At 42.8% G+C, this 60,948-nt stretch overlaps 1 protein-coding gene and 1 long non-coding RNA gene across 3 annotated transcripts; both read left to right on the top strand.

Annotated features, from left to right (window-relative positions):
* Positions 1-14,842: 14,842 nt before the first annotated feature.
* On the top strand, positions 14,843-21,602 carry LOC133097381 (cyclin-dependent kinase 20-like; the record flags this gene model as incomplete). The annotated part of the gene is given in 10 exon segments (XM_061199239.1): positions 14,843-14,968; positions 15,320-15,358; positions 15,360-15,434; positions 17,561-17,749; positions 17,995-18,116; positions 18,307-18,369; positions 19,105-19,144; positions 19,146-19,229; positions 19,675-19,830; positions 21,313-21,602. Coding segments are annotated over 10 exon segments (1,092 nt in total), but the record flags the coding sequence as incomplete, so codon positions are not given.
* A 3,622-nt stretch (positions 21,603-25,224) lies between these two features.
* Positions 25,225-39,983, top strand: LOC133097475 (uncharacterized). Of its 2 annotated transcripts, none has more exons than XR_009702014.1 (5): positions 25,225-25,317; positions 27,841-27,931; positions 35,782-35,945; positions 36,395-36,513; positions 39,024-39,983. It is a non-coding gene; the product is annotated as an uncharacterized LOC133097475 (long non-coding RNA). The 2 variants fall into 2 exon arrangements; XR_009702015.1 differs by having other exon boundaries at positions 25,235-25,308.
* Positions 39,984-60,948: the final 20,965 nt, after the last annotated feature.

The following is a 60,948-nucleotide window of genomic DNA, read 5'->3' on the forward strand; positions in this document are numbered from 1 at the left end:
TGTGTTTGTGTTTTTTACATTTTTCCCATGTATTTGATTTCCAATCTTATAGCATTTGGGTCAGAAAAGATGCTTGATATGATTTCAATTTTCTTAAATTTACTGAGGCTTGATTTGTGACCCAAGATGTGATCTATCCTGGAGAATGTTCTGTGCGCACTTCAGAAGAAAGTGTTATCTGCTGTTTTTGTATGGAATGTCCTGTAAATATCAATTGCACCTATCTGGTCTATTGTGTTTCCTTATTAATTTTCTGTTTGGATGATCTGTCCATTGGTGTAAGTGAGGTGTTAAAGTCCCCCACTATTATTGTGTTACTGTTGATTTCCTCTTTTATAGCTGTTAGCAGTTGCCTTATGTATTGAGGTCCTCCTATGTTGGGTGCATATATATTTATAATTGTTATATCTTGTTCTTGGACTGATCCCTTGATCATTATGTAGTGTCCTTCCTTGTCTCTTGTAACGTTCTTTATTTTAAAGTATATTTCCTCTCATATGAGTATTGCTACTCCAGCTTTCTTTTGATTTCTATTTGTATCGAATATCTTTTTCCATCCCCTCACTTTCAGTCTGTATGCGTCCCTAGGTCTGAAGTGGGTCTCTTGTAGACAGCATATATATGGGTCTTGTTTTTGTATCCATTCAGCAAGCCTGTGTCTTTTGGGCGGAGCATTTAATCCATTCACATTTAAGGTAATCATCAATATGTATGTTCCTATTACCATTTTCTTAGTTGTTTTGGGTTTGTTTTTGCAGGTCCTATAATTCTCTTGTGTTTCCCACTTAGAGAGTTCTTTTAACATTTCTTGTAGAGCTGGTTTGGTGGTGCTGAATTCTCTTAGCTTTTGCTTGTCTGTAAAGCTTTTGATTTCTCCATTGAATCTGAATGAGATCCTTGCTGGGTAGAGTAATCCTGGTTGTAGGTTCTTCCCTTTCATCACTTTAAATATGTCATGCCACTCCCTTCTGACTTGTAGAGTTTCTGCTGAGAAATCAACTGTTAACCTTATGGGAGTACTCGTGTATGTTGTCATTTTTCCCTTGCTGCTTTCAATAATTTTTCTTTGTCTTTAATTTTTGCCAATTTGATTACTATGTGTCTCGGCATGTTTCTCCTTGGGTTTATCCTGTATGGGACTCTCTGTGCTTCCTGAACTTGGGTGACTATTTCCTTTCCCATGTTAGGGAAGTTTTCAACTATAATCTCTTCAAATATTTTCTCTGGTGCTTTCTCTCTCTCTTCTTTTTCAGGGACCCCTATAATGCGAATGTTGTTGCATTTTATGTTGTCCCAGAGGTCTCTTAGGCTGTCTTCATTTATTTTCATTCTTTATTCTTTATTCTGTTCCACAGCAGTGAATTCCACCATTCTGTCTTCCAAGTCACTCACCGTTTTTCTGCCTCAGTTTTTCTGCTATTGATTCCTTCTAGTGTATTTTTCATTTTAGTTATTGCATTGTTCATCTCTGTTTGTTTGTCCTTTAATTCTTCTAGGTCTTTGTTAAACATTTCTTGCATCTTCTCGATCTTTGCCTCCATTCTTTTTCCGAGGTCCTTGATTATCTTCACTGTCATTATTCTGAATTCTTTTTCTGGAAGGTTGCCTATTTCCACTTCATTTAATTGTTTTTCTGGGGTTTTATCTTATTCCTTCATCTGATATAGAGCCCTCTGACTTTTCACATTGTCTATCTTTCTGTGAATGTGGTTTTTGTTCCACGGGCTGCAGGACTGTAGTTCTTCTTCCTTCTGCTATCTGCCCTCTGGTGGATGAGGTTATCTATGATGTTTTTGCAAGTTTCCTGATGGGAGGGACTGGTACAGCTCCGTTTTTGTGTCTCAAGATTGCTTTGGCTATTCGGGATCTTTTGTGTTTCCATACAAATTATGAATTTTTTTGTTCTAGTTCTGTGAAAAATGCCATTCGTAGTTTGATATGGATTGCATTGACTCTGTAGATTGTTTTGGGTAGTATAGTCATTTTCACTATGTTAATTCTTCCAATCCAAGGACATGGTATATCTCTCCCTCTTTTTGTATCATCTTTAATTTCTTTCATCAGTGTCTTATAGTTTTCTGCATACAGGTCTTTTGTCTCCTTAGGTAGGTTCATTCCTAGGTATTTTATTCTTTTTGTTGCAATGGTAAATGGGAGTGTTTCCTTAATTTCACTTTAAGAGTTTTCATCATTAGTGTATAGGAATGCAAGAGAGTTCTGTGCATTAATTTTGTATCCTGATTTTTTTAGCAGTTTCTTGCTTTCTGTTTTAAATATTGTTTGTGTTAAATGTTATCTGAATACACTGAGAACTACTTCAAACAACGCTATATTTTTTTTTGTTTTTCAATAGTAAACAATTTTTAAAACCTCAGTGGAGAATAACCTAGTATCCTCACCAATATTAACCCTTTCTATTCTTCTTTTTCACTCTTGACATTCCCTGCTTCCTTCTGTTATCATTCCCCTTCTGTCTCAAGAACTTTCTTTAGCAATTTTCAAATTAAGTCTGCTGGCAACAAATTCAGTCAGTTTTCCTTCATCTGAAAGTGTCTTCATTTCACTTTCATTTCTGAAGGATATTCTCACTGGATATAGAATTCTGTTCACAGTTCCTTTCTCTTAGCACATGAAAAATGTTGTGCTATTTCCTTCTGGCCTCCATGGCTTCTAATGAGAAATCACAGGAATTAGAGACAATCTGCCCCAGGAGGCAATGTGTCATCTCTCTATGGATGCATTCAGGAAGGTTTTTTTGTTTTTTGTTTTTTTGCTTTTTTTTCCTTTAGTTTTCAGTAATTTGATTATGTTGTTTCTGGGCATTATGATGCTTTGGGGCTTATTCTTACTCAGCTTCTTGAATCTGTAGGTTATGCCTTTCCCCAAATTTGTGAAGCTTTCAGTCATTATTTATTCAAATATTATTTTTCAGCCTTGCCCTCTTCCTCCTCTCCTAGATGTTAGGTCTACTGCTATTTTCCTACCAGCCCTTCATATTCTGTTTATTTAAAATTTTTTTTATTTAAATAGTTTTAATTGTGGAAAAGAACACATATAAAATTTACCATTTGAACTATTTCTAAGTGTACACTTCAATAGTGTTAAGTATATTTACAGTATTGTGCAACCAATATCCAGAAGTTCTCTTCTTGTAAAACTGAAACTCTATACTCATTAAAAAACAGCACCTCATTTCGTCCTCCCTCCAGGCCCCAGCAACCATCAATCTAATTTCTGTTGATATGAATTTGACGTCTCTACATATTTCATATCAGTGGAATCATACAGTATTTTTCCTTTTGTGACCTGCTTATTTCACTTAGCATAATGTCCTCAAGATTCATTCACATTGTAGAACGTGTCAGAATTTTCTTCCTTTTTCAGAATGAATAGTATTCCATTGCATGTATATACTGCATTTTGTTTATTCATTTCTCTGTCTATGGACACTTGGGTTGCTTCCTCCTCTTGCCTATTGTGAACAGTGCTACTATGAAAATGGGTGTGCAAATATCTCTTCAAGATCCTGCTGTTAATTCTTCTGATATATACCCAGAAGTGGAATTACTGGATCACAGAGTAATTCTATTTTTAATTTGTGAGTAACTGCTATATTGTTTTCCATAGCAGATGCACCATTTTACATTATTTTGTGTCACGTTTCTTTGCTGAACATTGTGTTTGGGATTCATCCATGTTGTTGCCAGTAGTTATGCTTTGTTTATTCTCATTGCTGTATAGCACTCCATTAGGTAAAAATTCCACAATTTATTTATTTATTTTACTATAGACTTTGGGGTTGTTTCCAGGTTTGGGCTATTAAAAAGAGTGTTGCTATGAATATTCTTGTGTGTTTCTGGTGAATATATATGTGTGTGTATATATATATATATATATATTTACACATTTCTGCCAAGTTAAATTCCTAGGAGTGGAATGATTCTGGTGATTATAGTAATATTGTATTACAGTTTTGATTTGAAATTTCCTGATGACTAGTGGAGTTAGCACAGACCTTTTCAAATGCTTATGGGCCATTGGGGTATCACCTTTTGTGAAGTGTCTATCACAGGTTTTGCCAATTTTTCTGAAGGTTTGCTTCTTCTTTATGATTTTGTAAGAGTTCTTTATAAGTTCTGGATATGAGTGCTTTGTCAGATATATGTGTTACGATACCATGTCCCTTTTTGTGGCTTTGCTTTTCACTCTCTAAATGGTTTCTTTTCATGAACAGATGTTCTTACTAATGACGAAGTCCGACTTCTAATTTTTATTTCCCTTTTAGTATTTTCTGTAACCTTATTTAGAAAAGGCTTACCTAACCCAAAGTCATTAAGATATCATGTTTTCTTCTAAGAGCTTCATTGTTTACCTTTTATATTTAGGTATGCAGTCCATCTGGAATCAATTTTCGTTTATGATTTCAGATTTGGGTCAATAGACATTTCTTCCTCATATGACTTTTCAAATGACCTGTACTATTTTTTGAAGACCATCTTTTCCAATTCCTCCACTGTGTCTACCCTCACCATTTATAATAGCTGTAAAGCATGTCATTCTAAGTTACTCTCATAACTTATTCAGCCACTCTTCCATGGGATATTTGGGTTATTGTCTGGTCTCTGCCATCATCAAACAGGGTGAACATCTTTGTATGGACATCAAGGCCTTCTTCTGAAGTTGTTAGAACAGAGTAGAATTTCTGACCCTGAAAATTCTTACTTTTTTTAAGAATTAATAAATTATACAGTTCATATCTCAAAGAATACGAAGAGCCCCAGTGAAACATCTGCCTCCTGCCCTGTCCACAACCCTCCCAGTCCCTTCACCAGATAAGCACAGTCATGAAATCTTGAGTATTTTCCAGATATCCTGTAATGCACAAAAATTCATTCTTTATATTCTTTTCTTTTTACACGGCTTGTGGTACTCTATATGCTCTGTTCTTCATCTTGCCTTTCTCACTTAACAGTACATCTTAGAAATCTTCCTATTATTGTAATAAAAAAGCATCCTTGTTCATTTTTAAGGTAGTGAGCATAATTTTTCATTTGATGGGTGTATCAGAATTTAGACAGTCTCCTATTGATTGGCATCTATGGTGTTTCTAATCTTTTGCTATTCAAACTATGCTTCAATGAATAACTTTGAACATGTCATTTCGCTGTGTGCAATATATCTGTTGGAGGTACTTCTAGAAGAGACCTTGCTGGGTCCAAGGGGTTATGCAGTTGTAATTTGATTAGCATTGCCAATGCTTCAGCAATATATGAAAGCTCCTGTTTTCCCACAGCATGACCAATGTGAGGCAGGAGATAGATGGGCTGCAGACTAGACATTTACAGCTGGCCTCCTGTTTGCCCTTCCTGGGGTGAGAAGAAGTTGTGCTCCAGGCCGGACATTCATAACCAGCCCCCTGTTTACATTCCCTGAAGCAAGAGATAAATGGGCTCCAGGACTACATATTTATGACTGGACTCCTGTCTATATTTTGAGATCTGCACCTCAGTATAAAAACCAGCAACAGAAATAGGGTAAATAACTGGACACTGGACATTTGTATGGCAGGGACAGAGTGGGACTAAACCCTGTTAAAAGATCAAGGGGGGGTCTGGGCAAGATAGCGGAAGAGTAAGACGCGGAGATCACCTTCCTTCCCACAGATACATTAGAAATACATCTACACGTGGAACTGCTCCTACAGAACACCCACTGAACACTGGCAGAAGACCTCAGACCTCCCAAAAGGCAAGAAACTCCCCATGTACTTGGGTAGGGCAAAAGAAAAAAGAAATAACAGAGACAAAAGAATAGGGATGGGACCTGCACCAGTGGGAGGGAGCTGTGAAGGAGGAAATGTTTCCACACACTAGGAAGCCCCTTCGCGGGCGGAGACTGCGGGTGGCAGAGGGGGGAAGCCTCGGAGCCACGGAGGAGAGCGCAGCCACAGGGGTGCGGAGGGCAAAGCGGAGAGATTCCCGCACGGAGGATGGGTGCCGAGTAGCACTCACCAGTCCGAGAGGCTTGTCTGCTCACCAGCCGGGGCAGGCAGGGGCTGGGAGCTGAGGCTCGGGCTTCGGTCGGATCCCAGGGAGAGGACTGGGATTGGCGGCGTGAACACAGCCTGAAGGGGTTAGTGCACCACAGCTAGCCGGGAGGGAGTCCGGGAAAAAGTCTGGAGCTGCCGAAGGGGCAAGAGACTTTTTCTTGCCCCTTTGTTTCACGGCGCGCAAGGAGAGGGGATTCAGAGCGCCGCCTAAACGAACTCCAGAGACGGGCGCGAGCCGCGGCTATCAGCGCGGACCCCAGAGACGGGCATGAGACGCTAAGGCTGCTGCTGCCGCCACCAAAAAGCCTGTGTGCAAGCACAGGTCACTATCCACACCGCCCCTCCCGGGAGCCTGTGCAGCCCGTCACTGCCAGGTTCCCGTGATCCAGGGACAACTTCCCCGGGAGAACGCACAGCGCGCCTCAGGCTGCTGCAACTTCCCGCCGGCCTCTGCCTCTGCAGGCTCGCCCCGCATCCGTTCCCCTCCCTCCCCCCAGCCTGAGTGAGCCAGAGCCCCCGAAGCAGCTGCTTCTTTAACCCCGTTCTGTCTGGGCGGGGAACAGACGCCCTCAGGCGACCTACACGCAGAGGTGGGTCCAAATCCAAAGCTGAACCCCGGGAGCTGTACGAACAAAGAAGAGAAAGGGAAATCTCTCCCAGCAGCCTCAGAAGCAGCGGATTAAAGCTCCACAAACAACTTGATGTGCCTGCATCTGTTGAATACCTGAATAGAGAACGAATCATCCCAAATTCAGGAGGTGGACTTTGGGAGCAGGATATATTAATTTTTCCCCTTTTCCGTTTTTTGTGACTGTATATGTGTATGCTTCTGGGTGAGATTTTGTCTGTATAGCTTTGCTTCCACCATTAGTCCTACGGTTTGGTCCGTCCGTTTTTTTTTGTTTGTTTTTGTTTTTACTTAAACAATTTTTTTTCTTAATAATTGTTTTCTTAATAATTTTTTCCTTATTTTCTATTTTGAAAAATTAAAAAAAAATTTTTTAATAAGTTTTTTCATATTTTTATTTTAAAAAATTAATAAATCTATTTTTAAAAATTAAAAAAAATTTTTCTTAATAAATTTATTCTTAATAATTTTTTTCTTATTTTTTATTATAATAGCTTTATTTTATTTTATTTTATTTTATCCTCTTTCTTTCTTTCTTTCTATTTTTTCTCCCTTTTATTCAGAGCCATGTGGATGAAAGGCTCTTGGTGCTCCAGCCAGGCATCAGGGCTGTGCCTCTGAGGTGGGAGAGGCAACTTCAGGACACTGGTCCACAAGAGACCTCCCAGCTCCACGTAATACCAAATGGCAAAAATCTCTCAGAGATCTCCATCTCAACATCAAGACCCAGCTTCACTCAACGACCAGCAAGCTACAGTGCTGGACACCCTATGCCAAACAACTAGCAAGACAGGAACACAGCCCCATCCATTAGCAGAGAGGCTGCCTAAAATCATAATAAGGCCACAGACACCCCAAAACACACCACCAGACGTGGACGTGCCCACCAGAAAGACAAGATCCAGCCTCATCCACCAGAACACAGGCACTAGTCCCCTTCACCAGGAAGCCTACACAACCCACTGAACCAACCTTAGCCACTGGGGACAGATACCAAAAACAACGGGAACTACGAACCTGCAGCCTGTGAAAAGGAGACCCCAAACACAGTAAGATAAGCAAAATGAGAAGACAAAAAAACACACAGCAGATGAAGGAGCAGGGTCAAAACACACCAGACCTAACAAATGAAGAGGAAATAGGTAGTCTACCTGAAAAAGAATTCAGAATAATGATAGTAAAGATGATCCAAAATCTTGGAAATAAAATAGACAAAATGCAAGAAACATTTAACAAGGACTTGGAAGAAATAAAGAGGAACCAAGCAATGATGAAAAACACAATAAATGAAATTAAAAATACTCTAGATGGGATCAATAGCAGAATAACTGAGGCAGAAGAACGGATAAGTGACCTGGAAGATAAAATAGTGGAAATAACTACTGCAGAGCAGAATAAAGAAAAAAGAATGTAAAGAACTGAGGACAGTCTCAGAGACCTCTGGGACAACATTAAACACACCAACATTCGAAATATAGGGGTCCCAGAAGAAGAAGAGAAAAAGAAAGTGACTGAGAAAATATTTGAAGAGATTATAGTTGAAAACTTCCCTAATATGGGAAAGGAAATAGTTAATCAAGGCCTGCAAGTACACAGAGTCCCATACAGGATAAATCCAAGGAGAACCACGCCAAGACACATATTAATCAAACTATCAAAAATTAAATATAAAGAAAACATATTAAAAGCAGCAAGGGAAAACAACAAATAACACACAAGGGAATCCCCATAAGGTTAACAGCTGATCTTTCAGCAGAAACTCTGCAAGCCAGAAGGGAGTGGCAGGATATACTTAAAGTGATGAAGGAGAAAAACCTACAACCAAGGTTACTCTACCCAGCAAGGATCTCATTCAGATTTGATGGAGAAATTAAAACCTTTACAGACAAGCAAAAGCTGAGAGAGTTCAGCACCACCAAACCAGCTTTACAACAAATGCTAAAGGAACTTCTCTAGGCAAGAAACACAAGAGAAGGAAAACACCTACAATAACAAACCCAAAACATTTAAGAAAATGCGAATAGGAACATACATATCGATAATTACCTTAAATGTAAATGGATTAAATGCTCCCACCAAAAGACACAGACTGGCTGAATGGATACAAAAACAAGACCCATATGTATGCTGTCTACAAGAGACCCACTTCAGACCTAGGGACACATACAGACTGAAAGTGAGGGGATGGAAAAAGATATTCCATGCAAATGGAAATCAAAAGAAAGCTGGAGTAGCAATTCTCATATCAGACAAAATAGACTTTAAAATAAAGACTATTACAAGAGACAAAGAAGGACACTATATAATGATCAAGGGATCGATCCAAGAGGAATGTATAACAATTGTAAATATTTATGCACCCAACATAGGAGCACCTCAATACATAAGGCAAATACTAACAGCCATAAAAGAGGAAATCGACAGTAACACAATCATAGTAGGGGACTTTAACACCTCACTTTCACCAATGGACAGATCATCCAAAATGAAAATAAATAAGGAAACACAAGCTTTAAATGATACATTAAACAAGATGGACTTAATTGATATTTATAGGACATTCCACCCCAAAACAACAGAATACACATTTTTCTCAAGTGCTCATGGAACATTCTCCAGGATAGATCATATCTTGGGTCAGAAATCAAGCCTTGGTAAATTTAAGAAGATTGAAGTTGTATCAAGTATCTTTTCTGACCACAATGCTATGAGATTAGAAATGAATTACAGGGAAAAAAACGTAAAAAACACAAACACATGGAGGCTACACAATACGTTACTAAATAGATCACTGAAGAAAGCAAAGAGGAAATCAAGAAATACCTAGAGACAAATGACAATGAAAACACGACGATCCAAAACCTATGCATGCAGCAAAAGCAGTTCTAAGAGGGCAGTTTATAGCTATACAAGCCTACCTCAAGAAACAAGAAAAATCTCAAGTAAACAATCTAACCTTACACCAAAAGGAACTAGAGAAAGAAGAGCAAACAAAACCCAAAGTTAGTAGAAGGAAAGAAATCATGAAGATCAGATCAGAAATAAATGAAAAAGAAATGAAACGATAGCAAAGATCAATAAAACTAAAAGCTGGTTCTTGGAGAAGATAAACAAAATTGATAAACCATTAGCCAGACTCATCAAGAAAAAAAGGGAGAAGACTCAAATCAATAGAGTTAGAAATGAAAAATGAGAAGTAACAACTGACACTGCAGAAATATAAAGGATCATGAGAGATTACTGCAAGCAACTTTATGCCAATAAATTGGACAACCTGGAAGAAATGGACAGATTCTTAGAAATGTACAACCTTCTGAGACTGAACCAGGAAGAAATAGAAAATATGAACAGACCAATCACAAGCACTGAAATTGAAACTGTGATTAAAAATCTTCCAAGAGACAAAAGCCCAGGACCAGATGGCTTCACAGGCGAATTCTATCAAACATTTACAGAAGATCTAACACCTATCCTTCTCAAACTCTTCCAAAATATTGCAGAGGGAGGAACACTCCCCAATTCATTCTACGAGGGCACCATCACCCTGATACCAAAACCAGACAAAGATGTCACAAAGAAAGAAAACTACAGGCCAATATCACTGATGAACATAGATGCAAAAATCCTCAACAAAATACTAGCAAACAGAATCCAACAGCACATTAAAAGGATCATACACCATGATCAAGTGAGGTTTATTCCAGGAATGCAAGGATTCTTCAATATACGCAAATCAATCAACGTGATACATCATATTAACAAATTGAAGGAGAAAAACCATATGATCATCTCAATAGATGCAGAGAGAGCTTTCGACAAAATTCAACACCCATTTATGATAAAAGCCCTGCAGAAAGTAGGCATAGAGGGAACTTTCCTCAACATAATAAAGGCCATATATGACAAACCCACAGCCAACATTGTCCTCAATGGTGAAAAACTGAAACCATTTCCACTAAGATCAGGAACAAGACAAGGTTGCCCACTCTCACCACTATTATTCAACATAGTTTTGGAAGTGTTAGCCACAGCAATCAGAGAAGAAAAAGAAATAAAAGGAATCCAAATCGGAAAAGAAGAAGTAAAGCTGTCACTGTTTGCAGATGACATGACACTATACATAGAGAATCCTAAAGATGCTACCAGAAAACTACTAGAGCTAATCAATGAATTTGGTAAAGTAGCAGGATACAAAATTAATGCACAGAAATCTCTGGCATTCTTATACACTAGTGATAAAAAATCTGAAAGTGAAATTAAGAAAACACTCCCATTTACCATTGCAACAAAAAGAATAAAATATCTAGGAATAAACCTACCTAAGGAGACAAAAGACCTGTATGCAGAAAATTATAGGACACTGATGAAAGAAATTAAAGATGATACAAATAGATGGAGAGATATACCATGTTCTTGGATTGGAAGAATCAACATTGTGAAAATGACTCTGCTACCCAAAGCAATCTACAGATTCAATGCAATCCCTATCAAACTACCACTGGCATTTTTCACAGAACTAGAACAAAAAATTTCACAATTTGTATGGAAACACAAAAGACCCCGAATAGCCAAAGCAATCTTGAGAACGAAAAATGGAGCTGGAGGAATCAGGCTCCCTGACTTCAGACTATATTACAAAGCTACAGTAATCAAGACAGTTTGGTACTGGCACAAAAACAGAAATATAGATCAATGGAACAGGATAGAAAGCCCAGAGATAAACCCACGCACATATGGTCACCTTATCTTTGATAAAGGAGGCAAGCATATGCAGTGGAGAAAAGACAGCCTCTTCAATAAGTGGTGCTGGGAAAATTGGACAGGTACATGTAAAAGTATGAAATTAGAACACTCCCTGACACCATACACAAAAATAAACTCAAAATGGATTAAAGACCTAAGTGTAAGGCCAGACACTATCAAACACTTAGAGGAAAACGTAGGCAGAACACTCTATGACATAAATCACAGCAAGATCCTTTTTGACCCACCTCCTAGAGAAACGGAAATAAAAACCAAAATAAACAAATGGGACCTAATGAAACTTAAAGGTTTTGCACAGCAAAGGAAACCATAAACAAGACCAGAAGACAACCCTCAGAATGGGAGAAAATATTTGCAATGAAGCAACGGACAAAGGATTAATCTCCAAGATTTACAAGCAGCTCATGCAGCTCAATAACATAAAAACAAACAACCCAATCCAAAAATGGGCAGAAGACCTAAATAGACATTTCTCCAAAGAAGATATACAGATTGCCAACAGACACATGAAAGAATGCTCAACATCATTAATCATTAGAGAAATGCAAGTCAAAACTACAATGAGATATCATCTCACTCCAGTCAGAATGGCCCTCATCAAAAAATCTAGAAACAATAAATGCTGGAGAGGGTGTGGAGAAAAGGGAACACTGTTGCAGTGTTGGTGGGAATGTAAATTGATACAGCCACTATGGAGAACAGTATGGAGGTTCCTTAAAAAACTAAAAATAGAACTACCATACGACCCAGCAATCCCACTACTGAGCATATACCCTGAGAAAACCATAATTCAAAAAGAGTCATGTACCAAAATGTTCATTGCAGCTCTATTTACAATAGCCAGGACATGGAAGCAACCTAAGTGTCCATCATCGGATGAATGGATAAAGAAGATGTGGCACATATATACAATGGAATATTACTCAGCCATAAAAAGAAATGAAATGGAGGTATTTGTAGTTGAGGTGGATGGAGTTAGAGTCTGTCATACAGAGTGAAGTAAGTCAGAAAGAGAAAAACAAATACAGTATGCTAACACATATATATGGACTCTAAGGAGGAAAAAAAAAAGGTCATGAAGAACCTAGTGGCAAGACTGGAATAAAGACACAGACCTACTAGAGAATGGACTTGAGCATATGGGGAGGGGGAGGGGTGAGATGTGACAGGGTGAGAGAGTGGCATGGACATATATACACTACCAAATGTAAAATAGATAGCTAGTGGGAAGCAGCCGCATAGCACAGGGAGATCAGCTCGGTGCTATGTGACCACCTAGAGGGGTGGGATAGGGAGGGTGGGACGGAGGGAGATGCAAGAGGGAAGAGATATGGGAACATATGTATATGTATAACTGATTCACTTTGTTATAAAGCTGAAACTAACAAAAAAAATAACATATGATGACTTTCTAAGAATTCGAAAGCATAGAAACAAAAAGGCAGGAACAGAAGTCATTCATAAGTCACTAGCTAGAAGCAATCACTATTAACTCCTTGCCTATTTTCTCACATTATTATTACTGTTATAATTAGTGTTAATTACTATTTTACATGACTGAGACTGTGCTAGACCTGCCAATTCTTTTTTTTTTTTTCTTATTTTGCTTAATACCATATCACGAGCATTTCTCCTTGTGATTAAAAGCTTTAAAAAATATTTTAAAAAGCATTAAATATTACAACATAATCTTTTAGTGATGGCACACTACTCTTTCAAATACATGTGTCACAATTAATTCAACATCCCCATTATGGCGGACAACTTTAGCTATCACGTTTTGCTGCAAGAAGCATCTTTACATATACATTTAAAAATATATATACATTTTTAAATATTTTTTTAAAAATTAATAAATTAATTTTTGGCTGCAAAAAAAAAAAAAAGATCAAGGGGTCATACATTTCCCACCCTTGGAGCACATGTGCAGAAAGGCTCGTTGAGAGTCTAAAGGGAGGGGGCACCACCCCATAATATGTGATGCTAAGGTCATCCCATAGGCCTCTGGGCTGTAATCCATCTTGGAAAAAGGTTGCGCATGCACGTTGGGGAGGGTCCTAGGGCAGGTCAGGTGTGGAAAAGGAAACCAGATAATTGGCCAAAGGTACACAAAGACCCAGAAGAACTGCCCTATATAAATGACTTAACCTCCTCTTTACTGTGCTCCTCCTCATTAGGGAGGACACCCACGCCCTTTGTCTCCAGGTGTGCATCTCTGCCTTGCTTCTGTCTTAACTAAACAAACTGTTTCTCTGTGTGCTCTCCCACTTGTTGTTGTTGTGCTGTGTCTCTAATAATAAACTTTGTACCTGTTTTTACAGTTTTGCCTCCATGAGAAATGCATTTTTCACAGGGGGCAAGAGCCAAGGGGTGGTGGCTAGGATTCCTGGTTTCATCCAGGCTACCCAGGTTCAATTCCTGGGCATGGAATTAAGATCTTGCTTCACGCCACCACTCACTGCTGCCTCTCCAAGATTAAATGGACTGTTAGATCTGAGATCTTTAGCTATCCCAAAGATGGAAAATTGTAGATTATTTCACATTTATCTCATTGTGTATGAGATTGAGCACCTTTTCAGAAGTTTAAAAAGCTAATTGTGTTTTTTGTCAACATCCTTTCATGGCATGAACGTCTTAAAAATCACTCAGGCTGCAAATTCCTCCAAATGTTTCCTCATGAGAAGCCCTTAGACATGGACTTTCCGGGTCAGAGTTTTTACTCTTTAAACGTTGTCTTTACATGTTGCCAACTGACGCTCCCTCCACAATGCAGACCCGAACCCGTCTCGCTTCAATCATCATTGGCTTTGGGGCTCATAGGTGGAAATGGCACCTGTAGGTTCTCACAGGTGGAAGCTTGCACCTCTAGGTATGGGGGCGAGGGTACCCTGACCTGCCGGAGTAGCCGGCCCCACCCCGTCACCTTTCGGCCACGCCCTCGGCGCCGCGGTCCCGCCCCCGGCTGTGCGGCCCTGCCCCGTGCCCCGTCCGCCCCGCTGAGTGCCCCGCCCGCCTCGCTGAGTGCCCCGCCTCCACCCCGGAGAGCGGCTCCACCCTCCCGCCTATGTAGCCCGCTCCCAAGGCTGTTCCGCCTTGCTCCCTGGCTGCATGCCCCCGCCCCTCTGCGTATCCTGGCGTCACTCGTCACGTGACGCCCGGCAGTGCCGCGAGGGGTCGGCCGTGGCTCTCGCTCCCGCTGGCAAGGTCTGCGCACGGGTGATTTCCGCCGAATGAAGCGCACTGAGGCGTGATGGCGAGGGGCTAGAGGAAGGCGCAGACAGGCCTGGACGCCGCCTGTAGCTGCCTTCGGCCTCCCGGCCTCTGCGCTCTTTCCTGCGCCGTTGCTAGGCAGCCGCATCTGGGCGCGGGAGGCAGGGCGGGCTAATGCGGAAAGCTAGGGGTGCCGGGGAGGGGCTGTGATTGCAGAGGGTCCGGGTGTCTGGCAGAGGGCTATAGAGCAGTACTGCATCCTGGGCCGCATTGGGGAGGGCGTGCACGGCATCGTCTTCAAGGCCAAGCACGTGGAGGTGAGCACCCAGCCCTTCCTCCTTCGGTTCCATTGAGATCTACCCGTTGTCCCGACCCACGCTTGGGCTCCTGCCTCCCCGCAGCTTTTCGTGGCGTGCTCCCGCCTCCTTTGCTCTCTTGAGTGGACGGCGTCCAGCAACCAGCGGTGCTTTCTTCGGGCGAGTGACCCCTAGGAGCGTGGCGTGGATGTCTCTGAGCTATTTGCTCAGCGCTGCGCCTGCTGGCCCTGATTTCCCTCCAGCACGGGGTGGGGGGTGCGTCCCACCCCCACGAGGGCCTCAGGCCTCGGCGTTGCATCCCCTTTTCCAGCCGGGGTTGGGCCTGCAGTGTCTGCGTCCTGTCCCAAACAGACTGGAGAGATCGTTGCCCTCAAGAAGGTGGCCCTGCGGGCGGCTGGAGGATGGCATCCCCAACCAGGCCCTGCGGGAGATCAAGGCCTTGCAGGAGATCGAGGACAGTCAGTATGTGAGTGGCGCTGGTGTTCTGAGGTGCTGGTTCCCGCCCTCCTCCACTCACTCCCACTCTGAGGTCCTGCAGTCACTCTGTTCACTCATTTGCTTCCTCACCCCTCACTCACTCCCTTTCTTCTCCACTTGTTCACCCTCATTCACCCAATTACTTCACTCATTCATTCCCTCTCGTTCACTCGCTTATTTCTTCGCGTACTCGTTCGCTCATTCACTAACTTATCCCTTTTTTCTCAAAACACTTGGTGATTTCTGATGATAATGATAATTGCCACCTATTGAGCTCCTGTTATGTTCTGCATGCCAGGTTAACTGCTTTATGTATATTGTCCTTCTGAGTTTTGTCCTCTGCTCCGCAAGGCACGTTCAGGCTCTCCCTATCTCAGGCCAGGGGAGGAGGCGCAGCCACCAGCTTATGGGTGCTCAGCTTGTTCCGCTTGTCTGTGGAGGCTTTGGCCCAGGTCTGATCGCAGAATCAGGACGGTTTAACATTGGGGCCTCCCATAGACTCTACCCTCTACTGGCTACTGGCAACACAGAAACCAGCCCCTACCCTGCTCTTGAGAACTGAAGTGTGGTAGGGGAGATGGACAAAGGCTACAGCGCCCATCTGGCCTGGTTTGTGCTGTGACAGGCCTGGGAGGGGCTGTGGGCACACGAGGAGAGACACCTCACACACCCAGTTTCATTCTCTTTGTGGTATTCTCTCTTGTCCATGTCCTGAGTAGAGGATGTGCTTAACTTCCTGGGGAGTGACAAGGGTAGGTCCACCCACCTAAGGGTGGGTGATACTCTGACTTGTTTCTTATTCTCTGGAGATGTCCTTGATATATTGGGTGACACAAGCATGTTATAAAACTGTGTCTGTCATCTTGGTTTTGTATGAAAATATTTTGTATATGTATACGAAGACATGTCTGTGTGTGCCATGTCTCTTGTAAAGTCTGGTGGAATAGACTCCTAAGGTTGACTGTAGGTGATAGGATTTTTCTTTTGCTGTTTTTTTCATTATAATTTTGGGTATTATCTGAATGTATTTGTTTGTCCCAATCTGTAAAATGAGTGTCTACTACCCTCAACATCAGAAAAACAGCAATATGGCCATTCTTGTTTTTTGAGGAAAGTAAAAGGGCTTTGCTGACAGCTTGTGTGTGGGAGAGGTGGAGGGCCCATAGGAAGCTGGTGATACGGTCCCATGTCCTGTGCATCAGCAGGCCTGAAGAGTCTACCTTCAAAACACTCCAGATCTTACCCTGGCCCAGGCCATCCTCACCTCTCATCAGAACAACTACAGCAGGCTCCCCTGCCCCCCTGCCCCCCCGCCCCCCCGCCACTGCCTCCACTCCACAGTCAAAAAATGTACATGAAATCATCCACTCCCTGGCTTGAAAAGCTCCAGAGGCTTCTCTTCACTCTGAAAGAACTGTCACCATCTGCTTCCACCCCGCTCCAGCCTCTTTTTTCATTCACAACTTCTTAAGTGTCTCTCCCGTGATAAGCACTGTCTAGGCTCCAGGAGTACAGAACAGAGCAGCCTCCTTCCTGTTCTTGCCTCCGGGCCTTGTGTTTGCTGTCCCCTGGCCCAGAGCTCCTTCCCAGATGCCTTCTCTTCTTTCTTCATGAGAATCTTCATCAAAATACCCTATACGTTTGTTGTTTGGTCATTTGTCAGTCATTTGTCCCCTGAGCTCCTTCAAGTCCTTCAGGACCCACCAGCCCTTGCTCCTGTTCACTACTGTGCAGCCTGCCCTTGTGACCTTGTGGGCCCTCAGGAAGTATATGTGACATGTCTCCTGCTCTCCCAGTGCTGGGAGTTGTGATCACCTGTGTGTGTGTGTGTTTCCAGGTGATTTTCCAGTTCGTGGGCTGGGTGGGGGACCAGACACTGCCCTAAGTCGCCTTTCTTAGACCTCCTTTTCCCTGAGTGTTTACTGGAGCATTAGAGTAGGGACTTGCCTTCTCCTGGGAGAGGGAAGCAAGAGATCACCAAGCTCCCTGATTCTGAGCTCAGATCTCATGCCACCATCTCTGCCTGCCTGGTCCTCTGTTGGTGCAAGGGCTGAGGGTCCCAGAGAGAGTCTGAGCCATGTGAGTCTGGAGGCTGACGGGATGCCCCGCTTGCAGGTGGTACAGCTGAAGGCCGTGTTCCCGCATGGCGCAGGCTTCGTGCTGGCCTTCGAGTTCATGCTGTCAGATCTGGCTGAGGTGGTGCGCCACGCCCAGAGGCCGCTGACCCAGGTGCAGGTCAAGAGCTACCTGCAGATGCTGCTCAAGGGGGTCGCTTTCTGCCATGCCAACAACATTGTACATCGGGTCAGTTCCAGCATGGGCTGGGGTGGGACTGGGGGGGTGGCTGGGCTGTGCGTAGGCCAGCCCTTGATGAAGGGCATGGTTAGAAAAGGGACAGAGGGGGCAGGGCCTATGGGTAGGAGGCCAGGGCTGGGGCCCTGGAGGAGGTCGGGTCTTGCGCTGACCTGGGTGCCCAGCCTGCCAAGCCCTCCTGTCCCGAGGTCCTGTGGGGGCTCTGGAGGAACTGATGCCTCTTTGGGTGCTCTCAGAACCTGAAACCAGCCAACCTGCTTATCAGTGCCTCGGGCCAGCTCAAGATAGCGGACTTTGGCCTGGCCCGGGTCTTTTCCCCAGATGGCAGCCGTCTCTACACGCACCAGGTGGCCACCAGGTAGGGAGGACCAGTTCCCAAGCAGGACCTGGCAATAGACAGGCCCCAACCCTCCTGCTGGGAAGAGATGCTTCTGGACCTTCTGTCCAAACAGTGCTCTTGGGGCTGGTGTGGGGGCCAGGATGACCTTCCGAGGCAGCTTCCTGACAGACCGGTGACCTGGCTGTGACCACCTGCCCTCCTCTCACAGGTGGTACCGAGCCCCTGAGCTCCTGTATGGTGCCCGCCAGTATGATCAGGGTGTCGACCTGTGGTGAGACTCCTATGGGCTGGGCCAGGGGGAGTGTGGGTCGTTGGGTCACCTTTTCCTCCTGGGCATTGAGGTCTCTAAGCCATTTGGGGGTTTTCCTGCTGTGAGCTCTAGGTTGCCATGGGGGTGTCTCCCCTGGTTAGAGTATCTCTGAGGAGTTTGGGATCAGTGTTCCTCCCCATGACAGTTTTGAGCTGGGAGGGGTCAAGTGGGATCAGAGTGGTTGTCCCAGTAGGAAGCTTCTGGGCTGAGGTCGGGGAGGTGGTCCGAGGCATGGGGCGTCTAAGCTGCTATGCAGGGGGTGATATCCCAGGACGCAATGTTCCTGAGCTATCTAGAGGCCTGGGTCCCTGGATATGAAGGCCCTGAACCTTTATTTGGGGTAGGATGGTTTGTATATGCCTAAGAGTCTGAGATTTGGGGGCCGTTTTGGAGTCTGCCCCAGAATGGGAGGAGGTGGCAGTGTGTCCCAGAATGTGAGGCTCTGAGAAGTCTCAGAACTGTTGAGGGGTTGATGTGTGTTCCAGAGTTGAGGCCTGAGAGCTGTTTAGAGAGGGGGATATGCTCCGTGTTCTAGGCTTGAAGTCTTTGACTGTTTGGGGATCTGTATCCTTAGCTATGAAGCCTGAAGGCTACTTTGTGGGTATCTTGACCACAGTGTGAGGTGTGGGTGCTGGTGTGGGGAGATCTGTTTCCATGGTGTGAGATCTCTGAGTTGTTTGGGTTCTGTATCTGCAGGGCTGTGGGCTGCATCCTGGGGGAGCGGTTGAACGGGTCCCCCCCTTTTCCCAGGGGAGAATGACATTGAACAGCTTTGCTGTGTGCTTCGAATCTTGGGCACCCCCTGTCCTCAAGTCTGGCCGGTTTGCAGGGGCCTACAGTGGGGAGGGGTGGGGGCGGGTGGCTTCTATTACCCCAATAGCTAGTGACTCCCCTGCCCCGCACCTTCTCTCTCGTGGCCCCATGCCTCCTTGACTTCCCGGACCTCGGTCCTGGCCCAGCGTGGGGTCTCCTCCACCCCTGCCCTGCTGGAGGTACGAGGGCCAGGGCCCAAGCCCTATCCCTTCCCACCCGTCCCCAGCACACACGCATCCAAACTGAGCTGGGCATGGAGCAGGCGCCTGAGATGTGGAGGAAGGACTGAAGGACTGAGTGAGCACGTGATGTCATGAGTGACGTGTGAGCAGGGGTGCATGGATGGGGGAGTGATGAGTGAATGGGAGCAGGTAGGTGACAGGGAGCGAGAACTGACACCTAACAGGGCTGGCGGGGTGGATGCCGGCCCTGATGGACCCCCTTCTCCTCCAGGAGATCAAGGACCTGCCTGACTACAACAAGATCTCCTTCAAGGAGCAGGCTCCCGTGCCCCTGGAGGAGGTGCTGCCCTATGCCTCTCCCCAGGCCTTGGACCTGCTGGGGCATTTCCTCCTCTACCCTCCACGCCAGCGCATTGCAGCCTCCCAGGTAGGGTGACACCCGTTGCCCTGACCCTCCTTGTCCGTGTCCTTTTGACCAGGCAGGTTGAGATTCTCAGAAGCTGTGATGGGCTGGGACCAGAACCCCTGGAGCCAGGGGTAGGAGGGTGCAGGGCAGGTGTGCCTCTCCTGAGTGGACCCTAGAGCGGACCCTAGAGGGCAGGTGGCCAGGGTGGCCCATTAGAAGGGCATGCACACCTCGCAGAAGAGCGAGTCTTGGGTTATTGGTGACTCGCTTCTTCGTCCCTTCATTCCTTCAACAAGAATTTACTAGCATCTGGCACGTGCTGAGCATTGTCCTGGACCCGGATCCAGAGTGAACAGACGTGGCTTGTGCCTGCGGGGTCTCCACCCTGTGGTGAGGCAGGGCCGTCAGTCTGTGGGAGCTGAGGGGAGGGATGTTGGGACTGACTTTGGGGTCATGCAAGGCTTCCTGGAGAAGGGCAGGTTTAAGCATGGGGAGCTGTTTTCCCAAGAGAAATGATGAGCAGAGGCCTGGAGAGGAGGACCCAGGAGGGGTGGGTCGTGGCTGGAAGGCAGGGGAGGAGGGGAGGACCATGGGCTGATGGCCGATGGTGTGAGGGCCTCTGTCGGGTGTATCTGTCCATCTGGCCTCATGGCAGCCTCCCCTCCCTGCCCTCGGCACTAGCAGTGTGTGTTTACACATGCCCCTGGCGAGCTCCCATGTCAGCAGCGCCTTCAGAGTGTACTGAGGCCAACTGACCACCTCTCAGCCCCCTGCTGCTGCCCCCATTCTAAGCGGCTCCCCCCCATTGCCTCCCAGAATCTGCTTCTCCTGCCCATTTAGTCTTTCCTCCACGTGGCACAGAGAGGGACCTTGTCCAGGTAGGCTGTCGCATCCTCGCCTGCAGGGCCCTCCTGGGGCTCCCTCAGAGGAGAAGCCAGGTCCTAGTGGCCCACAGCCATCACACATTTGGGGCCATCACCTCTGTGACTCTGCCAGCTCCCATTCCCCTTGCTCACTCCCCTCGGGCCCCAGGGCTTCTCCATGTCCTGGGGGTCTGTGCATTTCTGTCCCTAGGCCTCACTCATTCACCTTTCAGGTCTCTGCTTGAGCGCCACCTCCCAGGGGCCTCCCTTCACCATTCTTCAGGCCTGCAGCCCCTCCAGTATTCCTCATCCCCCCCTCATCCTTTCTCTTTCCCACAGCACTAATCATTTGATGCACTGTTTGTCTTACTTCTTTATCGTGTTTATTACCCCCACCCCTCACTATGTGGAAAACTTGAAGGCAGAGCTCTTTGTTCTGTGTACCGCTGCATCTCCTGTCTCTGGAGCAGTGCGCAAACAGGGAGCACTCCGAGGTGTTGGAGTCACCTGAACGATGAGCAGATGAAGGAAACATCCTCTCCAGGGCAATGTTCACGTCTCCTCCTCGGAGGGAAGTGGCTGAAGCTGGGACGGGGAGGTGACCAGTTTCCTTTTGCTGCCCCTCACTTGCTACCCTCAGGCCCTCCTGCACCAGTACTTCTTCACAGCTCCCCTGCCTGCCCACCCCTCGGAGCTGCCGATTCCTCAGCGCCCAGGGGGACCTGCCCTCAAGGCCCCCCCAGGACCCCCTCACGTCCATGACCTCCACGTGGACCGGCCTCTCGAGGAGTCGCTGTTGAACCCGGAGCTGATTCGGCCCTTCATCCTGGAGGGCTGAGACGTTGGGCCTGGCCCCACCGGCGTGTCCCCCACTTCCCTCCCCAGGACAAGCCAGGCCTCTTGTTCTTCTGCTCCGGCCTGATTCGACCACAGTGGTCCTGCTCCTGGCCAGGCCATCCAGCCTCAGCAGAGGGGACCCTCGGCCTGTGCTGTCGGCCTCCCATCTGTTGCTGGTAACAGATCCATCCGAAGGAGGCAGTGAGTTCCGCTGCCATGCCTGCCATGGGGCTGGTTCTCTAGTTGCTGCCTTCCTGGTCAGGGACAGTCCTGGTAGAGCCATTTGGGGGAGCGCTGAGTGTAGGATGTCCTCATGTCGGAAATCCAAGTGGGAGGGAAAGTTTGGTTTGATTTTGTTCTCAGAGACATTAAACACTAGTTCACTTTTGAGATTTATTATAAAAACCCCCGGTAGTTCTACGTGATGTATGCTCCTCTTCCTTTCCAGTTGAGGGAAGTGGCTGAGGTAGCATCATCCCCTGGCCCTTGCTTCTCTGTGGTCACTGGGAAAGTGGCCCCATTCATGGCTACTTTAGCCTTGGGGGATTGCTAGGTGCTTCATGTGACAGAGCTCCCTTTTGGAGGTGAGTTGGCGGAAATCAGGACCCAGGAATGGCTCAAGTTGGGGACCCAATAAGTGACCCTCCACACCTTAAGCTGGTTTACCAACATCACCCTCAGGATACGGGTGAGCCTGGACCACACGGGCCTCCTCTTTACTCAGAGATACTGGGCAAATAAGAAGGCAGACATTCCTGGAAGTCATTTGTTAATTCAGTAAATCCCAATACAATCTGAACTGGCTCTTGTTTTTCTTATTAAATAATTTGGTAAGCCAATTCTAAAATATATGCGGAAATGAAAGGGTTAAGAGGAGGCAGAAGCAGAAGAAAAGGCAAAAAATGATGAAAGGACTTACCCTATCAGATACCAAGACTACCATAGGGCTGTAATAAATAAGCAATGTGGTATTGGTTCACAGATAGATAAAAACAGATAAATCAGAGAAACTTATTCTTAGCAATCTTGTATTCTTAAAATATTCATTTTGTGCTCATGTGGATAAAATTCTGTAAGCACTGCAGTCACAGAGGTGACTAACAGTGCCACAGTCACTGCCCTCCAAGCTCTTAGAGGGCAAAGCACAGTAAACTCCAGTTGTTGCTTTCAGGGAAGAGTCTGAGTGTCCCATATGTCTTTAAAGATGTTTTAAGGATCTGGCCGCTGCCTGTTTGTCCAGCCACATCTGTAGACTCTAAGCTTCAGTCTAGCTCAGTTTCTGGTGTCCCTCACCTTCGTATGAATGCAAGTCTGTACCCAAACCCTGACCACTGACCCTCAGCCAGTTCCACTCACAAAGACTCCAAAGGTTACTCCACCCTGACATTGACCCTCACCTTTACCTTAAACCTTACACTTAACCTGACCCTATCACCCTGACCCTGACATATACACTGACTCTCACCCTCACTCAATTCTTTGCCAGCCCCTTCCCCACCCATGCCTGGCTTTGACCTTGGCATTGACTCTGACCCTCACCCAAACTCTGACCCCGTTTGACCTAGAACTAAACCTTGTCCATGAACTTGGCTCTCATCTTAACCTTAACCCTGAGTCTCTAATTGACATTCCTCTTACCTTGATGCTCATTATGATCCTGATCCTGACCGTTAACATGTCCCTTACACTTGCCCTGAGCTTGACTTATCTTTGACGATGACAGCTTCTCTCACACTGATTGTGAATACTGTGATAAATGAGATACTCACCACCTTCAATCTGATTCTGACCCTCAACTTCACTCTGCCCCTAGACTGAATCCTCACCTTGACAAGGACCATCATACTGACACACCGTGCCCTTGAACTTGCGCCTTGATGCTGCACTACACTGTACACTCAAGCTGAAACTAGTCTGCACCCCAAGCCTGACCATGATCCTGATCCTGACCCTCATCTTGACCAAGACCTCAATTTCATCCTGACCTGGGTCCTCATCCTAATGCTGAGCCTCACACAGAACATGGACTCACACTTGGCTGTCACCATTGACACCCTAATCCCATCATGACCTTGAACCTGATCTAGACCCTGACCCTGAAATTGAACTTCACACTGACACTGACTTTCATTATTATGATGACTCGTCCTCAGCCTGATCGTCACCTTCATCTTGACCCATCCTCACTTTGAAACTTAACCTTGAACTTGATTTTGACTCTAAACCAAACTCTGACCCTCTGTGGTAAGCAGAATAATGTCCCCCCCCCCCCAACCAAAGATGCCCGTGTCCTAACCTATGAATACATTGCCTTACACACAAAAGGGACTTGGCAAATGTGATTAAAGGGTACGGACTTTGAGATGGAAAGAGTATCCTGGATTATGCAGATTGGGCCAATGTAATGGGGGTTGGGGGGAGGGTGAGTTGGAGGAGGAGGACTTAATTCCTTCCAGCAGCAGTGGAAAAGGGAGCCACCTTGACTTTTAATTGACCTTGACCTTCACAATGAACATCATGCTCACCCTGACCCTGACATTACCTCACATTGATCTTGACCCTGAACCTGACACTGACTCTAATCCTGAACATCAACCTCACCCTCACCTTGACCCTGAATCCTACACGGAACTGGACATCCACTGTCAACTTGAATCCAACTTTCAATCTTACTTTCACCCTGACAATAACCATCATCCTAATCCTGACATTCATCCTCTCACTGATCCTCTCTAATGGAGCCTCAACCTGATCCTAACCTTGGCTCTCACACTGATCTTGAACTTGATCTTGAACCTAACCCTGGATCTAAAATTCCCCTCATAGTGATCTTGTCCTTGAACCTGATTCTGACACCATGACCCTGACCATTCTCTTATCTTGATCCTTAACCTGACATAGAATTTTACCTTGAACTGGACACTCACCCTCCCTCTGATTCTGATCTTCATCACTCTGTCTCTGATCTTACCCTCATCCTGACTGTGACCCTGGCTGCTCTGACACTGAGCTTGATCATGACCTTCACCCTTACACTAACTCTGATCTGATCTTGGCCAGGGCCACGACCGAAACCAGGGTGAGGTCCAGGGTTGGGGCTAAGGCTAGGTAGGGTGAGAGCCCGGGCAGGGGCCATGATGAGGGAAGTACCAGGTTAGAGCCAGGGCTTGGGCAAGGGCCAGTGCCAGTGTAAGACGGAGGCTGAGGGTCATTCTGAAGGTGATTGTGAAGGCCAGGGTCGGGGCTAGGGCAAAGCTCAGGATGAAGGTGTGTATTAGGGTGAGTCAGGGTCAGGTGAGGGTAGGGACAGGAGTATGGTAGATGTCAGATGCTAATGAAATCAAGGGTGATGATTAGGGCGAGGCTGAGGAAGAGGGTCAAGGTCTGGATAAGGGCCAGCACCAGGGCAAGGGCTCGGGAGGTGCTGGGTTCAGGGGCACCACAAGGTCCCGCGTGAGGGTCAGGGCGAAGGTCAGAACGAGGATGAATGTCAGTATAAGGGGGTGGGCGAGGGTCTCAGCGAATGTCAGGACAAGGGTTAGAAGCCAGTCTAAGGCCAAGTAGAAGCGGGGCTGGTGAGCAGATTAGTAGAAGTGGGTGTTCCGAACGGAAGCGCGGAGGCTGGGCGAGGATTAAGCGAGCGGGCGGGGCTCGGCCTGCGGGGGCGGAAGCGCAGCGAAGGCGTAGCCCGACCCAGGCAACCACGGGGGCTGGCGCCGTGGAGCCGCAGATGGGTTTGCCTGAGCTGCTGCACGTCTTCTCCTTCTTGGAGGCCCGAGACATGCTCTGCGTCGCCCAGGTGGATAAGGTAGCGCGTCCTGTCCCAGGCGGGAGGCAGGGCTGGGCTCCTGGTCACTGGCGTGTCCATGGTCGGCCCGTCCCCTCGGAGCCTCCGTTTCCCAAATCTGGGAGGGGGCGTCGGACGGCCCTGAATCCGCGATCTGCAGAGGACGCTCTTGGCCCCCGGGGTGGCGACCTCGGCGACCTATGAAGGGGTTGCTCTGAAAACCTCTTATCCCTCTGTTCCTCCGTCTGTCGGTGTGTCCAGAGCCCCTGCGCGGTTGGCTTGCACTGGGCACCTGTGAACAGGGTTCACCCCTAAGATTGGCCTAGGGATCCCACCTCTTCTGGACTATTCTGGAATTTCCCTTCTGGGGCCTGCCTGGAAAGCCGTGCCCTCCCTGTGAGTGGCACCTCCTCCTGCGGGCTCCGCCTGTCCCTTCCCAGCCAGTCGAACTCCTGTACTGGCTGTGCTCCCTAAGTGCCTGTTCAGTGCGTTAGTCTGATCTGCGCTTCTGCCCCTGTTGTGTTCCGAGCTCTTCCTCCTCTGTGCTCTTACTCAGCACAACTGTAACTAAATGATCACATACTATGCTTGTTAAATGTTTGCTTCCCCCCCACGCCCGCTAGACTCATTCTTTTGTCTCTTGCATCACTGTGTGTATAACCACTGTATGATCACTGTGTGTATACACTCAGCGTATGGCTTGATATTTAGTGTACTCTAAGTAAATGTTTGTTGAGTAAATGAATTTCTTTACCTTTAAAATACATTATTATATCATTTTACAAAAAGATTAATAAACAGACCCTTACCTGAATTGTGTAATTATAACTTAAATGTATCAAGTAAAATACTGGGTTGTTATCCCCATTTTTACCAATAGGGAAAGTGAGTATCGTGCCGAGAGTGCATTGGCTGAGGTCACCCAGGTAGTCTCCCAGCAGATTTTGAAAGGGAGGTGCCTTTTACCCTTTGATAGCAGCAACTTCTCCAGGTTCTGGTTTCCCTGTTAGGTAAAATGAGGTCAATAAACCCTGCCTCACAGTGTCATCATGAAGATCAGCATCTAACAGAGGCATTCTCCAAGGTGGGTAACACCCATTTTGCAGGTTATATTACATATTATAATTTTATGTTAGGGAAGTAAGAACATCTCAGTTGGGTTTTGAACTGGGAACTATAGAAAAAAAGAATGCGGAAATCTTCTTACCTGGTTTGATTATTGCAAAATATCAACTTTACATTCCTACTAGCCAAAAAGATTTCTTAAGGACTGAGAAACTTTGATCTCAGGTGAGTGAGGGCTGTGGAAGTAGGAACCTGGGCTCAGACAGGGTGGTTATTATTTCTGCCCGGGCCTGGAAAGCCACGTATCTGGCTGGGACCCTCAGTAGGTCTGGGCCACAGAAAGCTCCAGAGTGGTTTCTACTGAAGCTGTATAGGCTCCAGAACCCAGGGTGGCCCAGCTGGAGAGGCCAAGAAGTTCCAGGATGCAGGTGTGGGCCTGAGGGAGGGGGAGGCAGGGTACTGTGATCCCTTCCCAGGGCCACCTGAGCCTCTTCCAGATACTTCTGCAGAGAGCAGTTTGTGGGAATACGGCCTGTGTGCCCTCCCCAGGTAGCAGTTCTGTTCCTCCACCTTGGCATCTCTGGGACATCCCTTTAGCCAGAGCCTTAATTTACTCCATTGCAGCAGCCTTCTTATGGGTCCTGCTGCTCTGCCCTCATTTCCAGTCCTTCCTTCTCTCTCTCTCTCTTTTTTTTTTAATTGGCCCTACCACGTGGCTTACAGGATCTCAGTTCCCCAACCAGGGATCCAACCCGTGCCCCCTACAGTGGAAGCTCAGAGTCTTTTTTTTTTTTTTTAATATTTATTTATTTATTTTGCTGCATCGGGTCTTAGTTGCGGCACATGGGATCTTTGTTGTGGTACGTGGGATCTTTCGTTGCGGTGCACGGGCTCTCTAGGTGTGGCGCATGGGCTCTAGAGCGTGCATGGGCTTAGTTGCCCTCGCATGTGGGATCTTAGTTCCTCGACCAGGTATCCAACCCATGCCCCCTGCATTGGAAGGTGGATTCTTAACCATTGGACCACCAGGGAAGTCTCCAAGTCCTTCCTTCTCATAGCAGCCTAAAACACAGTTTGACTTGCCACTCTTCCATTCACAGTTCTCAAGTGACTTCTCACTGTTTTTGCCCCTCTGACTTCCAAGAGTTGGTCTAAGCCTGTCTCCAGCTCCTTTCTCTATGTTCTGATTAAGGCAACTTACTCATCATCTTTTTCATACTTCTGAATCTTTGCCCAAGCGGATCTTTCTCTCCCTGAAATGCTTCAGCCGTTTTCTTAGAGGATAACTACTCATCCTTCAGGAGTTGATCAGTAGTTACTTCTGAACCCCTTGGCTCCAATTGAGTTGGTCATTCTCTCCTTTGTCATTCATTATTTGGTGTGTTTTATTTGATTGTCTGAATTTGTCTCTAACTCCCCAAGGTGAGTGTTCTTGAGTGCAAGCACTGGGTCTCATTTAGCTCTCTGTCCCCTCCACAGGGCCTGGCAAGCTAGGCACTAATTGCATGTTGACTGACCAGATACTCTTCTAGGTCTGGAATGAGGCTTCAAGGACCAAGGAACTGTGGAGGTGAGTGGAGGAAGAGCCAGGCCTGCTCAGGAGAGTATCCCTCAAAGGAGAGAGGGGTGTACTTTTCAGCACTCACTGCATGTCTGTTAAGTAGACAAGAAGGGACAATCCACAGCCCCTACCAGCAGGAAACTCCTCCCTAGTTGGGGGTGTGAGACTTTTTTATAGTATATTGAAATATAAGCGATTTTGTTAATCAAGTGGAGGTTGATGTAGGTGGGGGTACCAAACTCAGGGGCAGAAATGTACAGCAAATTGAATGCAGCTGGCTGATAGACAAATCAATAGACAAATAAACCACTTTTATTTGATTTCAACTTTGGTGTAACAACATAGTTATATAAGCATGTTTGATATGAGAACTTAAATAAACTTCAAAAAATTAAAAGTAGAAAATAAAAAATATTTTAATCATTAAATTATTAAATTTTTCTTTTCTGTTCATTCCTCCTTTGGAACCTGACATCTTTTCTTTTGTCCCAAGAGGTAAGTGTCAGATCTTCTGCCTCTTGCAGAATATAGGACAGACTATATAGCCTTGACTATCAACTAGGGGCTATATTTAGTTTTAGTCTTTCCTGATGGAAAACAACTGTTCACATGAAGTTTCCTCCAAACATGGAGGGAATCTTTGCTTGATGGTTTTTATTTTTAGAATAACTGTGAATTGATATATTTGAGAATTGTGGAATGCCAATCTTGCCATATTTATTTTTCAGTATCATACAGCACTGTTCTGTTTGTTGCTTTTTATTCATTTTTTTTATTGCTAATAATATTAATTAGAAAAATGATGTTAATCTCCAGTCAATTTTGAAGTAAGGGAACTTTTATTGGATTTCAGTCTTTATCTCTACAATTTGGGGAATGTACTCTAGATAGAACATTCAATTCTGGAAATTGATTTCTCTGTAGATAAGTGGACAAGAGAATGTCTTGCCAAATGTGATTCTCAAAGACACTGTGTCACTAGAAATAAATGAGTTGACTCATAGATTGGTGTAACTATTTGTGGAAGCCCTTGGAGGGCAATTCTCACAGTTGAAATGGGTAGGATGCCAACCCTAAACCCTAGTCTTTGTTCTCATCTTTACTGATAAGCTGGGGTAGGAATTTCCCTTTGAGTAACATAAGTAATATATTTCTTTCAGCAGTTCAAAAAATCTCTTGAGCAGCTTATCACCTAACCCCCACATGTATGCATGTGTTACCATATTGTGTGTACCTCCAGGTTCCTCAAGCAGATTCTTCAGCTGTCTGCAAGCCAAGTCACGAATGGGTTTTCGGTTCATTACTATTTTATAGTTTTTGGTGCTAAACTCTTTTTAGCATACAGTCTTTCTTTGGGATGGTATCCTTGACCTATGTTCATATAAAAAACACTGGGTTTATGTTTCTGGAACTGGGACAACTGCAACAGCATTCCAGGAGCATCGTCACATGCACGTGTCATTTCTAATGTTGTACCTGTCATGGGTACTAGGCCCCAAAACTCTCCAGGCCCATAGGAACTCTTACGGACACAGTAAATGAACATGGTTAACCGGTCATATGTTTTTAATATGTACTCTATAATTCTAATTTAAAACACTGCAAGTTACTTCTTTAAAATGCTTCATGACCTTTTAAATTCTGCCATCTCTTTAACACACTATGTGTTAGATTTTTGGTTAAAAGGAAAATTGCAAATATTTGCTTTTGTTTAAGGCACAAATACTTTTTTTTGTTTGTGTACAGTAGATTGTTTTGCTGTTAATTGCTATCTGAAAGGTTTTGGTGCCATGGTGTTTTTTCACTTGATACATCCTTGTATTTCAGAGGCTTATCTCATACTTTACTCATGTGCACACTTTAGCCTTGTTGACAGTCTGCCCTTTTTCTGGTCAAATCACTTGGTTTTATTTCTTCTGAATGTTGGTCATGGTTCCTACTTATGGTTTGATGTATAACGGCCTTAAATATGTAGAAATAGACTTCACTTCCACAAAGAAATGTTATCCCCCCTTTTTCTTAAACCACATTATCTTCTTAGTCTAGCTTTTATTTTCACACTGTTTAGGTTGAGATATGGTTACAAGAAATTTCCCTTTCTGATTATTTCAACTAAAAGAAAATCAACAACATAAGAATGATGATATGAGGCAGCTGATACTCAGCCTCTTAGTCCAAGAGATAAAAGGGATGGTGAAGGCCACGGTGGAGCTGAAAGCTCATTCTTTTTTTTTTTTTTTTTTTTTTGGCTGTGCCATGCGGCTTGCAGGATTCTAGCTCCCCGACCAGGGATAGAACCCAGGCCCTCAGCAGTGAAAGCGCAGAGTCCTAACCACTGGCCCACCAGGGAATTCCCTGAAAGCTCATTCTTGTCTGAAGAGTACCGTTCTGTGTGGCCCCAGATAAATTTTTCCAGGTGAGAATTTGATTTCAGTATAGTTAGATCTTCTTCTTTTACCTAATTAGTACGTGAAATCTCTTGATTTTTAAGTATTGGCAGCTAGTTCACATAGGCCAATCCTATGCAGGCCAGACAAGGTAATCTGGATGCCCATTCTGCCTGCAGGCTGTGAGTATGCTGCTTCTGGTAGAAGGAACAGGGTTTCAGTGAGTACAGGAAAACCCATATCCAACATAAGCACTGGATCCTTCACAGTGCGTTAGAAGGTCACTAGGGCCTAGTACAGAGCCTGACACATAGGTGCTCAGTGAGTGTACAGGCTTTCAATGGAGAGAAACTCTTTGCGTTGTACTTATTGGGACCATGGGCTGTGAGCTACTTATTTCCCACCCAGCCTCATTTTTCTCCTCTATGAGATATGACTGGAGTCCTCTGATGCTGTATCAACTCTGGTGACTGTAAATTTTGAAAGCCTTTGTCCATGGGGCCTCCCTAATCCTCTCCCAGATGTTCACTCTCCTTGTGTTTTACTCCCATGGCACCATAGGCTGCCCCTTCTGAAACTTAGCATTTCTCTCCAGAATTTTAGTTTTACTTTTCCTCCTAACCACCAGCTGAGAGTACTCATAGGGCAAGGACCATGTCTTACTCACTTTGGGGTCCACAGACTAGGTGGGGATTCAGTATGCTCCATAGTGTGGATGAGCTAATGTTTTATCTTCAACAACCTTATAAGCAAGTTGTTATCATAGAATTGACAGTAGTTATTGATACATACAAGTTAAGGATGCAGACTCTTGGAAAATGGTGGATTAATGACTTCTGAAAATTTTCTCCTCCGTAAAAGCAATGAGAAAACTGGCATAAATTGTCAAAGTCAACTTTTACAGAACTCTGGAAATTAACCAGAGACTTACAGTAGTCTGGGAAATGTTTATTCAAGAAAAAAATGGCTCATTCTCAGTAAGAGCAGCAAGTGTTCACTTGCCCTGTTCCCATAACAACCTTCCAGCTTTGTGTTAGACTTGAATACCAACAGTTCACAATCACAGTGAAAGCAGGAGCCGCAGTCACTGGAAGGGTAAGAATGGGATGAGAGATTCTTCAAAGCCTTATTCCCAGAGAATTGTCATTGTTCGACCTGTCTGGTGTTTCCTGGAAGAGCTCACGTGTAAGCTGTCTTTATTTTACCTTGCTTGGAGTTCACCCAATGTGAAAACCCTTTACCTTGGGGCATTTGTCAAAACAACTAAAGAGAATTGATTAACTTTTTAATTAGTCTTTAATCAGAGTTGATGAATGACAGTTAAGGAAACAATAGGCTAACCAAAGAGTTTAAAAGGAAAAGCTGGGAATGTGATGTCCTTAGGGGTTTTGGAAAGCTCCAACACATTCCTAGGAATCTAGAAGGCCAAGTGCTTGTGCAGGGCTGTGTGCTAACTCAGGGAAGATATAAAAGGGCTCTAAACTTTTACCTCTGGTTAACCTTGAGGTTCTGTGGAAGCAGGAAGTGAAGACTAAGGCAGAGAAGTCAACTGCCTGGCTGAGTGTTGAACACATGCCCCAAACTGCACATAGAGCCTTTGGCAATGACTAGGAAACTTAGTGGTTCCAGAAATTTAGGAAATCTCTGTCCTCTCATTACTGCACATTAATTTAACTGAGCAGAGACATAAGTGGCCCTACATAACAAAGAATACAGACTTTCAGAGTTACTTCAGAAACTTTTCAGAGTTACTTAACTAAACAAACAAAAATTAATAACAGCAATAATAACAAACCGGGGGTGGGGTGGAATCAGATTTCCAGAGTTCTACATTATGTTATTTAAAATGTTCAGTTTTCAACAGAAGTTATAAGTCATGCAAAGAAATAAAGTGTCGCTAATATGCAGGAAACAAAGCAAACAATAAAGACTGTCCCCAAGGAAGCCCAGGCATCAGACCTACTAGACAAAGACTTTAAATCAACTATTTTAGTATGTGCAAAGAACTAGAGGAAACCACGTGAAAAGAACTAAAGGGAAGTATGAGAACAGTGTCTCATTTAATAGAGAATATTAATAAAGAGAAATTATAAAAAAATAACTAAACAGAAATTATGGAGTAGGAAAGTACAATATCAAATTAAAAATTCAAGAGCAGATTTGAGCAGGCGGAAGAAAGAATCAGTAAACTGGAATATAGGTCAGTTGAGATTATCCAGTCTGAGGAACGCAATGAAGCTAAAGATGAAGAAAAATGAATAGTGCCTAAGAGACCTGTGGGACACCATCAAGCATGCAAGCAACACATACTAGGGAGTTCCAGATGAGAGGAGAAAGAAAGTAGAAAGTATTTAAAGATATGGCTGAAAACTTCCCAAATTTGATGAAAAATGTTAATTTACACATCCAGAAGCTCAGTGAGCTGCAAGTAGGATAAAGTCAAAAGAGTTCCATGTCGAGACACATTATAATCCAACTTGAAAGCCAAAGACAGAATCTTGAAAGCATCAAGAGAGAAGCAACTCATCATGTATGGGACAACCCCAATGAGATTAACGGTTGATTTCTCACAAAAAACCATGGAGCCCAAAAAGGAGTGGGCTGATATGTTGAAGGCATGGGAAGAAAAAGATTGTCATCAAGAATTCTATATCCTTTGCTGTGCAAAAGCTTTGAAGTTTCATTAGGTCCCATTTGTTTATTTTTGTTTTTATTTCCATTACTCTAGGGGGTGGATCAAAAAAGATCTTGCTGTGATTTATGTCAAAGAGTGTTCTTCCTATGTTTTCCTCTAAGAGTTTTATAGTGTCCGGTCTTACATTTAGGTCTCGAATCCATTTTGAGTTTATTTTTGTGTATGGTGTTAGGGAGTATTCTAATTTCCTTCTTTTACATGTAGCTGTCCAGTTTTCCTAGCACCACTTATTGAAGAGACTGTCTTTTCTCCATTGTATATCTTTGCCTCCTTTGTCATAGATTAGTTGTCCATAGGTGCGTGGGTTTATCTCTGGGCTTTCTATCTTGTTCCATTGATCTATGTTTCTGTTTTTGTGCCAGTACCATATTGTCTTGATTACTGTAGCTTTGTAGTATAGTCTGAAGTCAGGGAGTCTGATTCCTCCAGCTCTGTTTCTTTTTTTTTTTTGCACAGCAAAGGAAACCATAAACAAGACGAAAAGGCAACCCTCAGAATGGGAGAAAATATTTGCAAACGAATCAACGGACAAAGGATTAATCTCCAAAATATATAAAGAGCTCATTCAGCTCAATATTAAAGAAACAAACAACCCAATCCAAAAATGGGCAGAAGACCTAAATAGACATTTCTCCAAAGAAGACATACAGATGGCCAAGAAGCACATGAAAAGCTGCTCAACATCACTAATTATTAGAGAAATGCAAATCAAAACTACAATGAGGTATCACCTCACACCAGTTAGAATGGGCATCATCAGAAAATCTACAAACAACAAATGCTGGAGAGGGTGTGGAGAAAAGGGAACCCTCTTGCACTGTTGGTGGGAATGTAAATTGATGCAGCCACTATGGAGAACAATATGGAGGTTCCTTAAAAAACTAAAAATAGAATTACCATATGATCCAGCAATCCCACTACTGGGCATGTACCCAGAGAAAACCGTAATTCAAAAAGACACATGCACCCCAATGTTCATTGCAGCACTATTTACAATAGCCAGGTCATGGAACCAACCTAAATGCCTATTGACAGACAAATGGATAAAGAAGATGTGGTACATATATACAATGAAATATTACTCAGCCATAAAAAGGAACGAAATTGAGTCATTTGTTGAGACGTGGATGGATCTAGAGACTGTCATACAGAGTGAAGTAAGTCAGAAAGAGAAAAACAAATATCGTATATTAACGCATGTATGTGGAACCTTGAAAAATGGTACAGATGAACTGGTTTGCAGGGCAGAAGTTGAGACACAGATGTAGAGAACAAACGTATGGACACCAAAGGGGGAAAACCGCTGTGGGGTGGGGATGGTGGTGTGCTGAATTGGGCGATTGGGATTGACATGTATACACTGATGTGTATAAAATTGATGACTGATTATAAAGAAAGAAAGAAAGAAAGAAAGAAAGAAAAGAAAGAAAGAATTCTATGTCTAGCAAAATGAAGGAGAAAATTAAGACATCCCCAGATTAACAAAAGCTCTGAGAATTTGTTGCTAGTAGACTTGCCCTACAAAAAATACTAAAGAGAGTCTTTCAGATTGATATGAAAGGACATTAGACAGGAACTTGAATCCACGTGAAGAAGTAGCATCAGTAAAGTAACCATATGGGTGTATATAAAAGGCAACATAAATGAATTCTTTTGTTTGTAACTCCTTTTTTCCTATGTGATTTAAAGGACAACTGCATAAAACAATAATTGTGACTCTCCATTGGGTACATAATATATGAAGATGTAATCTGTATGACAATAACAGCATGAATGAGAGGGGCATAAAATGGAGCTACACAGGAGCTAAGTTTTTTGATACTATTAAGTTGATATTAATCAAAACTAGATTGTCATAAATTAAGATTTTTATCCAGTAATCCCCAAGGCAACCACTAAGAACTAAAAGAATATACAGTTGAAGAAATGACAAAGCAATAGGACACAAGAAAATACTTAATACAAAAGAAGGCAGTAATAGAGGAATAGAAGGAAAAATGCATAGAAATAAGCAAAATGACATATGTAAATCCTATCTTATCAGTAGTTGTATTAAATATATATGGATTAAACACTCCAATGAAAAGGCAGAGATTGGCAGAAGGGATTAAAAATATCCAAGTATATGCTGTCTACAACAGACACACTTTAGATTCAAAGATACAGGTTGAAAATAATAGAATGGAAACATATACCATGCAAACAGCAACCAAGAGAGAGCTAGAATGACTATGCTAATATCAGACAAAACAGACTTTAAGACAAAAAGTGTTACTAGGGACAAAGAAGGGTATTTTATAATAATAAACAGATCAATCCATCAAGAAGATCTAAAAATTATAAATGTATATGGACCTAATAACAAAACAACAAAATGCATGAAGGGCTGACAAAATTGAAGGGAGAAATAGACAGTTCAACAATAGTTGGCGGCTTTAAAAAAATGCAGACTCTTGAGTTCCAGTTGCATGACCAAGACTGCATGACCCTGGGTGAGTTGTTTAACCTCTCTCTCATGTCTAAAATGGAGATGAGGACCGACCTTATGGGGTTGTTATATAGATTGACTGGAAACACGAAAAGCACCTATTCCTGACATGTGGTGAGCACTCGTTCAGTGTCATATCATTATCCCCATTTAACGGTGGAGGAAACTGAGGCCTACATAGGCAAAGTGAGTTGTCTAAGCTAGTAGATGGTGAAGCTGGGAATCAAAGCTAGGCCTATTGATGCCAAAACACTCCTGTTCTACCTAGGACTGTGGGTCTTTGTTTCAGGCAGCTGTGTCTGAGACGCTGGTCCTCCTGTACAGCCTCCCAGACGACCCTGGGCACACAGACATGGAAACAGTACTATCTCTGCTGATCCGAGCTGGAGTTCCGAATGGAATCTGGGTGGCCAGAGAAGGACTTTATCTGCAAAGCCATTGCTGGGCACAAAGGTACGGGGTGGGGAAGGTGGTAACTCTGTGCATTCCCACTCTTTCCCTGGTCAGATCTCTAGGGATTTGGTTTTTCAGCCAATTAGTTGGAAAATGCCACATAATGAGGACATACCCTGCTATGTTCTATACCTGTGTTATCATTTGATCCTCACAGAGATCATTACATCTATTTCAGAGTAGAAAGAAACAGAAACTAAGAGATAAGGATGTTGTAACTGCTGTTCACAGTAACATGGCTGGTGGGTGGTAGGCAGTCCTGGGCATGATACCCAAATTGTAAGTCTGAAGTCCCAGCTCTTTCTGTCCACCACTGTCCCCAGAATCAGCACCTGTCATGCTCCTGAGAGAGAAGAGGAATGACTTGCCTGCCTCCCCTTCACCAAGTTGAATGTTCACATCCCAGGCATCCATGTGTGTGCTTAAGGCAAGTCTGTGTTCTCTTTCAGGAGAGATAGATGAGCTGGCCTACATCTCAACCAAAGAGTACTGGTTTGATGGGCGGGAGAAGTCCGTGGTGTGCACCGTGTCGTCAGATGGCACCGTGTGTGTCTGGGATCTGCAAGAGGTGAGCTGTCCAGGAGGGGGCCAGGATGAGAAGTGACCAGATGCTGCTATGTCGTCAGTCTTAGCGAGGCCCTTTGCCTTTATTCTCTTTAAGCATCACAGCCAACTTGTGAGGTGAGGAGTGGGAGCCCCATTGTACAGATGAGAAATCTGAGCTGCAGGAAGCTCAGTCGCTGTGCCAGGTCAGACTTCAGACTTGAGTCTGATTGATCGCAAATGCCCTTGACTTTCTGCTGTCCTGCCTCAGGGAGATGGGCATTTTTGCAGTGCCTGATGGAGGCTGTTTATGCAAGGGGATGACAGCTGCCATGCCCAGTTCTGTGATGTCCACATTGGAGCCAATGCCAGCCTCTGGGTGGTTTTGCCCAGATAATGCAGCTTTTACTCACCCCACTTGCAAACTTAAGTGTTAAAATCTCGATAACTTGATTAGTATTTTGACTTGGTTGGTACTAATTGTTAAAAAGCTTTCCTATCCATTTTCATATACTCTGATTGCTCTTTTTTGTTGTTTAAAGGATACAGTTATTTGCATCATATGTCTTTCCTCCATGGTCAGTTTTTCATTTGTTTATCATGTTTTTTTTTCCCTTCCACGTGCTTTATTTTCCTCATATACAGTGATGTTTGACATTATAATTTCAAGTGAAGGTCTCTGGTGACTGATGGGTGCAGGTGGCTGGTTTCTGTTTCATTGCAGTTGTGTTGCCCTGAAAGAGACCCACCTTAGGCTGTGGACATGAGACCACACAGGCTTAGATGAGGGGCTCTTGGGCAGGAAGAAGACCTGAAGGCTGGGAGGTTCCATAGTTGCCAAAACAAAAAGGTCTTGACTTGAACATAAAGAGCTTTGGTGCTGGGGTGGCAGACCTTTTCTGTAAAGGGCCAGAGAGCAAATATTTTAGGCTTTGCAGACCACATGGTCCTGTTGCAACTACTTAACTATGTGGCTGAAATGCAGAAGCATCTGTAGACAACAAGTAAACAAAAAGGGAGTGGCTGTGTTCCAATAAAACTGTACTTATGGACACTCACATGTGAGTTTCTTGTTTTTTTCATGTGTCATGAAATATTCTTTGATTTTTTTTTTTTTTTAACGAAAATACAAAAATGGTTAGTGGGCTGGGTTTGGCTGCAGGCTGTGGTTTGTTGAACTCTAGTGTGGTCCGTTGGTCACAGTGTGGTACTGTTAGATAGGGCTAGACCCCTCTGCACCCATTCTGCCTGGCTTGCCAACCTTAATCCTCTTTGTGAACACATCTCCAATCTTATTTTATTTTTAAAAGGCTCAATCATTTTGTTGGAGTCATGCAGTATGTAGCCTGTTTCTGCGCTCTGTTCCCCTGGTTGCTACTTTCTATTCTGAAATGGGAAGGGGAGTTTCACTGCTTCTTTGCCCACTTCCATACTACTAGCCACTGGTGAATAATGTGTATTCTCCGAGACCTAGTTGACATGACCCAGTCACTGGTGCCGAGTTCCTACTAGTAATAGTCTTGTTAGCTGTTTAAGCAACAGAAATCAACTGTTGATTTGTTGATGTGAGGGGGAAGAAAGAAAAGAATGGAAGAATACTGGGATATCATGATTGGAAAAAGATCATGCTAACATGATAACACCTGATAGAAAAAGAACCGTAATAACTCCAAATTGGAAAGAAACCCCATGTGGCAACTCTGAGAAACTCAGAAAGAGCAATTAGAGGATTGGTTCTCTGACGCCCTGTCCTAATGTGCCGTGGGCCTGCTGGACCCGGGCTCTTTACCTCGCTGTTCTAGCTTTCAGAATCCTGGGAGAGACCATGTATCTGGGAATCAGCCCATCTCGGACCAGTCATTTTCCTCTGTGCTAATGGCCGTGACAGGGCATGGGCCTTCGCCAGGCCTGGCCCGCGGTGGCACTGCTGGGTACACCACTGGGAAGGGCATGTTCTGAGCAGGGCAGTTGCAGATATGCAACAGAAACTGTTTACAACCACAAGGCTGAATTAGCTTACCTGTAAACCTGGGTTCCTTGGGGACCAAGTGAGACGTTCCACGTGGCAGTTCACTTTATGCAGCCCTGCAAAGCCCAGGTCCTGAGTACAGCCCAGGTCCCCAGCACAGCCCAGATCCCGGGCAGGGTGGGTAGTGTTGGGTCCTGCCTCCCTGACCAGCCTTCTTCAGTTGAGCCATAGGTAACCACTGGGAGTGCTTCAGACATCCTGTGCCCAGTGCACATGAAGGACCCCACCCTCAATCCCCCTGCAATGGCACCAACCCCAGGCAGTCTCAACACCCACGCTCAGCCACTGCTCTCCTCCAGGACACACCTGTCTCCTCTATAGTGGAACATCGCTTCTGTGTTGTGTTCCCTACCATGCTGTGCAGCCTGTGAGGATGGGGATCATATCCTTTACACCTACATGTCCCCAGTGTGCACTGGGTGATGGTCGAATGAATGAAAATAATAAGTGTTTAGGAAATAAATGGGCCCTATGTGAGTTGTTACATTAATTTTGTTGTTGCCTAGGGCACGGAGATCTGTCGAGCCCTCTACAGCCTGCAGCTCTGGTGAATTTGGTGACTTACCCTCGGCTGCAACTGGTTGTCACCGTGGACGAGCGGGGACTGATCAAAGTATGGAAAGCAGAGAACGGGTGTGAGCAAGCCTCCTGCCTGCCTACATACTCGTCTTCATTGGAGGCCTGTGACTTTCCAGAAGGCCCCCTCCTGCTGATGAGTGACCCAGCTCTCAGGAACCTCTGCTGTTTCCCAGGGTCTGTGGACCTGGCACCAGAGCACTGTGCCAGGTGGCACTTCAAGCCAGGCCCTCCACATGGCAGACCAAGTGACCACATAATTCTGCTCAGTCCCCCAAGCTCCTCCTTGCCTGCCACGTGGAGGGCAGACTCCTCATCCCCCTTCGGCTCTAGTGTGCCACAGCCTGTTCCCTGGCCCCATCTCTGCAGCCTCTCCCCCTTTCAGAGTGAGGTCCAGCCCTGTGGGCTGCCTGTGTTTTCTTGTCCACGGGCCCCTGCTTTCCTGTCTCCTGGTCCTACTCATAGTCTTTCTTCCCCTTGCAGTTCCTTCTCACTACTGCATTCTCACCCTTCTTTCCCCCTTTTCAAGTCTCCACGAGGGCCCAACTCAAAGGAAAACTGAGGCATGTTCGACAGAATGCAAGCATTTGCCTCAGATGATGAAGGCCTTCTGTTGCCAGGACATTTGTTTTAGAGGTGATTCTTGGGCATTGGGAGGGAGCATTTGGCCAGAGAGAAATGGCAAAAGTGGGTGTTAGCTGGCAGATTGAGGAAGTAGTACTCACCTGGGGGCAGTATCCTCCTCCTGGAGGGAAGGAGGTCTTTGAAAGTGTGGGCACACTGGCATCCCAAATATCAAGATGAGCAGACATCCAGGAACAGTTTCATATGTAAACAGAACTAACTCTGTAAAAGAACTAAGCTCGTAAACAAAAAAAGTAAAACCTGATGAAACAGATTTCACATAAACAACTCTAGTTGTTTAAAGAAGACTTTGGAATAAGTGTAATTAACATCTCTAGAGCAATTTGAGAATATATTGTATAGATGAAGAGGAAGCCACTAAGTTTCTCTCCTGGGAATGGTAGAGCACATGATTCACACATACTTGTCAGTGAAGGACAATTAGAAAAATTAGAATATATATCAAGTCAGAGAGCTAAAAAGAGCAAACGGTTTCTAGGCCAAGATTCAGAATATGGCAGAAATCAAAGTGCTGAGCCTAACAATGGGGCTGCTTTTGCCCTGGAGATGTTTACTACAAAGCTAAGGGGCTGAGCAGAGCTTAATAGCCAAGTAGACAAAAGTTGGACTGCAGGGCCACCAAGGAATGGAGCCCTGTGAATCCTCTTACGTTGGGTGGGTTATCAAGTTTCAACCTAAGAGTGAGGGTGGTCTGAAAGTAAACAGTCCCTGAACTGGCTGCAGCTGCCCAGTTACTGGCTGGGAGTAAATGAAAATCCTTTCTGGAGAAGGTTAACAACTCCCAAGGCCTCTCTTTTCAAATACAGTGTTCAGCACTCACTTAGAGATAAGTAGGCACATAAGGTAAGATGATATGAACTACCCAAGGCAATCTACAGATTCAGTGCAATCCTTATCAAACTACCATTGGCATTTTTCACAGAACTAGAGCAAAATTTTTTTAAATTACATGGAAACACAAAAGACTCCGAATAGCCAAAGCAATCTTGAGAAAGAAAAATGGAGCTGGAGGAATCAGATGCCCTGACTGCAGACTATACTACAAAGCTACAGTAATCAAAACAGTATGGTACTGGCACAAAAACAGAAATATATATCAATGGAATAGGATAGAAAGCCCAGAAATAAACTCACGCTTTTATGGTCAATTAATCTATGGCAAGGGAGGAAAGAATGTACAATGGAGAAAAAACAGTCTCTTTGATGAGTGGTGCTGGGAAAACTGGACAGCTACATGTAAAAGAATGAAATTAGAACATTCTCTAACACCATACACAAAAATAAACTGGAAATGGATCAAAGACCTAAATGTAAGGCCAGACACTATAAAACTCTTAGAGAAAAACATAGGCAGAACATTCTTTGACATAGATCGAAGCAATATCGTTTTTGATCCACCTCCTAGAGTAATGAAAATAAAAACAAAAATAAACAAATGTGACCTAATTAAACTTAAAAGCTTCTGCACAGCAAAGGAAACCATCAACAAAACAAAAAGATACCCATAGAATGGGAGAAAATATTTGCAAATAATGCAACTGACAAGGGGTTAATCTCCAAAATATACAAACAGCTCATGGAGCTCTATGTCAAAAAAACAAACAACCCAATCAACAAATGGGCAGAAGATCTAAACAGACAGTTCTCCAAAGAAGATATACAGATAGCCAAAAAGCATATGAAAAGATGCTCAGCATCACTAATTATCAGAGAAATGCAAATCAAAACTACAATGAGGTATCACCTTGCACCTGTCAGAGTAGCCATCATCAAAAAGTCTACAAACAATAAGTGCTAGAGAGGGTGTGGAGAAAAGGGAACCCTCCTACACTGTTGGTGGGAATGTAAATTGGTACAAACACTATGGAGAACAATATGGAGGTTCCCTAAAAAACAAAATAGAGCTACCATATGATCCACCAATCCCACTCCTGGGCATATATCTGGAGAAAACCATAATCCAAAAGGATACATATGCCCCAGTGTTCATTGCAGCGCTATTTACAATGGCCAGGACATGGAAGCAACCTAAATGCCCATCAACAGAGGAATGGATAAAGAAGATGTGGTACATATATACAATGGAATATTACTCAGCCATAAAAAAGAATGAAATAATGCAATTTGCAACAAAATGGATGGACCTAAAGATTATCATACTAAGTCAAGTAAGTCAGACAAAGACAAATATCATATGCTATCACTCATATGTGGAATCTAATTTTTTTTAAAAAAGATACAAATGAACTCATTTACAAACAGAAGCAGACTTAATAGATATCAAAAACAAACTTATGGTTACCTAAGGGGAAACGTGGTGGGGAGGGATAAATCAGGAGCTTGGGACGAATACACACACTACTATATATAAGATAGATAACAAGGACCTACTGTATAGCACAGGGACCTCTACCCAATATTCTGTGATAACCTGTATGAGAAAAGAATGTAAAAAAGAATGAATATATGTATATGTATAACTGAATCACTTTGCTGTACAGCTGAAACTAACACAATGTTGTAAATCAACTATACTCCATAAAAAAGAAAAAAAGATAACATGAACTAGAACCTGCAGGATAGACAGCTGACAATGTCAGTTGAGCCCCAGGGGATTTGGATATTGTAGTTAATAGACACAAACACTAGCACACCTGTGGTTGCCCTGCTCAAGGAGATAAATTTCAACAGAGAACTTAAAGCCGTGAAAAATGACATACAGAGTTGGAAAAGAACCAAGTAGAAAGAAATTCTGGAGTCGCAAAACTGAATAACAAATGTTAGGACTCAGTGGATGAATTTAATAGCAGAGTGCACAGTTGAATCACACAAAAGTTTGGGGTGGCTGGGGGGAGCTTGTGGGCCACTGGCAGTGTTCTTAACTTCGGTGGTGACATGAATATTTACTTTGTAAAAATGTACTGAGCTCTTATGTTTATGTCTTGTGCAATTTTCTATGTGTATTATATACATCAGTTAAGAAGTTAAGAGTATGAAAGAATTAGTGAACTGGAAGATAAAAGTAATTATCTACAATGGAATGGGGAGACGAGGAGTGGTAAATGTGGAAGAGAGGCTGAGAGATGGAGACCAGTGCTTCTCAGACTTGAATGGGATGTGACTCACCTGTGGATCTTGTTTAAATGAAGATTCTGATTCAGTGGATCCCTGGGGATGCCTGAGATGCTGAGTTTTTTAGAAGCTTCTTGAGAATATTGATGCTATCAGGTCATAGACCACACTTTGAATGGTGAGGCCATAAAGGATCCATGAAAAAATTTTAGTATTTGTTTATTTTATATCCTAGGAGTAGGTGAGGCAGGGGCGCATAGGAAACATTTGAAGAGATGATGGTAGATATTTTTCCAAAATAGACTAAGGACAGTAATCCATGGAATCAAGAAGGCCCCGCAAACCCCAAGCAGGGTAAAGAAAAATAAATCTGCATATAGACCCATCAGAGTGAACTGAGATAACTGAAGACTAAGAAAAATGTATGTAATAGCAGCGAGAGGAAGTAAAACGACCTTCGGTGTAATACTAATGAGACTTCTTCAGGCAGAGGGAAAATGATCCCAGACGAAATGTCAGAGAAGCAGGAAAGATCGATGAGCAGCAACAGTGGTAAATATAAGGAAATCTAAATACTGACTGTATAAAACAGCAACAACAATGCCTTGTGGACTTTAAACTATATGTAGAAATAAAATGCATGACTTTAGCATTTAGGTTAGGGGAGGTTTATGAGGAACTAAAAGGCCTAAGCTCCTTGAATTGTTGGAGAAGATTAAATGTACCAATTAGCAGTATACTTTATAAGGCAGGCTGCAAATGGTAATCTCTCGTCTAACTCCTAGAAGAATAGTATATAGCATATAGCTTCTAAATCATAAGAGGAAGATGAATGTGTTTTGTTGTTGCACCATAGGGGGCAGGATCAACCTGACCCAAAATGTGGCTTGCTTATTGTTGACTGAAAAAAAAATGCACAACCTAAAAGTTGAGAGTTATGTTTTATTGGGCGGACTTTCTGAGGACTTCAGGCCCGGGACATGGCATCTCAGATGACATTGCAAAAACTGTTCCGAAGAGGCAAGGGTGGGGAGCCAGGACATATAGGAGATTCTCAACAAAAGACCAGGTAGTCAGAACATCAAAAGATTACTGTTAATAAAAGAAAACCAGATTTCTCAAGTTATGGAATTTAGCACTTTTCTATGTTGGGGAAGATGCAAGAGGCTGGGCTCACTGAAATCATTCCTTTCATATGCACCTCAAATATCTGGGGCCAGTATCCTGTGTATTCTCATCCTGAGTTTCCTCAGGGTACACTGGCAGAACCAGGGGGTGCGGCAGTGGCTGAGGGTTTGGCAGTGAGCATCCCGTTTGTCTACATTCCTGGGTTCCCTTAGGGCTCACCCTCCGGTGGCTGTAATATGATGGCTTGATGGCTGCAACATCCTTTGTTTACTGATATGGCAGGCAACATTTTAGTTCTCATTATCAGGACTGATGATGCCACACATGCAGCGAGTGGGTGTGAAAAGGTCCATTTTTCACATAATGAGACTTTGCTGGGAGAGCAGGGTGGGCTCCCAGGAGGCAGCTCTGGAAACGGCTTGAGGAAGCAGGGAGGAGTTACTGACTCTGGCTTTCCCTGTGGTTTGGGAGGTGGGGTTCTTACCCTGGGCCAGGGTTTACTGGTGTGAATTCTCTGCAGGTGCCCCTTTCTTATCAGCTTGCCCTGTGGTAAGAGAGGCGGGTGGTCCTTAAAGGCTATCAGCTGTCAAACATCAAAAATGGAGTAAGTTATTATGATGCATTTCTGATGTTTGATGACTGACAGGTGCATGTTTCATTTCCCCGAACGTGAACTTGTATAAGTAGGCCATATGGTCCTCTGTGAGGCCTGCGTTCTAAATTGGCAGATGAAGGGAAGTTCTCTTGAATGACTTGCTCAAGAGCTTGGTGTTGTGTGTTTTTAAAGTGAAATGAGAGTCTTGGTCACTGTTGGTAATGTCTGGGTCTCCAAAGGCGATAGGAGTGCCTGCTATGTGCAGACATGTGCGACTATCATTTATATTTGGGGTGTTTTGGGGGCAAGAGGTCCTGAGGTCTTCCTCCCAAACGGGAAAGCTTGGATGAGAATTTGGTTTCTGCATTGGCTGGCCACATGGCCGTGCCACTGGCAATGGCCAAAGAGTGTAAACATGCTGGTTGTTTGCTGAGGCATCAAGGGCTAAGGTGACTGAGATGACAGCCTGAAGGTCAACCATTTGTGTGGACTGTTGTGTCTGTCCTTTATCAGGGACACCCGGTTAAGGTACGGGCAGCAGCAGTGCTCTGGTGGGCCGTGTGGCATGGGACAGTGGCAGTGCTGTCTATACCACGAGAGAATTCCCTTTCTTGTCTACTCAGAGGGTGGCCTGCTCTAGTGTCATTGCCTGTGGCAAGGGTCTGAGGACAACAGGAAGCTACTTCCTCCTGCACCAGATGGCCAGGCCTGCCTTCATCCTGAAGATGTCATTTCTGTCTTAGCAAGGAGGCTTCAGTGGCTGTGCGGAGCCTGCAGGATGCTACCTCCATGTCCCAAGGCATAATACGTACCTGGGAACAGAGAGTCACCTGTGATCTGAACCTGAACCTGTGATCACCTCTGTCACCACTAGGGCCCAGATGTAGCCTGCAGCTTTCACTTTGATGGTGTGTTGTGCGGGGCTGAGGTCGGTAGGTCTTGTATCAGAAGCACTGATTTTCTTGAGGTTGCCCTGTCGGAGGATGGGGCAGGATCAACCCCCTACACAAAATTTGGCTCAGATTTGGACACTGCTGACTTTACACATGCACCAGTGGGGTACGGAAAAGGGTATCCCCCCAAAATTCAGGTCTACCCAGAGCCTCAGAGTGTGACCTTCTTTGGAAATGGTGCTGCTGCGATGTATTTATTTATTTATTTATTTATTTATTTATTTATTTAACATCTTTATTGGAGTATAATTGCTTTACAATGGTGTGTTCGTTTCTGCTTTATAACAAAGTGAATCAGCTATACATACACATATACCCCCATATCTCCTCCCTCTTGCATCTCCCTGCCACCCTCCCTATTCTGCGATGTATTTAGTTAAGGATCTCAAGATGAAATCATCCTGGATTTAGTCTGGGCCCTTAATCTAATGGTATCTTGCTAAGAAGAGGAGAGGGCACAGAGACACACACAGAGAAGCCATGTGCAGATGCCGCAGACATTGGAGTGTGCTGTTACACGCCAAGGAAAGCCCTAGAACCTTCAGAGGAAGCAGAGCCCTGCTGGTACCTTGACTTTGGGTCTCTAGCCTCCAGAACTGTGAGGGAGTAAATTTTTGTTTTTTTAAGCCACCCTGTTTTGTTACTTCAGCCCTAGGAAATTAATACAAGACTCATCTAAAACAGAACACTTAAGGAGGATGGAATTAAAAGGATGGGAAAATGATAGGCGTTGGAGATGCTAACCAGAAGCAAGCTAACACAGCTAGTAATGTTAGACGAGAAGACTGGAAGATAAAAGTTTTTACTAGATCTTAGGGGCCATTTCAAAATAATAATTTGATCAGCCTCCCAGGAAGATACAGCGAGGCTAATTTTGAATGCACTTTAAAGTATGGCCTAAAATATATATGGAACAAAAATGTGTGGAATTTCAAGGAGAAATGGTTAAAGTTACAAGCATCACGAGAAATTTCTGTTACCTGGCTAAAGAGAGATGATCTGGGCGGGCCCACTTTAATTCCATGAGTGCTTCAAAGGCAGAGAGTTTTCTCTGACTGGTCACAGAAGAGGAAGTCAGAGACTCACGGGTGCAGGGGCCTCACGTGCTGGCTGCCAGGCTGTCGGTGGGCCTGAGAACAAGAATAGTCTCTGCCACCAGCCAGCAGGCAGGGAAACCTTAGTTCTGTAGCCACAATGTCCTGGACTGCCAACAACCTGAATGGGGCCCCAGTGAGAACCCAGCACCTTGACGCCTTGGCTTAGCTTTGTGTGACTTTGTCTCACAGGTTATTTGGAAGATGATCTACATATAGGTCTGTGGCTCATTTCAACTTAAATTATATTTGTGTGCACGGTCAGCGTCAGGGTTCATTTTTATTTACAAATGGGTATCCAGAATTTGTAGGAAAGACCATCCTTTCTTCATCAAATTATATCATCACCTTCGTTTGTCGAAATATCAAATGACTGTATGTGTTATATGTGTTATATGTTGAACATGTGGGTCAGTCTCCACTGATCTGTTTGTCTGTCCTCATGACAGTAACACAGGGTCTTGTTTCCCGCAGATTACAGTTAAGTCGTGACCTCCAGCATTTTCTATTTTGGAAAATATATCCATTTCCATAAAATTTGTCAAGTCAGCTTGGAAATTTCTACAAAACTGCTTACTGGGATTTTGATTACTTTGAATCTATAGATTGATTTGGGGATAACTGACATCTTAATGTTTAGTCTTCTAAGCCATGAACATGGCATATATGACCCCATTTATATAGGCCTTCATTTATTTCTCTCAGCAAAGTTTTGTAGGTTTAAGTGAACAGGGCTTGCACATATTTTGTTAAAATTATTCATAAGTATTTTTATACTATTTAAATGTTATTTTAAAATTTGATTTTCCAATATTTTCATTGCTAGTATACAGCATATATAGAAATACATAAATAATTGTATGATCAAGCCACCCAAGATGGCTCTTCTCTTGCTCGCTGTACAACCCCTGCCCGACCAGTCCTCCTTCATCTACACACTACTCACATCACCAACCTTCCCTCCTAATACATACTTGCCCCCGGCCCCAGCTAGTGATTGTTCTAATCTTTAGATCAGAGCATCTCCACCGTGATAGCTTATCAAAGGGACGGTGAGGGACGTGCCCCTCTGCTTGTTTCCCTGGTAACCGATGAGCCAACCTGATGTCAATTCCCCCTATAACCGGTAACCTCCCCGAGCCCTGGGAGCAAAGACTACTACCATGTCCTGCCCACTGTCTGCCGCACACCGTGGAGTGTTGCTCCAGGACATGTAAGCTCCTCCATCCATTAAACCATTGATGTCTATGTCGCTGACTCCAGGCTCTTTCTTCGGTCTCGAGGCTGGGCAAGTGCAGGGCTTGCAGGCCTGTAGGGTGCAACGCAACAGTAATACATAGGGGAATGTATAGTTTTGTATTTACAAAAAAATTTCTGTGCATACTATATGTAGCATACATAGAAATCATTTGTGTATAAATATAAATAGAAATGCATTCGAGTTTTGTATATTGACCCGTATTCAACTGCCTTGCTAAATTTACATATTAATTCTTTTTTTCTGTGTGTGTGTGTGTTTTGAGCACTTAGAGTAAATCTAATTTCTTTTTTTTTTAAACATCTTTATTGGAGCATAATTACAAGGTGTTAGTTTCTGCTGTATAACAAAGTGAATCAGCTATATGTATACATATATCCCCATTTCCCCTCCCTCTTGCATCTCCCTCCCACCCTCCCCATCCCACCGCTCTAGGTGGTCACAAAGCACTGATCTCCCCGTGTGATCCAGCTGCTTCCCACTAGCTATCTGTTTTACATTAGGTAGTGTATATATGTCCATGCCACTCTCTCACTTCGTCCCAGCTTACCCTTCCCCCTCCCCATGTCCTCAAGTCCATTCTCTACATCTGCGTCTTTATTCCTGTCCTGCCCCTAGGTTCTTCACAACCTTTTTTTTTTTTTTTTAGATTCCATATATATGTATTCCCATATGGTATTTGTTTTTCGCTTTCTGACTTCACTCTGTATGACAGACTCTAGGTCCATCCACCTCACTACAAATAACTCAGTTTTGTTTCTTTTTATGGCTGAGTAATATTCCATTGTATATATGTGCCACATCTTCTTTATCCATTCATTTGTTGATGGACACTTAGGTTGCTTCCATGTCCTGGCTATTGTAAATAAAGCTGCAATGAACATTGTGGTACATGACTCTTTTTGAATTGTGGTTTTCTCAGGGTATATGCCCAGTAGTGGGATTGCTGGGTCGTATGGTAGTTCTATTTTTAGTTTTTTAAGGAACCTCCATACTGTTCTCCATAGTGGCTGTATCAATTTACATTCCCACCAACAGTGCAAGAGTGTTCCCTTTTCTCCACGCCCTCTCCAGCATTTATTGTTTGTAGATTTTTTGATGATGGCCATTGTGACCGGTGTGAGATGATATCTCATTGTAGTTTTGATTTGCATTTCTCTAATAATTAATGATGTTGAGCATTCTTTCATGTGTTTGTTGGCAATCTGTGTATCTTCTGTGGAGAAATGTCTATTTAGGTCTTCTGACCATTCTTGGATTGGGTTGTTTGTTTTTTTTGATATTGACCTGCATGAGCTGCTTGTAAATTTTGGAGATTAATCAATCCTTTGTCAGTTGCTTCATTTGCAAATATTTTCTCCCATTCTGAGGGTTGTCTTTTCATCTTGTTTATGGCTTCCTTTGCTGTGCAAAAGCTTTTAAGTTTCATTAGGTCCCATTTGTTTATTTTTGTTTTTATTTCCATTTCTCTAGGAGGTGGGTCAAAAAGGATCTTGCTGTGATTTATGTCATGGAGTGTTCTGCCTATGTTTTCCTGTAAGAGTTTCATAATATCTGGCCTTACATTTAGGTCTTTAATCTATTTTGAGTTTATTTTCGTGTATGGTGTTAGGGAGCATTCTAATTTCATTCTTTTATATGTGGCTGTCCAGTTTTCCCAGCACCACTTATTGAAGAGGCTGTCTTTCCTCCACTGTATATTCTTGCCTCCTTTATCAAAGATAAGGTGACTATATGTGCGTGGGTTTATCACTGGGCTTTCTATCCTGTTCCATTGATCTATATTTCTGTTTTTGTGCCAGTACCATACTGTCTTGATTACTGTAGCTTTGTAGTATAGTCTGAAGTCAGGGAGCCTGATTCCTCCAGCTCCGTTTTTCTTTCTCAAGATTGCTTTGGCTATTCAGGGTCTTTTGTGTTTCCATACAAATTGTGAGATTTTTTTGTTCTAGTTCTGTGAAAAATGCCAGTGGTAGTTTGATAGGGATTGCATTGACTCTGTAGATTGCTTTGGGTAGTAGAGTCATTTTCACAATGTTGATTCTTCCAGTCCAAGAACATGATATATCTAGAGTAATATAATTATATATATATATGTATTATATATATAATATATTAGAGTTAGATATATTTATAAATATATAATATATTATAATTATGTTATTTATATAAATATAAAATAAATACATTTATATTATAATTATATATTTATAAATATATATTATATAATATATATTTTATATATATATAAAAATATATATACTTTGTGGTATAAAATTGGTTAAATCAGTCAGAAAATAACTACCCATAAGGAATAGATTTATAATTTAACTACATTAAATTGTAAAAGTTCTGTACGTTAAAACACTATTTAAAAATTGAAAGATAAAGTAATGAGTGTCCGAGAATATTTTCTAAAGATATAAACAATAAAGGATTAAAATGTATATACATATATATTTTTTTAAATTTAAACATATAATTTTAAATCTCTTTGATTCAATAGGAAGGCAGGCAACGTATAGGAAATAGGTGGTGCTTCATAATAGAGAAAATAAAAATGGCCAAAAAGATATGAAAATTTACTTAAAATCATTTTTATTCAAGGAAGTGCATATGAAACTATGGTGAGATACCACTCTATCCCCTCAGACTGGCAAACATTAAAAACCTTTAGAGTTATGAGTGTTGTTGAGGATATGTCACAACAAGAACTCATTCAGCACTGGAGGCAGTGCATATTAATCCATCCCTTTGGAAAACAAGTTGTTATTAAATGGTAAAGTGGTGATATTCCTATCACCACCCCTAGGAATATATAACTTTGAGAAGCTCATGCGCACATGAACCATGACAGTATGAACAAGATTGTTCATAAAAGCAAGAATAGTAGTCCCAAATTAGAAACAACCCAAGTATTCATAAATAGTAAAATGGATAAATATGCTGCAGTAGAGTCATACAATGGAAATATTCTACAGAAATGCAGGTAAACAAACTAGAGCTCCATCCAACAACATTGATGAATCTTACAAAAGGTTGAACAGAAGAAGGCATAAAAAAGTAAATCTATCATTCCATAGATTCCATTTATATGCAACTCAGAAATAAGCAAAACTAACTTGTATTGTTTAGAGATGTAAACATAGGAGATAAAATCATAAAGCAAAGCAGAGAAATGATCACTATGACAATCAAGATTGTGATTGCACATAAACTGGAGCAAGAGGGTTTTGATCATGAAAGAACACTCATATTCTTTTTGGGGACCTGCAATTTTTAATTTCTTAAGCTGGGTAGTAATTACATTAGTGTTTGCTTTATAATACTTTGTTAAATTGTACATCTATGTTTTGTTTGCTTTTGCACATACATTGTGTTTAACAATAAAAATTTTTAAATTATATATTACTTATATGTTGTAAAAAGATTTACCACAAAATTCAACAGTTTAAGTAGGCAAATACTTATTATCTCACATATTTCCTGAAGGCCAGGCCTTTGTGAGTATCTTAGCCGGGTGGCCTTGGGGTCAAGCCATTGGCCAGGGCTGTAGTCATATGGCTTGACTGGGGCCGGAGGATCCACTTCCATGAAAGTTCACACACATGTCTGTTGGTTGGGGGCCTCAGCTCCTTACCATGTGGGCCACTTCACAGGGCTGCTTGAGTTTCCTTACCACATGACAGCTGATTTCCTCCAGAGTGAATGATTCAAGAGAGAAAGAGAAGAGGGCAATGCCTTTCATAACCTAGTATCAGAAGTCAAACACTGTCACTTTGCCACATTCTATTCATTAAAAGGAAGTCATTAAAGTCCAGTCCATGATGAAGATAGAGGAATTAAACTCCATCTCTTCAAGGGAATGGTATCAGAGTATTTGTGGACATATTTTAAATCACCATAAATTTTATCAGAAGTCTACTATAAACAAATTCAGTGTAGAGTACCTATATTAGGAAAAGTATTTGCAACATATAGGAAAGCAAAATGACTTAATCTATTATAAATGAAGATAAGAACTCAATATACACACTGAAAAAAGACATGAAAAAATTCTAATGAGCATATAAGAGGAAAAATATAAACATTGCTAGTGAAAATGAAAATCTGAGTTTTTACAGCTTTTCTGGAAGAAATGTCACATATATTGTATATTAGTGTGGAGACTTAAACCACTTAATATACGAAGAATTTATTTCTTTAAAAGGCAATAAAGACACAGACCTACTAGAGAATGGACTTGAGGATACAGGGAGGGGAGAGGGTAAGCTGGGACAAAGTGAGAGAGTGGCATGGACATATATACACTACCAAACGTAAAATAGATAGCTAGTGGGAAGCAGCCGCATAGCACAGGGAGATCAGCTCGGTGCTTTGTGACCACCTAGAGGGGTGGGATAGGGAGGGTAGGAGGGAGGGAGACGCAAGAGGGAAGAGATACGGGGACATATATATATGTATAACTGATTCACTTTGTTATAAAGCAGAAACTAACACACTACTGTAAAGCAATTATACTCCAATAAAGATGTTTAAAAAAACAGGGGGGCCAATATGTATAAAATATGTATGGAGATGTTTATTTTACATTATTTGTAGAAGAAAAGAGCTGAAACAAATTGAATGGCCAATAAGTACAGAAATCTTTGAATACATTATGACACATCCATGATGTGAAAACATTTTTTAAACTTTCTATTGACAAATAGTGTACATACAGAAAAGTGCAATATTGTATGCATAAAGCCCAAAGAAATATCACTATCTGGTCACGCTCATGATATCAGCATTCTAATCAAGAAAGAGAACAATGCCAGGACCCCCAAAGCCCTCTCAGCTTCCTTGTAGTCTCAAACTTCTCTGAGTAACCACTATCCTGACATCTGAGAACATAGATTAATGTTGCTTTTTTTGGTACTTTGCATGCGTGAAATCATATAGTATGTTATGTGGTATATTATATAGTTGACACTTGAACAACACTGCTTTGAACTGTGGGTTCACTTATATGTGGGTATTTTTCAATAGTAAATAGTATAGTACTACACAGTCGGTGGTTGGTTGAATCTGCAGATGCAGAGGAACCAGGGATATGGAGAGTTGACTATAAGTTATACATGGGTTAACTCCCATGTTGTTCAAGGGTCAACTGTAGTTTTATTTTCCTTTGTATTGTGTTTGTCAGATTCATCCATACTACATGCAGTTATAGGTAATTGATTCTCATTGCTGCGTAGTACTTTATTGTGTCTCAACTTATTTATCCACACCAGTTTTAACAGGTATTTAGTTTCCAGCTTGGGACTATTATGATTAGTGCTATGAATATTCTAGTACATGTCTTTTGGTAAATAAATGTGCATATTTCTGATAGATATATACCTAGGAGCAGGATTGCTGGGTCATAGGATATGCACGTGTTTGGCTTTAGTAGACTCTGCCAAACAGTATTCCAAAGTGGTTGGACCAATTTATGCTCCCAGTAAGAGTGTATGAGATTTGCTGTTGTTCCACATTCATACCAACACTTGCTTTTTCCATGTTTTAGATTTCAGCTTTTGGATGTGTGTCATGAAGTGGTTCTCATATATTTTCTTCTAGAAGCCTAATTGTTTTTTCTTCACATTTAGGTATGCAATCCATATGGAATTGATTTTTATGTATGGTATGAGGTAAGTGTCAGGTCACATTTATTTTTTCATATGGCTATTCAATTGACCCAGCACCACTTATTGAAAAGATCCATCTTTACCATGCTATTTTGATGATGATAGCTTTTTAGTATAGTTTGAAATCAGGGACTATGATACCTCCAACTTTGTTTTCTTTACCAAGGTTGTTTAGACTATTTGGGTCTTTTGTGTGGAAAGATACACTGTGTTCATGAATTGGAAGAATTAATATTGGTAAAAATGACCATACTACCCAAGGCAATCTGCAGATTCAGTGCAATCCCTTTCAAAATACCAACAGCATTTTTCACAGAACTGCAATAAATTATTCTAAAATGTGTATGAAAACACAGAAGACACAGAATAATCAAAACAATCTTGACAAAGAAGAACAAAGCTGGAGGTATCATGCTCCCTGATCTTAAACTATACTACAAAGCTACAGTCATCAGAACAGTATGGTACTGGCACAAAAATAGACACATAAATCGTTAGAACAGAATAGAGAGCCCAGAATTAAACCCACACTTATATGGGCAATTCCTCTATGCCAAAGTAGGCAAGAATATACAATGGGGAAAAGATAGTGTCTTCAGTTATTGGTGTTGGGTAAACTGGACAGCTCCATGAAAAAGAATCAAACTGGACTACTTTCTCACACCATAAAAAAAAAAAAAACCAAAAAACTCAAAATGGATTAAAGCCTTAAACGTAAGACCTGAAAACACAAAACATCTAGAAACACATAGTCAGTACACTCTCTGACATTGGTCTTAGCAATATTTTTTTGGATATGTGTCTTCAGGCAAGGGAAACAAAAGCAAAAATAAACAAACGGGACTACATCAAACCAAAAAGCTTTTGTATAGCAAAGGAAACTTTTAACAAAATGAAAAAACAGCATGCTGAATAGGAGAAGGTATTTGCAAATGATATCCAATAAGGGGTTAATATCCAAAATATACAAAGAACTCATATGACGCAAAAGATCTCATATAACCCAATACCAATTGAAAAATTTGCAGAGGGCCTAAATAGACATTTTTCCAAAGACATACATATGGCCAACAGACACATGAAAAGATGTCAGCATTACTAAATATCAGGGGAATGCAAATCAAAACCACTATGAGATATCACCTCACACCTGTCAGAATGGCTATTACAAAAAGACAAGAAATAACAAGTGTTGGTAAGGATGTAGAGAAAAGGGAACCCTTGTGCACTGTTGGTGGTACAAATTGGTGTAGCCACTATGGAAAACAATATGGAGGTTCCTCAAAAAGTTAAAAATAGAACTACTATATGATCCAGCAATTCCACTTTGGGTATTTTTCCAAAGAAAACAAAAACATTAATTAGAAAAAATATATGCATCCCTATGTTTATTGCAGCACTACTTACAAGAGGCAAGATATGGAAACAACCTAAGTGTCCATCGATAGATAAATGGATAAAGATGTGGTATATTATACACAGTGGAATATTACTCAGCCATAAAAAAGAATGAGATCTTTTGTGATTTTGATGTGACAACATGGATTGACCTAGAGGTTATTATGCTAAGTGAAATAAGTCAGGCAGAGAAAGAAAAATGATGTATGATTTTAACTTATATGTGGAATGTAAAAAACAAAGCAAATGAACAAATGAACAAAATAGAAACAGTCTCTTAGATACAGAGAAGAAATAGTGGTTGCCATAAGGTAGGGGGTGGGGGGTTGAGTGAAATAGGTGAAGGAGATTAAGAGGTGTAAACTTCCCGTTACAATATAAATGAGTTGTGAGGATGAAATATACAGCATGTGGAATATAATCAGTAATATTGTAATATCTTTGTATAGTAATGTATTGTAACTAGATTTATCACAGTAACATTTTCTAATGTATAGAAATATTGAATCACTATGTTGTACACCTGGAACTAACATAGTGTTGTAGGTCAATTATACTTCAATTAAAAAAAAAAAACTAGTTCTTTGAAAAGATCAATAGAGCTAATGAGCCTCTAGCCAGGCTAACTAAGAAAAAAAGAGAGAAAATACAAATTAGTAACATCCAAAATAAAGGAGGGACATTACTACAGATCCCATGGATAGTAGAAGGATAATCAAGGAATACTATGAACAACACTATGGCCACAAATTTGATAACCGAGATTAAATGGAGTAATTCCTTGAAAGACACATCTGCCAAAACTCACACAAGAAGAAAGAGATGCTGAATAGGCCTGTATCTATTAAATAAATTGAATCAACAATTAATAACCTTCCAAAACAGAAAGCAGCAGGCTCAGATAGGTTCACTGGTGAATTCAAATATTTAAGGAAGAAATTATGCCAATTTTATACAATCTCTTCCAGAAGATAGACACAGAGGGGAAACCTCCTAACTCATTATATGAGGCCAGCATTACCCTAAAACCAAAACCAGATAGTCTTTAAAAGAAAACTACAGACCAATATCTCTCATGAACACAAATGCAAAAATCCTCAACAAAACATTAGCAAATCAAAACCAAAAATGTATGAAAAGAATTATACACCATGACCATGTGAGATTTATCCCAGGTGTGCAAGGCTGGTTTATCATTTGGAAATCCATTAATGTAATCTATCACATCAACAGTCTAAAGAAGAAAAATCACATGATCATATCAATAGATACAGAAAAAGTATTTGACAAAATCCAATACTCATTCTTGATAAAAACTCTTAGCAAACTAGGAATAGAGGGGAACTCTCTCAAATTGATAAAGACCATCTATACAAAATCGATAGCTAACATTATACTTAATGATGAGAAACTAAGCTATTCCACTAAAAGCAGGAACAAGGCAGATGTCCTCTCTCACCACTCCTTTTCAACATCACACCAGAAGTTCTAGATAACTCAATAATACCAAAAAAGGGAAATAAAAGTTATACAGAGTGTAAAAGAAGAAATAAAACTATCTTTGTTCATGGATGACATGATTGTCTATATAGAAAACTCAAAAGAATTAACAAAAAAATTTCTGGAACTAATAAGTTATTACAGCAAATTTGAAAGATGTAAGGTTAATGTACAAAAGGTTAACACTTTCCTTATCCCAGCAATAAACAAGTAGAATTTTAAATTAAAAACATATTGCCATTTACATTAACACAAATACTTAGGTGTAAATCTAACAAAATACATACAAGAGCTACATGAGGAAAACTACAAAATTCTGATGAAACAAATTAAAAAAAGAACTCAATAAGTATAGAGATATTTCATGTTCATGGATGGGAAAACTCAATTTTGTCAAGATGTTGGTTCTTCGTAACTTGATTTATAGATTCAATGCAATCCCTATTAAAATGCCAGCATGCTATTTTGTGGATGTCAACTAAGTGATTCTAAAGTATATCTGGAGTGGCAAAAGACCCAGAATAGCCAGTATTGAAGGAGAAGAACAAAGCAGAAGGACTGACACTGCCTGACTTCAAGACTTACAATAAAGCTATAGTAACCAAGTGTGGTGTTGGTGATAGAACAGTTAAATAGACCATTGGAACAGAATAAAGAGCCCAGAAAGAGACTCACATAAATATCACTATATTTCTGTGAAAGTATCACTGATCTTGATGAAATACAATGGTAAAATGGAGAAAAGACACTCTCTTCAACAAATGGTGCTGGAACAACTAGACAGCCACATATTAAAAAACATAAGAATCTAGAGACAGACCTTTCAAAAAAATTAACTGAAAATGGATGATAGACCTTAATATAAAATGCAAAATTATAAAACTCCTAGGAGTTAACACAGAAAAATTCTAGATGGATTTTGGTATGGTGATAACTTTTTAGATACAACACCAAAGGTATGGTCTGTGAAAGAAATAATTGATAAGGTGGACTCATAAAAATTAAAAAAAAGAAAAACCTTCTGCTCTGTGAAAGACACTGTCAAGAGAATAAGAAAACAGCCACAGACTGCGAGAAAATATTTGCATAAGATTTATACAATGAAGGGCTGTAATTCACAATACACAAAGAACTCTTAAAATTAAATAATAAGAAAATGAACATCCTGATTTAAACATGGGCAAAAAACCTGAACAGATACATCATTGAGGAAGATAAACAGATGACAAAATAGCATACAAAAAATGCTCAACATTATATGTCATTAGGAAATTGCAAATTAAAACAATAGTAAGATACCACTACACACCTATCAGAATGGCCAAAATCTGTAACACTGACAACACCAAATGCTGACAAGGATGTGGAGCAAGAGGAACTCTCATTCATTGCTAGTGGGAATGCAAAATGGTACCACCACTTTGGAAGACAGTTAAGCACTTTCTTACAAAACTAAACATACTCCTACCATATGATCCAGCAATTGCACTACTTGGCATTTACCCAAAGGAATTGAAAAGTTATGAACCTGCACATGGATGTTTATAGCATCTTTATTCATAATTGCAAAAATTTAAAAGCAACCAAGTTGTCCTTCATTAGGTGAATAAATAAATAAACTGTGAAACATCCAGGCAATGGAATATTATTCAGCACTAAAAAGAAATGAGCTTTCAAGCCATGAAAAGACATAGAAGAAACTTAAATGCCTATTACTAAGTGAAAGAAGACAATCTGAAATGGCTACGCACTGTATGGTTCCAATATATGAAATTCTAGATAAGGTAAAATGATGCAGACAGTAAAAAAGAACAGTGGTTTCCAGGGGTTCAGAAGGAGGGAGGAATAAATAAATTTGTGGAGCACAGAGGATTTCTAGGGCAGTGTAGCCGTTCTGTATGATACTATAATGGTGATACATGTCATTATACATTTGTCAAAACCCACAGGGTGAACCTTGATGAACTTTTGGTGACAATGATGTGTCAATGTAGGTTGATTATCAAATAACCTGTAAATGTACTCTCTGGTATGAGACATTGGTAGTGGGGGAAGCTGTGTGTGTGTTGGGGCAGGGGGTAACTTTTATACTGTCTCCTCAATTTTCCTATGAATATAAAATAAATAGAGCTTCTTACGAAAATATTTTCAAATTAAAAAATAGAAAAGGAGAGATTCCTAACTCATTTCTGAGGCTAGTATTAGCCTTAAAAGGCCTTGTAAGAAAGTTACAAATCAATATCCCTTATGAAAATAGACATAAAATTTTCTAATAAAATTATAGCAAATTAAATCCAGAAATTTATAAAAGGAATAATACATCACAACCAAGTGGGGGTTTTCTTGTGATGCAAAGCTAGTTAAACAGACAGAGATCATTGATGCAATCCACTATATTAATCAACTAAAGGATGATTTGGCAATTGTTTTTCAGTAAAGAACCAGATAGTAAATAGTTTAGGCTTTGTGAGTGACATACAGTTTTTATAGCATATTCTTCTTCTTTTTACAATACTTTAAACTTCTGAAAAAATCATTTTTTGTCTTGTGGCCTCTAAAGAAATAGTAAATGGGCAGGATTTGGCCTGTGAGTCACAGTATGCTGACCCCTGGACTAAAATAATTAAAACCACATGATTATATCAATTGATACAGAAAAAGAACTTGAAAAATTCAACATCCATTCAACATTAAAACTCTAGTAAATTAGGAATACAAAGCATCTACAAAAAAATTCTATAGCTAACATCATACTTAGTAGTGAAAGATTTAATGTTTTACCCCAGGATCAAGAACAAAGCAAAGATATATATTTTTACCACTCCTATTCAACACCATAGGTTGGTTGACAAGCCAGTGCAATAAAGCAAGGGGGAAAAAGCTTAGAGATTGGAAAGGATGACATGATTGTTAAAGTAGAAATCTCCAGAATCTATTTTAAAAGCTACTGGGGGCAAGATGGCGGAAGAGTAAGACGGGGAGATCACCTTCCTCCCCACAGATACATGAGAAATACATCTACACGTGGAACTGCTCCTACAGAACACCCACTGAACGCTGGCAGAAGACGTCAGACCTCCCAAAAGGCAAGAAAATCCCCACGTACTTGGGTAGGGCAAAAGAAAAAAGAAATAACAGAGACAAAAGAATAGGGACGGGACCTGCACCAGTGGGAGGGAGCTGTGAAGGAGGAAAGGTTTCCACACACTAGGAAGCCCCTTCGTGGGCAGAGACTGTGGGTAGCAGAGGGGGGAAGCTTCGGAGCCACGGAGGAGAGCGCAGACACATTGGTGCGGAGGGCAAAGCGGAGATTCCCGCACAGAGGAGCGGTGCCGACCAGCACTCACCAGCCCGAGAGGCTTGTCTGCTCAGCCGCCGGGGCGGGCGGGGCCTGGGAGCTGGGGCTCGGGCTTCGGTGCTAGCCGGGAGGGAGTCCGGGAAAAAGACTGCAGCTGCCAAAGAGGCAAGAGAATTTTTCTTGCCTCTTTGTTTCGCGGCGCGCAAGGAGAGGGGATTCAGAGCGCGGCCTAAACGAGCTCCAGAGACGGGCGCGAGCCGCGGCTATCAGCGCGGATCCCACAGCAACAGGGACGCAGAGGGAAAAACGGAGAGATTCCCGCACAGAGGCTCGGCGCCGAGCAGCACTCACCAGCCCGAGAGGCTTGTCTGCTCACCCGCCGGGGCGGGCGGGGGCTGGGAGCTGAGGCGCGGGCTTCGGTCGGATCCCAGGGAGAGGACTGGGGTTGGCTGCGTGAACACAGCCTGAAGGGTCTAGCGCACCACAACTAGCCAGGAGGGTGCATGAGAAAAGGTCTGCAGCTGCCGAAGAGGCAGGAGACTTTTTCTTGCCTCTTTGTTTCGCGGCGTGCAAGGAGAGGGGATTCAGAGCGCCACTTAAACGAACTCCAGAGACGGGCGCGAGCCGCGGCTATCAGCGCGGACCCCAGAGACGGGCATGAGACGCTAAGGCTGCTGCTGCCGCCACCAAACAGCCTGTGGGCGAGCACAGGTCATTCTCCACACCGCCCCTCCCGGAAGCCTGTGCAGCCCGCCACGGCCAGGCTCCCGTAATCCGGGGACAACTTCCCCGGGAGAGCGCACGGCGCGCCTCAGGCTGCTGCAACGTCACGCCGGCTTCTGCTGCCGCAGGCTCGCCCCGCCTCCTCCGTACCGCTCCCTCCCCCCGGCCTGACTGAGCCAGAGCCCCCGAATCAGCTGCTCCTTTAACCCCGTTCTGTCTGGGCGGGGAACAGACGCCCTCAGGGGACCTACATGCAGAGGCGGGTCCAAATCCAAAGCTGAACCCCGGGAGCTGTACGAACAAAGAAGAGAAAGGGAAATCTCTCCCAGCAGCCTCAGAAGCAGCGGATTAAAGCTCCACAAACAACTTGATGTGCCTGCATCTGTTGAATACCTGAATAGACAAGGAATCATCCCAAATTTAGGAGATGGACTTTGGGAGCAGGATATATTAACTTTTCCCCTTTTCCTTTTTTTTGTGAGTGTAGATGTGTATGCTTCTGGGTGAGATTTTGTCTGT

Source organism: Eubalaena glacialis, chromosome 9 (genome assembly GCF_028564815.1).
Source record: "Eubalaena glacialis isolate mEubGla1 chromosome 9, mEubGla1.1.hap2.+ XY, whole genome shotgun sequence".
NCBI classification, from domain to species: domain Eukaryota; kingdom Metazoa; phylum Chordata; class Mammalia; order Artiodactyla; family Balaenidae; genus Eubalaena; species Eubalaena glacialis.